The 72,089-nt window shown below is 45.0% G+C and overlaps 1 pseudogene; it reads left to right on the top strand.

Moving 5' to 3' along the window:
* Positions 1-16,821: 16,821 nt before the first annotated feature.
* LOC140711907 (uncharacterized) lies at positions 16,822-52,631 on the top strand (annotated as a pseudogene).
* Positions 52,632-72,089: the final 19,458 nt, after the last annotated feature.

Here is a 72,089-nt window from a genome sequence, read left to right as displayed (position 1 = left end):
GGGACTGATAGCTGTAGCGTATTCTCTGTCCTTTTTTCCTATCTATTGGAAGAGGAGGCTTAGGTAAGACCTCTGTTTCCTCTTTGTTATTTTGGCCCAGTGATATTGGGGCTGAGGGAAGAGAAGTTGATAAGGCAGGTGACATTTTCTCCCCCTTCCTGTTTTTGGTCTCTTCTGTGTGTAACTGAGCCAGGGCTGCGCTAATTAAAGCCCATAACATTAAGGATTTTACTGGGACCTGATGACTTTGCACCTGATGTTGTTTAAGATTTCTCCCCACTTGTTCCCGGAGTTCTAAGTCTAGCGTTCCTTCTTCCGGGAACCATGGGCTTTGAACCCCGTTACTGACCACACTAGTTTTTAATTCCTTCACCAACTTAAATTCTAGTGGGGTGTGTTCATGAATAAACTGCTGTGGATTATTTGAATCGGGCCTTACGGAAATAGGAAAAGCACAAGGTCCTAAGGGCGTCCTTGGCGCGATCTCCGCTCACTGCGAGGTATGGCAGCACAGAGTAAAATTCTTTGTATTGGGATCTCTATTTCTGCCACTGAAGGAGGCGGTACAGATGTTTCTGCATTTGGAGGAGGCGATACAGGCCAATTTTTATCCTCCCACACCTGGTTTTTATTCTCGATTGGAGCTGTGGGTGGGACAACAGATTCTTTGAGATATTTTATTATTATTATTATTATTATTATTTTTTGAGACGGAGTCTCGCTCTGTGGCCCAGGCTGGAGTGCAGTGGTGTGATCTCAGCTCACTGCAAGCTCCGCCTCCCGGGTTCATGCCATTCTCCAGCCTCCGCCTCCCGAGCAGCTGGGACTACAGGCGCCCGCCACCTCGCCCGGCTAGTTTTTTTGTATTTTTTTAGCAGAGACAGGGTTTTACCGGGTTAGCCAGGATGGTCTCGATCTCCTGACCTCGTGATCCGCCCGCCTCCCAAAGTGCTGCGATTACAGGCTTGAGCCACCGTGTCCGGCCTCTTTGAGATATTTAGACCCAGCCTGCTGTCCCGCAGAATAATAAGGAGATAATGGCAGAAGTACAGTATGAACTAAACTCCAAGTGGAGAAAACTGAAGAATCAACTTTGAAACCTTTATGATGAGCCAGTTTTAACCCTTCTCCTGCTGTGTCCTAATTTTCCACATCAAGAGTGCCTGCCTGTGGAAACCATGGGTTATGCCTTAATAACCATTTGTGACTTCTGCAGGAGGTTAGTTAGTGCCTGAGAATTAACCTGAGCTCCAGACTGTCTCAACAGAACTTTAAACGAGTATACATAATGTTTTTCTTCAGTAGACAAATTCTTCCCCTTGTTACCCTGATTCAGAAAACTTCCCATTCCCAGTACTTCTTTAAAGCTCTGCTCCCAGTACCTCTTTAGGGCACTGACCGGCAGACTCCTCCCGGGGTCCTCCTGTGTCTTGTCAATTTCAGTTCCTCTGCTCCAGCAGACGTTCTTTGTTCATGTCCTGGTAGTCCCGTGTTCCGACTGTCGCCTGTTCGAGTGCCACTTATAGAGCTCCCAGTCCTGTCGCTGTTCGGGGTGCCACTATGTAACCCGCACGGACCTAGGGGGACTGAACAAACGGGGCGAACACAGGAATAAAAGACAAGAGACAAAAGCGTATATTTGCGAGAAGGGTTGGGGTGGGGGCAGGGGCATCTTGCCTCTAGTGGACAAGGGCCCCGAGCTTTACACAGCCCTCCATATGTATTAGGCAAAAGAGATAGCGAGAAAAGCGGGGTGATTGTCGGGTAATTGTCAGTTGGCAATTTAGTTCATAGCAGGCTTGCAAGACTACATCGTTTGGACAATAGGTGCCAGATTTCTCAAGCAGATAACTTCAAGGAGCCGGGTGCCAGGCAGTGATGTCCCTCAGCAAATCTTTTGGTGGCAGGGCAGAGTGAGTTTGCCCACATCCTGCATTCATGATAAACAGTTTGCTATTTGATCATATGGCCTCCAGTGGAATGCCGAGTTGGTCATGTCCCACTGGCCTGCGGCTCCCTGCACTGACCATCATGGAGAAACCCCGCCTCTACTAAAAATATAAAATTAGCCAGGCGTGGTGGCGCATGCCTGTAATCCCCACTACTCAGGAGGCTGAGGCAGAAGAATCGCTTGAACCCGGGAGGTGGAGGTTGCGGTGAGCTGTGATCACGCCATTGCACTCCAGCCTCGGCAACAAGAGTGAAATTGTCTCAAAACAAACAAACAAACAAACAAACCAATGCTGCAGTTTGTAAGTTTCAACGATTTAGAGTTAAAAGTTATTTTGGCAATCTAGGACTCATTCTTCATTCTGGGTGCAGACAGAGCTGCGGATAGGGAATGTCACACATATTTTTAAGGTTATGTTATCTTTTATGTTAAATGGATAAATGGCGTACATTTCCACTTTGTGTTTCCATATGCAATTGAAGGCCAATGCAGCAGAATCCCTTGAGGCCAAGACTTCAAGACCAACCTGAGCAATATAGTCAGACTGTGTCTCTACAAAATATTTTTTAAATTGTTTATATAATTTATGAGATTCCAGTGTTATGCTGTCAGCTCATATTAGGAAATTATTAGGTATGACTATGGTATTCTGGTTATGAGAAATGCTTCAATTTTTTTTTTTTTCTTTTTTTGAGACGGAGTTTCACTCTTGTTGCCCAGGCTGGAGTGCAGTGGTGTGATCTCAGCTCACTGCAACCTCTGCCTCCTGGGTTCAAATGATTCTGCCTCAGCCTCTCAAGTAGCTGGGATTACAGGCAGGCGCCACCATGCCCAGCTAATTTTTGTATTTTTAGTAGAGGCAGGGTTTCACCGCGTTGGCCAGGATGATCTCCATCTCTTGACCTCCTGATCCACTCACCTCAGCTTCCCAAAGTACTGACATTACAGGCATGAGCCAGGGCACCCAGCCTCTTTTAGATGGGGTGTGGCTCTGTCTGCCAAGCTGGAGCGCAGTGGCATGATCTCCACTCACTGCAAGCTCTGCCTCCCTGGTTCACGCCATTCTCCTGCCTCAGCGTCCCGAGTAGCTCAGACTACAGGCGCCTGCCACCAAGCCCGACTAATTTTTTTGTATTTTTATTAGAGATAGGGTTTCACTGTGTTAGCCAGGATGGTCTCGATCTCCTGACCTCGTGATCTGCCTGCCTTGGCCTCCCAAAGTGCTGGGATTACAGGCGTGAGCCACTGCGCCCAGCCTTTTTTTTTTTTTTTTTAAACAGAGTCTCGCTCTGTCACCCAGGTTGGAGTGCAGTGGCGTGATCTCGGCTCATTGCAACCTCCGCCTACCAGGTTCAATCGATTCTCCTGCCTCAGCCGCCTGAGTAGCTGGAAATACAGGTATGTGCCACCACGCCTGGCTAATTTTTGAATTTTTGGTAGAGATGAGGTTTCACCATGTTGGCCAGGCTGGTCTCAAATTCTAGACCTCACGTGATCTGCCTGCTTTGGCCTCCCAAAGTGCTGGGATTACAGGAATGAGCCACTGTGCCCAGCCTCAGAAATGCTTCTGTTCTTGCGATGTGAAAATTGCCTTTTTAGTTATGTATTTAAAAAAATAGAGATGGAGTCTTGCTATGTTGACCAGGCTGGTCTTGAACTTCTGGCATTAAGCGATCCTCCCATTTCGGCCTCCCATAGTGCTGGGATTACAGGCATGAGTCACCACACCTGACCTTTAGATATACGTGTTTTATATTTGCAGTTTTTGATAAAGCAAGCTCAAAAAGGGCAATTTTTAGGATAAACGACCTTAGGCTGAAAACATTTCTATTTACAAGGAAAAATTTGTGAATTCATTCCTATTCCAAAAAATTACATCCAGTTCATTTACTATAGCATGAAATTTTATTGAAAAGAACTTAATTTCAAATGTAAGCAGAAGTTATTTTATTCTTTCCTTTCACTTACTGTCTGTCTCCCTGAGTTTCTATAAGCCTTTTGGATCTTTTACCTGCCATATAGATAAAACCATGGTCAAAAGTGATACAGAAGGAGGCGGAGCAAGATGGCCAAATAGAACCCTCCAGTGATTGGCCCCCCAACAAGAACTCCAAATTGAACACCTATCCACACAAAAAAGTAACTTAGGCCGGGCGCAGTGGCTCACACCTGTAATCCCAGCACTTTGGGAGGCTGAGGCAGGCAGATTATGAGGTCAGGAGTTCAAGACCAGCCTGGCCAATATGGTGAAACCTCGTCTCTACTAAAAAATACAAAAATTAGCCGGACATGGTGGCGTGCACCTGTAGTCCCAGCTACTCCAGAGGCTGAGGCAGGAGAATTGCTTGAACCCGGGAGGTGGAGGTTGCAGTGAGCCAAGATTGTGCCACTGCCCTCCAGCCTGGGCTACAGAGCAAGATTGTCTCAAAAAAAAAAAAAAAAAAAAAAAAAAAAAAAAGCAGAAGAACCAAACATCAGCTGTACAATCACAGTACCTGGTCTTATATTAAGTAAAGAGGCATGAAAGAGGGTGGGAAAGCAGCCTTGAATTCCCTATGCCACCACTTTCCCATCCTCTCACAGAGGCCACATGGCACAGAGAGAGAATCTGTAAGCTTAGGAGAGGGAGAGCACAGTGATTGTGGGACTTTGCATTGCAACTCAGTGCTGCCCTGTCATTAGCAGAAAGCAATATGGAGCAGAACTCAGCCAGTGACCATGGAGGGAGCGTTTAGATCAGCCTTAACCAGAGTCGAATTGTCCATTCCAATTGCCGGAACCTGAGTCCTGGCGAGCCCTGCCACCGTGGGCTAAGATGTTCCGGCGTCCTAAAGAAACTTGAAAGGTAGTCAGGGTCACAGGGACTGCAATTCCCGTGTGAGTCTTGGCGTTGGGTGGGCTTGGAGCCAGTGGACTTGGCGTCCCCATGACCTAGTGAGACACTAGCTGGGGTGGCAAAGGGAATCCTTGTGCCACCACTCTCCTGACCCCAGGCAGTACAGCTAGCAGCTCAGGGAGAGATTGTTTCCTTCTACCTGAGCGGAAAGGGGGAAAGTAAAGAGGACTTTATTTTGCAACTTGGATGCAAGCTCAGCAACAGGATAATAGGGCACCAGGCAGAGTCCCGAGGCCTCTATTCCAGGCCCTAGCTCCTAGACACTTCTAGATACACCCTCGGCCAGAAGGGAACCTACTGCCTTGAAGAGAAGGACCCAGTCCTGGCAGAATTCATCACCTTCTGAACCCCTGGGCCCTGAGTGATCAGCAGGGGTAGCCAGGCAGTACTTGTATGGGCCTTGGGTAAGACTTAGAGCTGTACTGGCTTCAGGTGTGACCCAGCACATTTCTACCTGTGGTGGCTATGGGGAGAGACTCCGGCTGCTGGAGCAAAGGAGAGGAAGAATGGGCCAGGCACAGTAGCTCATGCCTGTGATCTCAGCACTTTTGGAGGCCGAGCCCAGGAGTTCAAGACAAACCTGGGCAACATGGCAAAATTCCATCTCTACAAAAAATACAAAAAAATTAGCCAGGTGTGGTGGTATGCACCTGTAGTCCCAGCTACTTGGGAGGCTGAGGTGGGAGAATCACTTGAGCCTGGGAGGTCAAGGATGTAGTGAGTCAAGATTGCACCACTGCACTCCAGCCTGAGAAACAGAGCAAATCCCTGTCTCAGAAACAACAACAACCACCACCACCACCACCACCACAAAAAACTTCTGTACAGCTAAAGAAACAGTCACAGTCAACAAAGTGAAGAGACAACCCACCAAATGGGAGAAAATAGTTGCAGATGATCCATCTGACAAGGGATTAATAAACAATATATAGGGAGCTCAAATACCTCAATAGGAAAAAAATCTAATAATTCAAATTTAAAATGGGCAAAATATCTGAATAGACGTTTCTCAAAAAAAGACATATAAATGAAAATCAGACATATGAAAAGGTGCTCAACATCAACAGAGAAGTGAAAAGACAACAATACGGTATCATCTCACCCCAATTAAAATGGCTTTTATCCCGAAGAGAGGTAATAACAAATGATGGCAAGGATGTGAAAAAAAGAAACCCTTGTACATTGTCGGTGGAAATGTAAAATAGTAAGCCACTGTGGAAAACAGTTTGGAGGCTCCTCAAAAATCTAGAATTAGAGCTACCCTATGATCCAGCAATCATATTGTTAGGTATATTCCAAAAAGAAAGAAAATCAGCATATGGAAGAGATATCTGCACTCTGATATTTATTGCAGTACTATTCACAATAGCCAAGGTTCAGAAGCAGCCTAAGTGTTCATCAAAAGATGAATCGATAAAGAAAATGTGGTACATATTGGCTGGGTGCGGTGGCTTACGCCTGTAATCCCAGCACTTTGGGAGGCCGAGGTGGGTGGATCACGAGGTCAGGAGACTGAGACCATCCTGGCTAACACGGTGAAACCCCATCTCTACTAAAATACAAAAAAATTAGCCGGGCGTGGTGGCGGGCACCTGTAGTCCCAGCTACTTGGGAGGGTGAGGCAGGAGAATGGCATGAACCTGGAAGGCAGAGCTCGCTGTGAGCTGAAATGGCACCACTGCACTCCGGCCTGGGCGACAGAGCGAGACTCCATCTCGAAAAAGGAAAAAAAGAAAATGTGGTACATATACACAGTGGAGTACTATTCAGCCATGAAAAAGAATGAGATCCTGGCATGTGTGACATCATGGATGGAACTGGAAGTCATTAAGTGAAATAAGCCAGGCACGGAAAGGCAAACTTCACATGTTCTCACTAATTTCTGGGAGCTAAAAATTAAAACAATTGAACTCATAGAGATAAAGAGCAATAGAATAGTTACCAGAGGCTAGGAAGGGTAGTGGAGGAGGAAGGAAAGTAGGGGTGGTTAATGGGTAGAAAATTATACTTAGAATGAATAAGATCTAGTATTTGATAGCACACAGGGTGACTACAGTCAACTATAATTTATTGTACATTTAAAAGAGCATAACTGGATTGTTTGTAACACAAGGAAACAATAAATGCTTGAGGTGATTAATACCTGATGTGATTTGATATGGCTTGGTTGTGTCCCCACCCAAATCTCAACTTGAATTGTATCTTCCAGAATTCCCACATGTTGTGGGAGGGACCCAGGGGAGGTAATAGAATCATGGGGGCCAGTCTTTCCCATGCTATTCTCACAATAGTGACTAAGTCTCACAAGATCTGATGGGTTTATCCGGGGTTTCTGAGTTTGTTTCCTCCTCATTTTCTCTTGCCGCCACCATGTAAGAAGTGTCTTTTGCCTCCCACCATGATTCTGAGGCCTCCCCAGCCATGTGGAATTGTAAGTCCAATTACACTTCTTTTTCTTTCTAGTTTTGGGTATGTCTTTATCAGCAACTTGCAAATGGACTAATACAGTAAATTGGTACCAGCAGAGTGGAGTTTTGCTGAAAAGATGCCCAAAAATGTGGAAGCGACTTTGGAACTGGGTAACAGGCAGAGTTTGGAACAGTTTGGAAAGCTGAGAAGACAAGAAGATGTGGGAAAGTTTGGAACCTCCTACAGATGTGTTGAATGGCTTTGACAAAAATACTAAGGGATATGAACAAGAAGATCCAGGCTGAGGTGGTCTCAGATGGAGATAAGGAACTTGTTGGGAACTGGAGCAAAGGTGACTCTTGTTATGTTTTGGCAAAGAGATTGGTGGCATTTTGCACCCGCCCTTGAGATTTGTGGAACTTTGAACTTGAGAAAGATGATTTAGGGTATCTGGAGGAAGAAATTTCTAAGCAGAAAAGTATTCAAGAAGTGACTAGGTGACTTGGGTGCTGTTAAAAGCATTCGTTTTAAAAGGGAAACAGAGCATAAAAGTTTGGAAAATTTGCAGCCTGATGATGCAGTAGAAAAGAAAAACCCATTTTTTTGAGGAGAAATTCAAGCTGGCTGCAGAAATTTGCATAAGTAGCAAGGAGACAAATGTTAATCCCCAAGACCATGGGGAAAATGTCTCCAGGCCATGTCAGACACCTTCACATAGCCCTTCCCATTACAGGTCCAGAGGCCCAGGAGGAAAAAGTGGTTTCACAAGCCAGGCCCAGGATCCCTGTACTGTGTGCAGTGTAGGGACTTGGTGCCCTGTGTCCCAGTCACTTCAGCTGTGACTGAAAGGGATGAATGTACAGCTTGGGCTGTGGCTTCAAAGGGTTGAAACCCCAAGCCTTGGCAGCTTCCACGTGGTGTTTAGCCTGTGGGTACAAAGAAGTCAAGAACTGAGGTTTGGGAACCTCCACCTAGATTTCAGAAGAGGTATGGAAACACCTGGATGTCCAGGCAAAAGTTTGCTGCAGGGGTGGGGTGCTCATGGAGAACCTCTGCTAGGGCAGTGTTGAAGGGAAATGTGGGGTCAGAGTCCCACTACAGAGTCTCTACTAGGGCACTGCCTAGTGGAGCTGTGAGAAGAGGGCTACCATCCTCCAGACCCCAGAATGGTAGATCCACTGACAGCTTGCACCGTGCACCTGGAAAAGCTGCAGACACTCAACACCAGCCCGTGAAAGCAGCTGGGAGGGAGGCTGTATCCTGAGACCTGCAAAACCACAGGAGCAGAGCTGCCCAAGACCATGGGAACCCACCTCTTGCATCAGTGTGACCTGGATGTGAGACCTGGAGTCAAAGGACATCATTTTGGAGCTTTACAATTTGACTGCCCTATTGGATTTCAGACTTGCATGGGCCCTGTAACCCCTTTGTTTTGGCCAATTTCTTTCCTTTGGAATGGCTATATTTACCCAATACCTGTACCCCCATTGTATCTAGGAAGTAACTAGCTTGCTTTTGATTTTACCGGCTTATAGGCAGAAGGGACTTGCCTTGTCTAGATGAGACTTTGGACTGTGGACTTTGGGATTAATGCCAAAATGCGTTAAGACTTTGGGGTACTGTTGGGAAAGCATGATTGATTTTTGAAATGTGAGGACATGAGATTTGGAGGGATCTGGGGTAGAACGATGTGGTTTGGCTATGTCCACACCCAGATCTCAGCTTGAATTATATCTCGCAGAATCCCCACATGTTGTAGGAGGAACCCAGACGTAGGTAATTGAATCATGGGGATGGTCTTTCCTGTGCTATTCTCATAGTAGTAAGATGGGTTTATCAGAGATTTCCACTTTTGCTTTTCCCTCATTTTCTCTTGCCACTGCCATGTAAGAAGTGCCTTTTGCCTGTCACCATGATTCTGAGGCCTCCCCAGCCATGTGGAACTGTAAGTCCAATTAAAGATCCTTTTCTTTTCTCTCTTTTTTTTTTTTTTTGAGATGGAGTCTCACTCTGTCACCCAGGCTGGAGTGCAGTGGCACAGTCTTGGCTCACTGCAACCTCCGCCTCCTGGGTCCAAGCAATTCTTCTGCCTCAGCCTCCTGAGTAGCTGGGGCTACAGGCTCTCACCACCATGCCTGGCTAATTTTTGTATTTTTAGTAGCGACGGGGTTTCACTATCTTGGCCAGGCTGGTCTCGATCTCCTGACCCCATGATCCACCCACCTCAGCCTCCCAAAGTGTTGAGATTACAAGCATGAGCTACCGCACCCGGCCAATATATTTTTCTTCCCAGTCTCAGGTATGTCTTTATCAGCAGTGTGAAAATGGACAAATACATGATTATTTCACATTGTATGCCTATATTAAAATATCTCTTGTACCCAATAAATATATACACCTACTACGTACCCACACACACACAAAAGATAGTGTTCTTTGTGTTTTTAAATAGGTTTTGCCTTAAAGTCTAGTTAGTATGATAATGGTATATTCACTCTTGTTCTCTTTTGGTTGCTATTTGCATGGAATACTTTTTTGCCTCTGTATTAGGCTTTTCTTGCATTGCTAGAAAAATACCCAAGGTGGCCAGGCGCGGTGGCTCAAGCCTGTAATCCCAGCACTTTGGGAGGCCGAGACGGGTGGATCACGAGGTCAGGAGATCAAGACCATCCTGGCTAACACGGTGAAACCCCGTCTCTACTAAAAAAATACAAAAAAACTAGCTAGGCGATGTGGCGGGCACCTGTAGTCCCAGTTACTCGGGAGGCTAAGGCAGGAGAATGGCGTAAACCCAGGAGGCAGAGCTTGCAGTGAGCTGAGATCCAGCCACTGCACTCCAGCCTGGGCGACAGAGCGACACTCTGTCTAAAAAAATAAAAAGTTATGGATTGGTTTCATTTAATGGCCTGAAAACACATGTTAACATTCTCCAAATCTCTGGTTCTTCTCTCTTGATAACCCTCATATGATGATTGCTCTGTGGTTCCTAAAGCTGCAATGTTTTCAGGTGCTGAGGTATGTGGCAGTGTAGATAAGTCAGGGGATATCAGTTTAACTTGAATTTTCTATCAGGACATCCGGAAGATCATCTACCGGAAGAACTAACATCTGATTGCAGATGTTGCCTCTTTGGTGGAAGGTCAATAACACAAATGTTGGATCTGTGGTGTTTGAGGGCTGAAAATATTTAAGCATTGAAGTTTCAGTCTTTTTTTCTTTTTTTTGAGGTGGAGTCTCTGTTGCCCAGGCTGGAGTGCAGTGGCGCGATCTCAGCTCACTGCAACCTCTGCCTCTCAGGTTCAAGCGATTCTCCTGGCTCAGCCTCCTGAGTAGCTGGGATTACAGGTGCGCACCACCATCCGCTGCTAATTTTTGTATTTGTAGCAGAGACAGGGTTTCACCAGGTTGGCCAGGCTGGTCTTGAACTCCTGACCTGAGATGATCTGCCTGCCTTGGCCTCCCAAAGTGCTGGGATTCCAGGTGTGAGCCACCGCACCATGCTGAAGTTTCAGTCTTCATAATCGCAATAGTTGGAAACATTGTTATAGGAAAAGCTGTTTTTTCTTTCTCTTTGAATCATCAAACACATCTTGCAATGGTTTTGGCCATGTTATCTCTGGTGACCTGGAAGTGACTTTGATATTAAGCTTCAGAGTATGCTCAAACAAGTCAAGGCTTTTGGTGCTGTTGGGATGGTATGAATGTATTTTGCATGTGAGGTCATAAATTTAGGGGGCAGGTAGAAAATTATTGCTTTATTTGTCCCCTGAAATTCATATTTTTTTTTGAGACAGCGTTTTGCTCTTGTTGCCTAGGCTGGAGTGCAATGGCACAATATTGGCTCAATGCAACTTCCACTTCCTGGGTTCAAGCAATTCTCCTGCCTCAGCCTCCCAAGTAGCTGAGATTGCAGGCATGCGCCACCACACCTGGCTAATTTTTTGTATTTAGTAGAGACAGGGTTTCACCTTGTTGATGAGGCTGATCTCAAACTTCTGACCTCAGGTGATCCACGCACCTTGGCCTCCCAATGTGCTGAGATTGCAGGCATGCACCACCACGCTCGGGTAATGTTTTGTATTTAGTAGAGACAGGGTTTCACCTTGTTGATCAGGCTGATCTCAAACTTCTGACCTCAGGTGATCCATGCACCTTGGCCTCCCAACGTGCTGGGATTATAGGGATGCGCCACCATGCCCGGCCCTGAAATTCGTATTTTGAAACCTTACCCCTAATGTGTGGAATGAGGAGATTAGGATGCCTGGGAGGTAATTAGGATTAGTTGGGATCATGAGGGTAGAGTCCTCAGGAATGGGGCTATAAGGTTCCTTAGAGAGCTTGCATTTGCTCTCTATTATGTGAGGACACAATAAGATGAAAGCCTTATTTGAGCAAGGAAGCTTGCCCTTACCACGCACTGAATCTACTATAACTTTGATCTTGGAGTTCACAATCTCCTATATACTGAGGAGCAAATGTTAGGTGTTTAATATGCCCAGCTTATGGCATTTTGTTTTAGGAGCCCCTGGTGGATAAAGCACAATCCCATTAAAAGATAGGTCAAGGAGTTGAATACACATTTCTCTAATGAGGATATACAAATAGACAATAATTACATGAAGAAGATGTTCAGCATCACTCATGGTTTAGGGAAATGCAAATCAAGAGCAAAATGACATCTATATCCCCTCACCCTCATTAGTTTGCTTCTGTCCAAGAACAAAATAACATGCTGGCAATGATGTGGAATAATGAGGACCCTTGTACGCTATTGGTGGAAATGCAAAATGTCACAACTACTGTTGAAAACTGTATGGCAGGTAATCAATACATTGAAAAAATGGAAATAACATCTACCATTTTTCCCTTCTGGGAATATAACCAAAAGAATAGAAAGAGGGGCCTGAAATGGGTATCTGTACGCTATATTTAATGGGTATTTGTATGCTGTAGCAGCATAACTTACCAGTAGGGAAAATGTGGAAGCAACTCTCTTGTATGTTGACAGATGGATGATTAAGCAAAAGGTAGTATATGCATAGGATAGAATATTACTCTGCCTTCAAAAGGAAGGGCAGCCTGACAAACGCTACCACATTGATGAACTTTGAGCACATTATGCTAAGTGAAATAGTCCATTCATATAAAGACATACTTTAAAAGGTCCAGTCACTTGATTTCTTACAACCGTTCTCCACACATGGGCTCCTTAAACTCCAGACCCAAAATGTTTTGGCTTATATGAGGTACTCAGAGGAGTCAAATTCATAAAGTAGAATGGTGATTGTGTGGAATCAGGGGAAGCAGGTAATGGAGACTTATGATTTAATGGCATAAAGTTTCAATACTGTAAGATGAAAAGGGTTCTGGAGACGGATGGTGGTGATGGCTGCACACCAATATGACTGTACTGAAAGTCAGTAATTCTACACTTAAAAATTAAGATGGGCCGGGTGCAGTGGCTCATGCTTGTAATCCCAGCACTTTGGGAGGCCGAGGCGGGTGGATCACCTGAGGTCAGGAGTTGGAGACCAGCCTGGCCAAAATGGCAAAACCTCATCTCTACTAAAAATACAAAAATGAGCTGGGCATGGTGGTGCACGCCTGTAATCTCAGCTACTCAGGAGGCTGAGGCAGGAGAATCACTTGAACCCGGGAGGCTGAGGTTGCAGTGAGCCAGGATTGTGCCACTGCACTCCAGCCTGGGAGACAGAGTGAGACTCCATCTCAACAACAAAATCATTCAGATGATAAATTGTATTTTGTCTGTATTTTAGTACCATTAAAATGTGTGGGATTGGTTAGAGTGGTGGGGAAAAACTATAGGGAAAGGATGCAAACCTTCTGAGAGGTTGGAAGGTTCTGCAGAGCCCCGGGGGAGAATAGCTGAAGGCAGCTGTTCTATAACCCTGAGGCAGAGGGCATGGAGTAAGTACAAGGGAGCGTGGGGAAATTTATCTTAAACAGGCTCGTTTACTTGTGTTGACCAGGAACTGACCTTTGATCGTCCCTGTGCCTGATGTTCCCTGATAGGGGAATAATAAGTGTTAATTACCTACAGGTTGTGTTGGCTGCAGGTTTTCAGCATTGTGCCGGGACTGAATAAAAGCAAGCAGCTCCAGCTTCTTGGGGCTGCTTTCTGGCCACTAAAGCCAGGCAGTCACCTAGTTGCTGTTACAGTGCATATCTGTGTCTGAGTACTCATTTCATCCATTGGCCAGGGTTTTCAGGACAGAACCGGCAGGTGGTGCCCCGTGTGAGGAATGCTGCAACAGATTGCCACGGATTCCTCAAAAATGAAAGTGAAGTGACTGTGCAGTAAGTAATTGGTGCCTGCCGGGGGTTTCCAAGTTCAAGGGGATTTTCAAGCTAGGGTTTCATCATGGGACAACAGTTATCAGCTCAACAGCAACAGTATATAAAGTATTGAAACAGCTGCTCTTTGGCCACTAGAGCTAAGTAGTCACCTAGCTGTTCTTACACTGCATTCCTGTGTCTGAGTACTCATTTCATCTGTTGGCCAGGGTCTGTGGGACAGACCCAGCATTAAAAGAGTGGGGAGCACAGTACTGCAAAGACCCCACTGGACCACCAACATCCCAAGCAGTCCTTGGTTCAATCTCTCCTTAACACTGTGTTTCCATTTTTCTTGTTCATGGAGGACTTGTTTCCACACGCTTGCTTTGACTCTGATGTCACCTTTAGATTTGATCCTCAGGTGTAGCTCACTTACTGCCTCACCTTTTCTCTACGGATCTTGTTGTTGATGGCTGCTATGAGACCTTGGTTGTTGCCTTTTTAGTTTAAAAGGATTCAAATGAGACATGCAGCAAAGGAGATGCAGTATATGGCAATTTATTGCAAACAAAAAAGAGTATTTTGAAAGTTAAATGCAGAACAGACAGTATGCCCTGAGAGAGAGAGAGGATTCGGGCCAGGCTGCTCATAAGGATGAGACAGCAAATAGTGGCACTAAGGAGACTTTTTTTTTTTTTTTTTTTTTAAAGTTTAATACTTAGACTTTGGCTCTTTTGAGTGTTTTCAAGTCTGCTGTGGAGGAAGGGGGTAGGGGGAAGGTGCCCTGAGAGGCAACAGACTCCAGAACATTCCAGACACAGTCCTTCAGAGGCTGGCTAGTATTAAGGAAAGTGGTTAGGTTTGTGAGGTGTAACAGTGAATGCTTGTGGCTTTTCCACAGTATGTACACTCAGGCTTGACTTGGAGGAATGCCATTCAACGCTCTTAAAATGGCGCCATCCAGCCCTGGAGGTAACTGAAACAGGGTTTGTGCCTCCTCCATCATCCTCAGGGCACTGTGTGTTTCAGGATACTCTGTGGCACTGCTTTCTTTCTTTTCTTTCCTTTTTTTTTTTTTTTTTTGTTTGGACGGAGTCTTGCCTGTTGCCCGGGCTGGAGTGCAGTGGCATGATCTCGGCTCACTGCAAGCTCCGCCTTTCCGGTTCACGCCATTCTCCTGCCTCAGCCTCCTGAGTAGCTGGGACTACAGGCACCTGCCACCTCGCCCGGCTAATTTCTTTTTGCATTTTTAGTAGAGATGAGGTTTCACCATGTTAGCCAGGATGGTCTCGATCTCCTGACCTCGTGATCCTCCCACCTCGGCCTCCCAAAGTGCTGGGATTATAGGCGTGAGCCACGGCGCCCGGCCTCTTTTTTTTTTTTTTTTTTTTGAGATGGAGTCTCGCTCTGTCATCCAGGTTGGAATGCAGTGGTGAGATCTTGACTCACTGCAAGCTCTGCCTCCCGGGTTCAAGTGATTCTTTTCCCTCAGCCTCCCAAGTAGCTGGGACTACAGGTGTACGCCACCATGCCTGGCTAATTTTTTTTGTTAGTGGAGACGGGGTTTCACCATGTTGGCTAGGCTGGTCTTAAACTCCTGACCTTGTGATCCGCTCGCCTCGGCCTCCCAAAGTGCTGGGATTATAGGTGTGAGCCACCATGCCTGGCCGGGAGACTCCTTTTATGGGAATCTTACATGATTATTCATAAGGGGCTGGGAAGAGGTGTTACTAGTAAGCACATTCTGGGTGGTCTTTTGGGTGCGTATGCACAGTAGCTGCACATTCTTGTTCATACTTCTCATCTCAGTAGCATCTTAAATCTCCACCTAGGAATGTGGTTTTTACTATTATAATGAGCAAAGGGTCAATCTGAAGACAGGTAAAATCAAAATACGCATGTTCCCTACAGGGGAAATTCCCTACTGGAGAGAGCTTTGCTTGAATGAGCTTGACTACAGTGCGAATGCTGAGGCTTATTGTGTTGACTGTACGATTGCCAAGTCTCCAGGACATGGTTACTTCCTTGGCTACCTATCCTGTCTCATGGTCCTCCCTCATTTCACACCCATGATGTATGCTAACACCCTTTGGTTATCTGTTTAGAAGGGATATATTTTTTTGTTTGTTTGAGACAGAGTCTCACTCTGTTGCCAGACTGGAGTGCAGTGGCACGATCTCAGTTCACTGCAACCTCTGCCTTCCGTGTGCAAGCAATTCTCCTGCCTCAGCCTCCCGAGTAGCTGGGACTACAGGCACGTGCCACCATGCCTAGCTAATTTTTGTATTTTTAGTAGAGACCGGTTTCACCATGTTGGCCAGGATGGTGTCGATCTCCTGACCTCATGATCCGCTTGTCTCAGCCTCCCAAAGTGCTGGGATTACAGGCGTGAGCCACCGCGCCCGGCCTAGAAGTTATAATTTTAACTTTCCCTGCAGAACACTCATAAACGTAAGTTAAGGATTGCAACGTTTTGTTCACAAACAAATCTTCCAGACTGTGAGGGTTAAGCAAGAGAAATGGAAAAAAATAATAATGCGATACAGATTTTCCTAACTATAAAAAATTGAGGAAACATACTACAAAATGTGGAATGATTGCCCTATAATTCTACCTGGGCTGGAGGTTCAAGAAATGGACAGAAGGGGTCACTACATCCTCAGGAAAGAATTTCCTGATTTCAATAGTAGAGCTGTTGTCAAAGGAAAAATATGTGCTGTAACATGGGAACTTCAAAGTAGGATGAATGAAGGAAATCTTACCCCTCTAATAATATGGAATTTATGCAGAATCAATTTTTACTTCAGAAGGTCAGTAAATTCTGTTTCATCCAATGTCTTTGCATGTAGAATTATTTTTCATTATCATTGTTCTTACTTTTTGTAGTGATTACTCTGTTGTTTATCAAGTAAATGATAACTCATGACCATCAACATCACTTTTCTTGTGATATATGTCTAATTTCCAGTGATGTACAAAAATATCAACTACAGCTTTCATATTTTTGCATTCTTGGGGTATTTTATTATATGTATAACAACTCTTGGGATTCCACACGTAACAATACATTCTTAGGATTATTACTTTGCCATTGGTAGTCATTGGGTTTGTCCACTTCCTGTATGGTGTTATTTGCAAAAGAAATACACACATACTACATTTTTATATGTTGCAGGTCCAACAACCTATCGACCGATTATTTCACAGGTGAAGAAATACACATTTAGTCTGTCTTTTATAGTTACAATATTCTTTAATAGTCATCTTTGTTTTCCCCTTTTTGCCATCATTTGATGTCAGACTGAAGAACTTTCTTTGGTCTTTCTTGTAGGACTTGTGTGCTGGAAATAAGTTCTCTTAGTATGTATGCTTAAACCTGGGAAAGTCTTTGTTTTGACTTCTGATTTGAATATGAGCTTTGGTGGATACAGAAATGTTCTATTATATATGTTTCAGATTAGAGGAATAGCACCTAACTAAAAGCAAATATGTCTGTTTCACCCAAACACTTATTACACTAATCTACATAAGTTAATGACAAAAAACAATGAGCAATAGGAATAGGATGGAAGAAGGAAATACTGTGATTGAAGATGAAACCGTTGTTTGGGAAAGTAAAGAGAAAACAACTGGAAAACTTTTTAAACTGGGGAAGGAAGCAATTTGCTGTTTATGGAGCAAACATACGATTGAATTAAAATCACATTTTTTGAAAATGTATATTTCTGAGAATAGGACTAACACCATATGCCGTATCTGTGGAAAGGTATGAGTATTTCCTGATGAAATGACTGGCATGTCACCTCTATAGGTTTATATACGACTTTGGATTGAAGGCTCCTCATCCCAACCCTCACTGTAGAGAAATGGTTTAAATGTAAGTAATTCAGGAATCTGATCAAAATTAACTCTTGTATCATGTTGCAGAAAAATTCACAACATTGAAGAAATGTTATAAAATTTATACTTTTTTTTTTTTTTTCTGACAGAGGGTTACACTCTGTCGCCCATGCTGGAGTGCAGTGGTGTGATCTCAGCTCATTGCAGCCTAGACTTAGACTCCAGAAAGCCTCTTGCCTCAGTCTCCCAAGTAGCAAGGACTACTACACACATGGGCCAACACACATGACTCATTTTTTAATTTTAATTTTTTTTTGTAGAGACAGGGTCTCACTATGTTGTCCAGTCCAGACTGCCACAAACTCCTGAGCTCAAGCAATCCTCCAACCTCAGCCTCCCAAAGTGCTGGGATTATAGGCCATTGCTCCCGGATTATAATTTAATTTCATTTCATTTAATTTAATTTTTGAGACAGAGCCTTGCTCTGTTGCCCAGGCTGGAGTGCAGTGGTGCCATCTTGGCTCACTGCAAGCTCCGCCTCCTGGATTCACGCCATTCTCCTGCCTCAGCCTCTCAGTAGCTGGGACTACAGGCGCCTGTCACCACGCCCAGCTAATTTTTGTACTTTTAGTAGAGACAAGGTTTCACCATGTTGACCAGGCTGGTCTTGAACTCGTGACCTCAGGTGATCTGCCCGCCTCAGCCTCCCAAAGTGTTGGGATTACAGGCGTGAGCCACCGCGCCCAGGCTATTTTTAATTTTTTTAGTCATGGTTTAGCTAGATCACTCAGGCTGTTCTAAAACTCCTGGACTCAAAAGATCCTTCCCGCCTCAGCCTCCCTCTCGGGTAGCTGGGACCACAGGTACTTGCCAACTCGCCCAGCCTTTTATTATCAGTGCCTAATGCTTAAGGAGGATGTGGGCTACTTTTTACTTTCAGATAAAAAACATTGAGGTGAGATAATTGTTAATTTTTTTTACACAAAGTTTCATAACTTGAATAGTTTCTTGCTTAAAGTATTTAATTAAAATTTTTTTTCATTTTGTAGTCTCGGATCTTGGAGTTGATTGAAGTGTATTTTTAATAGACAAGTAGATTCACTTTTATATGGTTTTAAAATTGTTGGATGTATAAGGGGCATTTGAAACATCAGATTTTTGTATTTGCTGTGATTTTCCTACTGGCCAGTGTGCCAGGTACCGGATATCCTCCCGAACTGCAGGCAGGCCTGTCTGTTTCCTGTGAGAGTCACAACCGACTCTTGGCGGAAGCGGAAACCCCTTCCTCCATCACGTTTCGCCCCTTGCAGGCCGGAAGTAGGCCTGCTCGCCTGGGAGCGTGTTTCGTCGAATCTGGGTTGGGCGGCTTGGTCGCAGTGTGCCTGTGCTAGGACCGCAGAGCATTCATCGCGGCGCCCACAGCCACTCCAGTTCTCTGGTTGTTCCTGCACGCCAGGAGCCGTGGGCCAGGCCATCAGGCCATACAAGTGCTGCTAAAGCGGCCTCGCCTTCGGCTGCATCATCTCGGGGATGTTTCACTTGTGTCTTCTCTGTTTCAGCCCCAGCCCCTCGAACCCACCGGGTCTCCACATCGCACTCTGATCAATATCCCACAGGTGAGGAATATGAAATACTCTCTAAAGTGGAGGCTAGTAGGTCGTTCTTTTCAAACTTTAACAAGAAACTACAGATCTTTTTAAAAGATTCTGATTCAGCAGGTCACTGGGGAAGGCCTGATGCTCTGCATTTCTGACTCGGTCCCCAGTGTAGTCCATGCTGCTGGTCCGCGGACCGCAGTTAGAGTGCTGAGATAGTAATAGACCTGGTTAGGCAGGCAGGCAGGGAACTGATCCCATGGAGCCTGGTGGGCCATATTGAGGACTTTTACTGGATTTCGAGCAGAGAAGCGATGTGTGGGTTGTGTTTTAAGAAGCTACAGAACAAGTTTTGCCGAGGTGGAAGCAAAGACAGGTTACCCGCTCCTCCTCTTTTGCCTCCCTGTCTGTTGCCTTGTCGCGGGTGAGCTATGACTATCTGGGCCGGTGGTGCGCCCTGGGTAAAGGAATTTACCAAGACAGTTGTAGGTAAAGGAAGGCAGGTTTATTAGATAAAGTGTGAAAATTCGTTGCGAGGAGGCAACAGGCAGGCCAGCAGAAGAGAAGCTGAATGCAGGAAAACAGGCTTGCTGAGGATTTTATAGACTGGAACTTGGGCTGATCGATAACGCCAAGGCAGCAGGGAACTAATTTGCATTTTTCTGGCGGCTGTGGTGTTTGATAGAGACTTTTGTTAAGCAGGAAGTTTGTGAGTTACGTATGTTACATGAGCAGGAGGGCCCTATGTCCTGGACCATAAAGAAAGCAGGCCAAAGCTTATCTTCCTCTTTTTGTTTATATGTCCTGGACCATGAAGGAAGGCAGATTTGTAGCTTATTTACTTTATCTCTTTGCTTTCTGCTGGTGTCACCAGCCTGATTTTTTTTCTCCCCTAATTAGGGCTCTATGTGCCTGATTGCTTTTCTCTGCCTTCCTTACTTGCAACTCCCAAGGTCATGTGTCCATGAGAGCGGAATGGAGGTTGTTGCCTCTTAACTCAGCCCCAAGATACACAAAAAAGGGACTGGATGGGGCTAAGGCTTCAAAAAAGGGTGGTCCTTGAGTAAGATGTTGCAGCTGGTCCAGCACCCTCGCGCCCCATTGCCCAGGCCTTGGCAGTCCAGAATTGAATAATACATACCTAGATAACCCTCCACTGGTAAACCTGGAGGAAGATCCATCCTGTAGGAGATGAGAGCTTGGGAAAGGACATCACTATGGAGGGACCTGAAGTTGTGGTGGAGGTCGGTGGATGGGGTATTGGAAGTGGCTTGGGGAGACCGGGAGATGAGTTTAAAGACCTCAGGTGCTGGTGGGTAAAGTTCTGACAAAGGAACCAGTAAGAAATAGGAGTCAGGTGATGAAACGGATCAGGACTGGGGAGAAAAAACAAGGACCCAACCTGGTGATCTAGATTAAACAATTATTCTGGGCAGGCAGGGGCAAGAAAGAGATAATGATCTGGAAAAAGAAATCACCGGTGTAGGAGGGATACCAGCTGAGAAGAGTTGGTCCAAGGCTCTTAGTCTACACTTCACATCCTGGGGGGTGCACCTGGTGGGCAACTAGGAGAGAAGGAGGGCCTGGCGTCTAGTAAGGGAATCAGAATGTGAATGCAGTATTGCTGTGGGGAAGGAACCCAGGCCATCTGGAGCCACCTAAGTGAAAACAAGGGTCAGTGCCTAGGGATGGAAGGATCTGAATGGAAACTCACTTGAGGCCAGGTGGGGTGACCTGAGTAGCAAACAGGTGGAAGTTGGGGAGGAGGACCTGATTTGGATGAGGCCGCTCACTGTGATGTCTATGAAGCTATCATTCCAGCTGCTGCCCACCTGGGAGCAGTTGGTCAGTACAGTCAGCTGCGTGTCCCATCTTGTGTATGAGGGTAGTAGTGAGGGCTGCCCTTCATGCCTGCCTTGATCACCGGCGGGAGACAGAGGACGTGGAAGTATGGGCTCTTTGGGGGGATGGTGCCTATGAGGAAGGTCTGATCCCAAATCTAGAGAATGGGAGTGTGGGCTGTATCATGGATTGTCAGGCCAGGGGTCTGGAGGATATCATGTCCTAAATGCAGATGTTTTCTGGGCTGGTAGCAGGGACTTGAGACCCAGCCTGGTGAGGCTCCTGATGAATCAAGAACACTGGCTCAGGAGAGCTGGTGTGGGGTCTGTTAGACTGAGGGGTCTGGCTTCCTTACCTCCCACTCTACCTCTGTAGAAATGTCTGTCTCTAGCATCATGTCAAAGCAACTGATGACTTCCCTCCCCCAGGCATCGCTGAGCTAAATTGGGTGGCAGGAAGGTAATCACCACCCAAGTATTATCTTTTTGTTTGTTTGTTTGTTTTAGACAGAGTCTTGCTCAGTTGCCCAGGCTGGAGTGCAGTTGTTCCATCTTGGCTCACTGCAAGCTCCGCCTCCCGGGTTCACACTAATTCTCCTGCCTCAGCCTCCCAAGTAGCTGGGACCACAGGCGCCCGCCACCACGCCTGGCAAATTTTTTTGTATTTTTAGTAGAGACAGGGTTTCACCGTGTTAGTCAGGATGGTCTCAATCTCCTGACCTCGTGATCCACCTGCCTCGGCCTCTCAAAGTGCTGGGATTACAGGTGTGAGCCACTGCACCTGGCCCACCCAAGTACTATCTTATCCCTTCTCTCCTTTCATCCCAGCCTATGCCCACTGATCCCTTGGTTACTGGTCCCATTATCCACTCCAGCTCCTGGTACCTCTCTCCTGGGTACAGCTGAACCATCTGGGAAGAGCAGGCTAAGAAATTCTGGTGCCCCTCCTGCAGCAAGGCTATCAGTGGGCACAAGAGGATCAGGGGATGGGCTGGAGTAAGTCCTACCCAGAGCAGGAGGGAGCCCCACACAGTTCTCCCTCAGCTGTTAACTTCCCAGAGACCCACCTCACAGTCGAGAGCACCAACAGGCACTCTTCCCTCTGCTCCCCTTACTGGGGCACCAGTTTCTTTCCACCCAAGGCATTGTTCACTATCCCCAATTATTTCAATTCCCACGAAGAAATAGGCATATTGTACTGAGATTTTTCTAAATGACATAAAAATATGTATTCATGAAACAGTCTTTTCAAGATAAGGATCCCATCCCTACTGCTTCCTCTCTCTCAGCCACCCCTGATGGAATCTTGCAGTTTGTACTGTTCTGTCAGGCTTCTTTCACTCAGCATAATTGAGCTTCATCCGATAGTGTTTTGTTTTGTTTTGTTTTTGAGACAGAGTCTTGCTCTGTTGCCCAGGCTGGAGTGCAGTGGCGTGATCTCAGCTCACTGCGAGCTCCGCCTCCCGTGTTCACACCATTCTCCTGCCTCAGCCTCCTGAGTAGCTGGGGCTACAGGCGCCCACCACCATGCCCAGCTTATTTTTGTGTGTGTGTTTTTAGTAGAGACGGGGTTTCACCATGTTTTAGCCAGGATGGTCTCTATCTCCTGACCTTGTGATCTACCCGCCTCAGCCTCCCAAAGTGCTGGGATTACAGGCGTGAGTCACTGCACCCAGCCATCCAATAATTCTTTATTGTACATGAATAATATTCCATTTTCCAGAGGAAGCAAAATTTATTTCTCCAGCTATTGATGGATATTTGGGTTAATTTCAGTTTTTGGCTATTAAGAATTAAACATGAATATTCACATACCAGTGTTGGTAAGAACATATCATATTTCTTTTTGAGACAGAGTCTCGCTCTGTCACCAGGCTGGAGTGCAGTGGTGCGATCTTAGCTCACTGCAACCTCTGCCTCCCAGGTTCAAGCCATTCTCCTGCCTCAGCCTCCTGAGTAGCTGGGACTACAGGTGCCCACCACCACGCCCAGCTAATTTGTGTATTTTTAGTAGAGATGGAGTGTCACCATGTTGGCCAGGATGGTCTCGATCTCTTGACCTTGTGATCCGCCCACCTCAGCCTCTTGAAGTGCTGGGATTACAGTTATGAGCCACAGTTATGTGCCAAGCTGCTATTTCATTAGAAGATTTTATTTTATTCTGCCTAGGAGTAAAATGGCAGGGTGTTGTGGCAGGTATATGTTTAACTTCTTAGGAAACTTCCAAACTGTTTTCCAAGTGGCTGTTCCATTTTGTATTCCCACCAACATGATATGAGTTCCAGTTGCTTCGCATTGTCACCAACATTTGATACAGCCAATCTTACTAACTTTAGACTCCCAAATATGTGTAGTGGCATTAGAATTGTGGCTTACATTTATATTTACTTAATGAATAATGATGGTGAATGATACTTCATGTTCTTATTTGTCACTGAAGAATATTCTATGGTCAAGTGTTAATGACATTGATCGTTTTCAGATTAGTTTTTGAGAGTTCTTTATATATTCTGGATATAATTCCTGCATCAGATTATGGTTTGTAAGTACTTTCTCCCATCTGTGGCTATTCTTTAAAAATCCTTAGCAGTCTGTAGGCTGGGCGCGGTGGCTCACGCCTGTAATCCCAGCACTTTGGGAGGCTGAGGTGGGTAGATCACCTGAGGTCAGGAGTTCGAGACCAGCCTGACCAACATGGAGAAACCCCATCTCTACTAAAAATACAGGATTAGCTGGGCATGGTGGCACATGCCTATAATCCCAGCTATCAGGAGGCTGAGGTAGGAGAATCGCTTGAAGCTGGAAGGCGGAGGTTGTGGTGAGCCGAGATCGCGCCATTGCACTCTAGCCTGGGCAACAGGAGCAAAACTCCATTAAAAAAAAAAATCTTGAGCAATCTCATGCCTATAATCCCCGTGTAGCAGGATGAGCCGCAGACAAAACTCCTCAGACACTGAGTTAAAGTAGGAAGGGGTTTATTCGGCCGGGGGCATCAGCAAGACTCCGGTCTCAAGAGCCGAGCTCTCTGGGTGAGCAATTCCTGTTCCTTTTAAGGGCTGACAACGCTAAGGGGGTGCATGTGAGAGGGTTGTGAGTGATGGAGCAAGCAGGGTGTACGTGACTAGGGGCTGTGTGCACCGGTAATTAGATGGGAACAAAACAGGACAGGGATTTTCACAGTGCTTTTCTATACAATGTCTGTAATCTATAGATAACAGAACCGATTATGTCGGGGGTTGATGTTGACCAGGCCCAGGGTGTGGCGCTGGGCTGTCTGCTTGTGGATTTTATTCCTGCCTTTTAATTTTTACTTTTTCTTTCTTTGGAAGCAGAAATTGGGCATAAGACAATATGAGGGGTGGTCTCCTCCCTTACCAGTACTTTGTGAGACCAAGGCGGGCAGATCACTTGAGGTCAGGAGTTTGAGACCAGCCTGGCCAATGTGGTGAAACCCCATCTCTACTAAAAATACAAAAATTAACCAGGTGGGATAGTGTGCTTATAGTCACAGCTACTCGGGAGGCTGTGGTGGGAGAATCACTTGGACCTGGGAGGTAGAGGTTGCAGTGAGCCGAGATCGTGCCACTGTACTCCAGCCTGGGTGACAGAGAGAGACTGTCTCCAAAAAAAAAAAAAAAAAAAAAAAAAATTCCTTAGCAGTATCCTTCACAAAGCAGATTTTTATTTTAACGAAGTTTAATTTTTCAATTTTTAATGGATTCTGCATCTTTGTCATATGTATGCAATTGTAATGTAACCCAAGGTCAAATAATGTCACCCACATTTTCTTTACATTTTACAGTTTAGATTATACATTCAGTTTTGTGATCCCTTTTGAGTTAATGTTTGTATATAGTGCAAGATATAGATCTACAGTCTTTATTTTTTTGCATATGCATATTCTATTTTTTAGCATTATTGAAAAGAGAATTTTTGACTGAATTGTTCACGTTGATGAAAAAACTACTGGACCACATATGTGTAGAAATGTAACTAGAACATTTATTCTGTTTCATGGATATATTCGTCTACTTGCCAAAGACATTGTCTTAATTAGGATTGCTAAATTTTCTTTGGTTTTTTTTTTTTCAGAAGTGTTTGGCTATTAGGTTATTTCAGGTATTTTTTTTTTTTTTTTTTTTTGAGATGGAGTTTCACTCTTGTTGTCTAGGCTGGAGTGCAGTGGCGCGATCTCGGCGCACCGCAACCTCTGCCTCCCGGGTTCAAGCGATTCTCCTGCCTCAGCCTCCTGAGTAGCTGGGATTACAGGCATGCGCCACCACACCCGGCTAATTTTTTGTTTTTAGTAGAGACGGGGTTTCTCCACGTTGGTCAGACTGGTCTCGAACTCCCAACCTCAGGTGATCCTCCCGCCTTGGCCTCCCAAAGTGTTGGGATTAGAGGCATGAGCCACCATGCCTGGCCTTAATCATAGTTTTATAACTTCATAATACGTTGTTAGTTTTTTTTTTTCTTTTTTAAAAGGTTCAATGATTTTTCTTAAAGCAATAAAAAATGTAAAAAACCCTTTGTGTTTACTGAGGTGGTTATCATTCCTGGTGTTCTTCTTTCTTTCTGGATTTCCACTTGGCTTCATTTTTCTTTGCCCCCATGAAGTTTAGTGACATGTCTTGTGGAGCAAGTATGCTGCTTAGAAAGTCTTTCACTATGGCTGAATTAATAATTTCTTTTCTCTTCATTTGGGAAGATATTGTTTGCTGGATATAGGATTCTCAGTTGATATACTTGTTCTTTCATTAAGGATGTTCTGTCGTCTCCTGATCTGCATTGTTGCTGGTAATAAGTATGTAATGAATCTTATCTTTGGTTCACTGTAGTTAATGTGTCTTTTTCCTGTTGCCTTAAAGATATTTTAGTTCCTGCTGTGAAGTAATTTACTGATGATGTGCCTTGGTGTAGATTTATATACATATATGCTCATGGTTTGCTGAACTTTCTTGATCTCTGGGTTTATAATTTGCATCCAGTTTGGAAAATGTGAAGCCAATATTTGTGGAAATATTTTTTGTCATTTCTTTCCTCTGCCAGAGAGTCTTGTTATTAGCATATTATGTCACTTGTAATTTTCCCACTACACAACTTGCTTATGTTCTGTTCACCTTTTTTTTTTTTTTTTTTTCCCCCCTGGATGCTTCATTTGGGATGGTTTCTGCTGCTAGGTCACATGATTCACTCATCTTCTCTGCAGTATCTGATCTGCTGTTTATTTCACTCAGTGTAATTTGTTATCCCAGATGTTGTTTTCATGCCTAGTAGCTTGAATCATGTTTTTTTTTTTCTTTCGTTTTTAAATTGTTTAGAGGTAAAATATACTAACAGAGAATTTGACTTTTCAGTCATTTTAAAAATGTGCCATTCAGTAGTAGTAAATACATTTACAATGTGGTGTAACCAGCGCAGCTATTGATCTCTAGCATTCTCGCATAACTCTAAACAGAAATTCGGTACTCATTGAACAAATCCCCCGTCCCCCTCTCCCCCCAGCTCCCGATAATGTCTATCCAACTTTCTCTATGAATTTGACTATTCTAGGCACCTCATAAAACTGGAAGCATACAGTATTTGTCCTTGTGCTGGGCACGGTGGCTCACGCCTGTAATCCCAGCACTTTGGGAGGCGGAGGTGGGCAGATCACGAGGTCAGGAGTTCAAGACCAGCCTGACCAACGTGGTGAAACCCCGTCTCTACTAAAAATACAAAGATTAGCCGGATATGGTGGTGTGCGCCTGTAATCTCAGCTACTCGGGAGGCTGAAGCAGGAGAATTGCTTGAACCTGGGAGGCGGAGGGTACAGTGAGCCAAGATCACACCACTGCACTCCAGCCTGGATGACAGAGTGAGACTCTGTCTCAAAACAAAACAAACAAAAAATTTGTCCTTGTGTGTCTGGCTTATTTCACTTAGCATAATGTTTTCCAGGTTCCTTCGTGTTGTATCATGTATGAGGAATTCATTGCTTTTTCTGTCTGAATGATACTTCATTGTATGGATGAACCACACTTCGTTTATCTACTTTGAACACTTGAGTTCTTTTTTTGTAAAGATTTAAAAAATATATTTAAAAAAATAGTTTGAGGGTAATTGAACTCAATCATTGGCTGGAAGAGTTGTTTCTACAATAGTACAATAGTATTTTGGCTACTGTGAATTACGATGGCTATGACATTGGTGTACATGTGTCTGTGTGAGACCCTGCTTTTACTTCTTTTGAAAGTATGCCTAGAAGTGGAATTGCTGGTGTAAAGAGTAATTGATGTTTCCCTTTTCTAGTAATAGCCATAGTGTTATGTTTGTTTGTTTGAGACGGAATTTCGTTCTTGCTGCCTAGGCCGGAGTGCAGTGGCATGATCTCGGCTCACTGCAACCTCCGCCTCTCAGGTTCAAGCAATTCTCCTGCCTCATCTTCCCAAGTAGCTGGGATTACAGGCACCTGCCATCACACTTGGCTGATTTGTGTGTTTGTGTGTGTTTTTAGTAGAAACGGGGTTTCGCCATGTCAACCAGGCTGGTCTCAAACTCCTGACCTCAGGTGATCCGCCTGCCTCGGCCTCCCAAAGTGCTGGGATTACAGGTGTGAGCCACCGCGCCTGGCCTAGCCATAGCGTTTTACACAGTGGCTGCAATGTTTCACATTCTCCTCAGCACCACACGGTAGGGGTTCCTATTTCTCCACATCCTCATCCATACTTGTTATATTCTTTTTTCTTTTCTTAAGAGATAGGGTCCCACTATATCCTCCTGCCTCAGCCTCCTGTAGTGTTAGGACTACAGGCATGAGCCACCGTGCCTGGCCACACCCTTAAAACAAAAACCAAAACCAAAACCTAATAGCCACTTTAATGAGTGTGAAGTGGGATTTCATTGTGGGTTTTATTTGCATTCCCTTGATGATCAGTGATAATAAGCATCTTTTCATGTGCCTAGTGGTCATTGACCTATTGTCTTTGAACAAATTTGTTTTCATTTCCTTTGCTCATTTTGAATTGGGTCATTTGATTTTTTTTTTTTTTTTTAGATGGAGTTTCACTCTTGTTGCTTGGCTAGAGTTTAGTGGTGTGATCTTGGCTCATTGCAAACTTTCCCTCCCAGGTTCAAGTAATTCTCCTGCCTCAGCCTCCCAGGTAGCTGGGATTACAGGTGGCCACCACCACACCCAGCTAATTTTTGTATTTTTAGTAGAGACAGGGTTTCTCCATGATGGTCAGGCTCGTCTGGAACTCCTGACCTCAGGTGATCCTCCTGCCTCAGCCTCCCAAAGTGTTGGGATTACAGGCGTGAGCCACTGTGCCTAGCCTGATTTTGTTTTGTTGTGGAATTGTAGGAGTTCATATATTCTGGGTACTAATCTCTTACGAGATATGTGATAGGAACATATGTTCTCTCATTCTGTAGGTTGTGTTTTTATTCTGTTGAGAGTATCCTTTGGTGCACAGAAGTTTTCAATTTTGATATAGTCCAGTTTATCTATTTCGGTTGCCAGTGCTTCAGGCAACTAAAGCACGTATCTGAGAAATCCATTATCATGAAATTTCCCCCAATATTTTTTTCTAAGTCTTTTTTTTTTTTTTTTTTTTTTTTGAGACAGAGTCTCGCTCTGCCACCCAGGTTGGAGTACAGTGGCGCGATCCCAGCTCACTGCAAGCTCCGCCTCCCGAGTTCATACCATTCTCCTGTCTCAGCCTTCCAAGTAGCTGGGACTACAGGCGCCCACCACCACACCTGGCTAATTTTTTTTGTATTTTTGGTAGAGACGGGGTTTCACTGTGTTAGCAAGGATGGTCTTAATCTCCTGACCTCATGATCCGCCCGCCTCAGCCTCCCAAAGTGCCGGGATTACAGGCATGAGCCATCATGCCTGACAATTTTTTTCTAAGTCCTTTACACTTTTAGCTTTTAAGTTTAGGTCTGGATTAAATTTAATATTTGTACAAGATGTAAAGTGAGGGTCCACCTTTATTCTTTTGCAGGTAGACACCCAGTTTTTCCAACACCAATTTTTGAAAGATTGTCCTTTTTCTATCAAATTACCTTGGCACTGGTGTCAAAAATCATTTGATCAGCCGGGCGCGGTGGCTCAAGCCTGTAATCCCAGCACTTTGGGAGGCCGAGACGGGCGGATCACGAGGTCAGGAGATCGAGACCATCCTGGCTAACACGGTGAAACCCTGTCTCTACTAAAAAATACAAAAAACTAGCCGGGCGAGGTGGTGGGCGTCTGTAGTCCCAGCTACTCGGGAGGCGAAGGCAGGAGAATGGCGTGAACCCGGGAGGCGGAGCTTGCTGTGAGCCGAGATCGGGCCACTGCACTCCAGCCTGGGTGACAGAGCGAGACTCCGTCTCAAAAAAAAGAATTAAAAAAAAAAAAAAAAAAAAAAAAAATCATTTGATCATATAAGTGAGCACTTATTTCTTATTTCTAGGCTTTCTATTCTGTTCCATTAGCCTGTGTGTACTTATGCCAGTACCATATGCCGGTTTTTTTTTTTTTTAATTGTAACCTTGAATTCCTAGGCACAAGCATTCTTCCTGCCTCAGACTTCCAAGTAGCTAGGACTACAGGCATGCACCATTGTGTCTAGCTAATTAGAAGAAAAAATTATGTGGAGATGGGGACTTGCTATATTGCCTAGGCTGGTCTTGAATTCCTTGCCTTGAGCCATCCTGTCACTCTGGCCTCCCAGAATGTTGGGATTACGGGTGTGAATCACTGCACCTGGCCTCATGGTCTCTTGATTACTGTAGTTTTCTAGGAGTTTTTGTAATCAGGAAGTATGAGTCCTCCAACTTTGTTCTTTTTCAAGGTTGTTTGGATATTACATGTCCCTAGACATTTCAAATGAATTTTAGAATGGGTCTTTGTATTTCTATATAAAAGGCTGTTTGGATTTTGAGAGGGACTACCTTGACTCTGCAGATTGATTTGGTTAGTATTATCTTAACAATAGTAAGTCTTGGAATTCATAAACATGTGATGTCTTTCCATTTATTTATGTCTTTTCAAATTTGTTTCAGCAACATTTTGTTTTCAGTGTACAGGTTATTGGCCTCTGAAATTTAAGTGTTTTACTCTTTTTGATACCTTTTTGATTTTTATTGTTAGCTCTTTTTCAGATTGTTCGTTGTTAATTCATAGAAATGCAACTGATGTTTGTGTGTTGATTTTGAATTCTGTGACATTGCTGAATTAATTTTTGTGCTCTAGTATTTTATTTTTGCCCTGTGGAGTCCTGAGGATTTTCTGTATATAGGATCATATAATCTGTAAATACAAATACTTTTATACTTCCTTTCCAAACTGGATGTCTTTGGCTTGTTTTTCTTAATTTATTTCCCTTGCAACTCCTAATACTGTATTGAATAGAAGTGGTAAAAGTGGGAATTCTTGTCTTTTTCATGATATTAGGGGTAAAGCTTTCAGTTTTTCACCATTGACCAGGTTACCTGTAGGGTTTTCATATATGCCTTTATCCTATTAGGGAAGTTTCCTTACATTCCTGGTTTACTGAGTGTATTTTATTTAAAATCAAGAAAGTATTCAATTTTGTCAAATTATCTTTTTGCACCAATTGAGATGATAAATGTGTTTTTTCTTGGTTTCATAAATGGTGCATTACTACATTGCTACATGTTGAAACATCTTTGCCTTACAGGAACACATCCTCCATTTATAATCCTTTTCATAATCCTGCTGAATTCAGTTTGCTGGTATGTTGTTAATGATTTATGTTTCAATATTCATAAAGGATATTGTTCTGTAGCTTCTTACAGTGTCTTTGGCACTGCTTTCCTTTTTTTTTCTTTTTCGAGACAGTATTGCTCTGTCGCCCAGGCTGGAGTGCAGTGGCATGATCTTGGCTCACTGCAACCTCCAGCCTCCCAAGTTCAAGCAGCTCTCCTACTGCAGCCTCCCGAGTAGCTGGACTACAGGGGCGTGCCACTACACCCTGCTAATTTTTGTATTTTTAGTAGAGATGGGGTTTCACCGTGTTGGTCAGGCTGGTCTCGGACTCCTGACCTCGTGATCCACCTGCCTCAGCCTCCCAAAGTGCTGGGATTACAGGCGTGAGCCACCACGCCTGGCCCATCTTTGGCACTTTCATATCAAAGTGAGGCTGGCCACATGAATGAATAGAAAATGTTCCCTCTTTTTCAATTTTATCTTTTCCAAAAACTAAGTTTTGGTATCACTGATATTCTCTGTTGTTTTTCTGTTCTCTATTTCATTTATCTCTGCTCTAATCTTTATTACTTACTTCTCTGTACTACCCTTTTAAAAAAAAAAGGGAGATGAAGTCTTGCTGTGTTGCCCAGGCTAACGTGCAGTGGCTATTCACAGATGCAGTCATGGCGCACTACAGCCTGGAACTCTTGGGCTCAAGTGATCTTCCTGCTTCAGCCTTCTGAGTAGCTGGGACTATATACCACCATACCCAGCTTTTCCACTACCTTTAAAAAAAAAAAAAAAAAAAGCTTACTCTTCTTTTTCTAGTCCTGTAAGTTATACAGTTAGATTATTTATTGGAGATCTTTATTCGTTTTCAATGAAGGCATTCTCACTATAAAATTTTTCTCTTGGCACTGCCATTGCTGCATCTCAGAAGTTTTGGTGTGTTTGGTTACTGTTTTCATTGGTCTCCAGGTATTTTCTATTTTCTCTTGTGATTTTTTGTTTGACCCATTGGTTGTTGAAGAGTGAATTGTTTACTTTCTGCATATTTGTGAATTTGCCTTCGAATATTGACTTCTATTTTTAGTGTTTTAGTGTTTTAGGAAAGTGTTTTATTTTAGTGTTTTAGGAAAAAGATACCTTTTATGATTTCAGGTTTTTAAATCGTATGAAGATTTGTGTCTTAATTATGGTCTGTGCTGGAGCATGTTCCGTGTGCACTTCAGCAGAATGTGTATTCTGCTGTTACTATGTAGAGTAGTTGTTTCATTGTGTTGTTCAAGTTCTTTATTTTCTTATGGATCTTATGTCTGGTTGTTCTATTCATTTTTGAAATTGGAGTAGGAAGTCTCAAACTCTTATTGTAGAAGTGACATTTCCTTTTCTTTTTTTTTAGACAGAGTCTCGCTCTGTCACCAGGCTGGAGTGTAGTGGCGTGATCTTGGCTCACTGCAACCTCCGCCTCCTGGGTTCAAGTGATTCTCATGCCTCAGCCTCCCGAGTAGCTGGTATTACAGGCATGCGCCACCACACCCAGCTGATTTTTGTATTTTTAGTAGAGACAGGGTTTCACCATGTTGGCCAGGCTGGTCTCGAACTCCCGAGACCTGCCTCACCTCCCAAAGTGCTGGGATTACAGGCGTGAGCCACTGCACCTGGCCTTCCTTTTCAATTTTTAAAATGTTTGCTTCATCTATTCTGGGACTCTGTTATTCAGTGCAATTATATTTATAACTATATATTCTGTATGATTTGAGCCTTTTATAAATAGTGTTCTTCTTTGTGTCTTTTAACAGTTTTTGACTTAGTCTATTTTGTATGACAATTGTATAGCCACCCCTGCTCTCTTTAGCTTACTATTTGCATGGAATATCTTTTTCTTCCATTCTCTTTCAACTGACTTGGGTATTGAGATCTACAATGAATGTGCTGTAGACAGGATACAATTTGATCGTATTTTAAAAAATCATTCTTCCTACCTCTCTCTTTTTTGGCAAGTTTATTCCATTTCCATTTAGTGTAATTACTGATAACGAAGGCATTATGTCTGCCGTTGTACTATTTGTGTTCTGTATGACTAATAGCTTTGTTTTTCATAAAAATATGAGGAATTCCTTCTGTTTTCAAAATCAATGTCTAGTTTCTTGGCTTTTGATTGGAAGCTTTAATTTATTAATTAAATAAATTTAATTAATAATTAATTTATTTATTTATTAATTAAAGTCTTAAAGGAGGGAGCATATCCACGCTCTGCAGAGGGGACAGGAGAGCAAGTTGAATAAGCCACCTTGCCCAGCTAATTTTTGTATTTTTAGTAGAGACGGGGTTTCACCATATTGGCCAGGCCGGTCTGGGACTCCTGACCTCAGGTGATCCATCTGCATCGGCCTCCCAAAGTGCTGGGATTACAGGTGTGAGCCACCACGCTCAGCATCTGGGGACCCATTTCAACCGTCTGGCACCTATGGTTCGGAATATGTTTAACCTCCTGAATTGGGGTTTTCCTGCTGAACTGTGTCTGAAAAACAGCTTCTCTGAGCTAGCTCATGGTTTTGCTTTTCCTCTCTGTTGATTCCTTTATAGAACATTGCTGCCATGTAAGTCCAGCTTTTCCATGAATTTAACAGGTTTATCCTGTTGTCGATGTGTTTTTATTTTCTTGAAAATAAGCAGATTGGGCCAGACGCGGTGGCTCACGCCTGTAATCCCAGCACTTTGGGGGGCCAACGCACGCAGATCACGAGATCAGGAGATCGAGACCATCCTGGCTAACAAGGTGAAACCCCGTCTTTACTACAAATACAAAAGATTAGCCGGGCGTGGTGGCGGACGCCTATAGTCCCAGCTACTCGGGAGGCTGAGGCTGGAGAATGGCGTGAACCCGGGGGGCGGAGCTTGCAGTGAGCCGAGAATGAGCCACTGTACTCCAGCCTGGGTGACAGAGCAAGACTCTGTCTCAAAAAAAAAAAAAAAAAAAAAAAAAAGCAGATTGAGATCAGGTGGGAGAAGGGCTTGGCCACGTCGCCAGCAGCCTCATGCCAAATTCCTGATCCCTGGAGGACATCAGACACCCCTCCTCCTGCTCTGAGGCCAGGAGATGGCGCCACTGGACAGTGAGTCTGGGATTCCTAGCACACACTTATGATTGCCCGTCCAGCAGAAAGAATCAGGAAGGGCCACTGAGTACAATCAATCAGAAAATTCTGCTTAAGAGCAAATTTCTCCCTAGGAGGGGTCGGGTCACTGCACTGGGAGGAAGCCCGTCTGCCAAGGGCTGTGTCTGGAACTTTTTCATCCGGCTCCACTCAGGGCCATTGAGTACAATCAATCAGAAAATTCTGCTTAAGAGCACATTTCTCCCCAGGAGGGGTCGGGTCACTGCACTGGGAGGAAGCCACCTGCCAAGGGCTGTGTTCATCCGGCTGCATTCAGCAGAGAGATCGCCTCTTCTGTTATTCAGTCTCCAGGGGGCAGGACCTGCAGCCCTATCCAATCATGGCCACGGAGTAGGGTCCTGAGAACTGTGGATCAGGCGCTGCCGGGAGGTGGGTGCGCGACGTCTTCGCCCCTCTAAACGCGACTCCTACTCTGTAGCTAACAGACACCCACAGACGTGTCTGTGGCATCCTCTGTAACACTGGGACCCGTACTGGCAGCAGGAGCCGTAGGGAGGACCCTGGGACACCTGGAAGCCAGGAAATGGTGAGTGTGCGGGGCTGAGGGTCCTGAGACTAGGATGAGACTGGTTGGAACCGGCAGGAATAGGCTGTGGCGGGACCTGGGCCTCTTCGTGGGTGACTCCGGGATCTGGGACCCATGTCCCCCTGGTGCACCTCGGCCCTGGTTCCTCTCAGGCCGCAGGATGGGGCTGCGACGGAAGCCGGGACCCCGAGCCGTCCCGTCCGGTCCGGTCCCTGCACAATGGTCTGCGGCCCCGGCCCCAGCGCCCTCTCTGGTCAGCTCCGTGCCCGCTACCCCGCGTCTCCCCAGATTGTACGGGGGCCACGGGAGGGTCATGGGGGGGAATCCTGCCTCGAGTATGGGTTCGTGTGAGAGGAGCAGTAGGCTGTGGGGTCCCCAGTTCCCCCTTTCTCACCTGGGGCTTTGAATTTTATCTGAGTTTCCCAAATATACGCGAAGCAGGGTCTCAAATCCGCGACTGTGGTCCCTAGGCTGCCTTTTAAGGCTGGCAGCAAATTTGGGATTTCCTGATCCCTCTCCGCATTTCATAACACGGATTTCCTTTATTCAGTTCACAACAATATCCCTTCTTCGTCCTCCAGGCTATGTTTCAAACACAGGCAGTATTTTAATTGTCATTTTTTAGAGGGCAGCATATAGCTCTTTTAAAAATATTTGCTTTGGCCGGGCGCGGTGGTTCATGCCTGTAATCCCAGCACTTTGGGAGGCCGAGGCGGGTGGACCACAAGGTCAGGAGATCGAGACTATCCCAGCTAACATGGTGAAACCCCGTCTCTACTAAAAATACAAAAATTTAGCCTGGCGTGGTGGCCTGTAGTCCCAGCTACTGGGGAGGCTGAGGCAGGAGAATGCAAGCTCCGCCTCTCGGGTTCACGCCAGTGAGCCCAGATCAAGCCACTGCACTCCAGCCTGGGCAACAGAGCGAGATTCTCGTCTCAAAAAAAAAAAAAATTTGCTTGGTGTTTGTGAACATTTGAGAGAAAAACCTCCTGACACTCCACTGTGAACATCTTTGTGTCTCTTTTTATCTGCCCTAGACACAGACACCTTCCCAGAATGTCTTGGGTTGAGATTCCTCTTTGGAAACTTTACCGTGGTGTGACCTCAGCCCACCCTCTGCCTTTTCCTGATCCTGGATTTCAGGACTACCTGGGGCTGGCCCAAGATGCACACAGCTGCCAAGTCTCTTCGGGAAGTCTAGCGAGTATCATCCCCTAGGTCACTCCTCCCAAAGAGCCTGCGGTGTGGGGGTGAGGCCTCCCCAGGGAGCAGCTGGATGCCCTGGGGTTGGAGCAGTCTCCTATATCATTATTGTAGAAAACTAATCCCTTGGGACACGCCTTTTCTTCCCCTGCCATTCCTTGGGGACACATGGCTAGTCAGCCAATCAAATTCTGGTATGGAGATCAAACAAATTACTTCCATCCTGTAATCATAGCACTTTGGGAGGCCGAGGTGGGCGGATCACCTGAGGTCAGGAGTTCGAGACAAGCCTTGCCAACATGGTGAAACCCCGACTGTACTAAAAATTCAAAAATTAGCTGGGCGTGGTGGTATATACCCTGTAATCTCAGCTACTCGTGAGGCTGAGGCAGGAGAATTGCTAGAACCCAGGAGGTGGAGGTTGCAGTGAGCCGAGATTGCACCACTGCACTCCAGCCTGGGTGACAGGTTAAGAGTCCGTCTCAAAAAAAAAAAAAAAAAAGATTTCTGTCCTCTGGATTCTCTGTCTAGTGAAAGGAGAAAACCACCCTCATTGAGGTATTGCAAGAACCTGAAAAGCACAGTTTAGTGTCTTCTGGGAGGGTGGCCACTGAGCACTTCAGGGAGCAGCGTGGAGGTGGGGTATGTCCCAAGTGATAGGATGATGTGACCTGACACTTGAGTCAGACACTTGAGTGTTCCAGGTCAGCACTGCCCCTCCCTGGGTTTAGCACCTAGAAAAAATTGGTTTACCCATTTCAGCTTCAGTTTGTTTGTTTTGTTTTTTTGAGACGGAGTTTTGCTGTTGTTGGCCAGACTAGAGTGCAATGGTGCGATCTCGGCTCACCGCAACCTCCGCCTCCTGGGTTCAAGCGATTCTCCTGCCTCAGTCTCCCAGGTAGCTGGGATGACAGGTGCCTGCCACCACGCCTGGCTAATTTTGTATGTTTAGTAGAGATGGGTTTCACCATGTTGGTCAGGCTGGTCTTGAACTCCCGACCTCAGTGATCTGCCCTCCTTGGCCTCCCAAAGTGCTGAGATTACAGGCGTGAGCCACCGCACCTGGCCATCAGCTTCAATTTTTTAATAACTGTAAAATGCACTGTATCATTAGAGATTGATGGAGAAGATAAAGTATTTCAAAACATGCCAGAAGAAGGTAGGTTTCAGGGAAAAAAAAGTCTAGTCTTATATTCCCTTATAAAAATTCTTATTTTTCTTCCCAGAGCCTGTGTAGTAAGTTTCTCAGCTCCTTTTTCTATTGGGTGATTTCAAATGGAATTTCTAGGCCTTAGCACGAAAATACTACCAGGGAAAAGAAATAGGGAAAAAACCTCTCTTCCATTTTGGTTACAGAAAAAATGAGTTGCCTTCGGAAGAAAGTGTGGTGGATTATACTGGTGAATTACAAAGATGTTCCATAACCTGAGTTCTTCTCCTTTGTGGGTTGAAGAATTTGTGACCGCGGATAAGTGTGTTTCCTGTTATGTGAACTTGGCAGATGAATGCTAAATCCTGTGGGACAGCATTTAGCAACACCTAAAAAAGTACTCAATTATGATTTTTTGTGTACTAAATGATTATTATGGAAACAGTAATTCTGTGTCAAAAGAACACTCAGAACTCCAAAGGGTTTTTCTGTTCTTTCAATAACAACCATCAACACAGAAGACTTTTGTGACCACAAGTGTGAGTTTTCTCCCTACCAGAAGGCAAGCAGTATATCCTGCGGTGGACAGCAACTGGGTCTCTTCCAATTCAGTTTTTTTTTTTTTTTTTTTTTTTTTTGAGACGGAGTCTCGCTCTGTCTCCCAGGCGGGTGTGCAGTGGCACAATCTCGGCTCATTGCAAGCTCTGCCTCCCGGGTTTACGCCATTCTCCTGCCTCAGCCTCCCCAGCAGCTGGGACTACAGGCGCACGCCACCTCGCCCGGCTAATTTTTTGTATTTTTAGTAGAGACGGGGTTTCACCATGTTAGCCAGGATGGTCTCGAACTCCTGACCTCGCGATCCGCCCGCCTCGGCCTCCCAAAGTGCTGGGATTACAGACGTGAGCCACCACGCCTGGCCCCAATTCAGTTTTGACATTATCTACCCTTGAGATAGTTTCAGAGCCCACAGATTGATGGCTCAGTCCCCGCATCCCTCCCTCCCTCCCTGCCCACCACTCCCTGCCATTCAGGTATCAGTGGTAAGTCTGGGCCAATTATAACCCACAGATTTCAAGTTGGAGTTCCTGTGCTGTCGTTGGGTTTAACTTGCTATTGATTTCATTTTATTTATTTATTTATTTATTTATTTATTTCTTGTAGAGTTGGGAGTCCCACTATGTTGCCCAGTGATCTTCCCATCTTGGTCTCCCAAAGTGCTGGGATTACAGGTGTGAGCCACCATACCTAACTCTCAGGTTTCTTTCTTTTTTCTTTTTTTGAGACAGAGTCTTGAGCTCTGTGGCCCAGGCTGGAGTGCAGTGGTGCAATCTCAGCTTGCTGCAACCTCCACTGCCCAGGTTCAAGCTATTCTCCTGCCTCGGCCTCCTGAGTAGCTGGGATTATAGGTACACACCACCACGCCTGGCTAATTTTTGTATTTTTAGTAGAGACGGGGTTTCACCATGTTGGCCAGGCTGGTCATGAGCTCCTGACCTCAAGTGATCCACCTGCCTCGGCCCCCCAAAATGCTGGGATTACAGGTGTGAGCCACCGTGTCCAGCCAAGGATATTTTAAAGGATACAAATAAACATCCAGGTGAAGAGACACATAAGGTGAGGTCTAGAAGGGTCTTGAGCACAGGAGCTTCTGTCTCTGGGGTTGGGATGTGCCACCCTCATAGCTGATGGATAAGTTCTTGTTTACCTTCCTATAAGCCTGCATGTGTTGAGCTGTCCAGGAGCTTTCTGAATCCTGTCCTCTGGGGCCTTTTTTTGAGACCTCATTGGATAGGCATGATTCATAACCATGTAGAAATTGGCTGGACAAAAAAGGTAGAATCTAATACTGATAGACCGAATGGAGAAATCCACCAAGCCCTGTCTGTCCAGATTTTTTTGGCTTCTCCATGTAGCATTCCTTCCTCCAGGGTATGGGACAGGACCCATTCTGAAATGAGTGTCTGATGACCACAATCAGAAAAGCTGGGAAGATTAGATTCCTTCCTTGGGCAGGTGAAGGACAGCAGGAGAAGGTCAGTGAGAGAGATTCTGTCTTCTGAGTCCTGTGTCTGAAGCCTAAAGTGCCACAGCAGTATAACAGGGCTGTGAGAATTATGAGCCAGGAAAAATGGATGAAAACCAATATATATGTATCATAATATAGTAATGAAATGACATTTATTGCCAGAGGAGGATACTTGTGCTTTTCCTGCTGAGCTATAAAATATGGCTTAGTTTCCCTCCCTCCTGTAAACATTGAATTGGAGTGATTCTGCTGGATTCATCACATATGGGCATTTTCCTGTAAATATCCATGGAAAGCTTGTAAAGAGAAGTAGGTAGCTTTGACCGGGGATCAGAGACCTGGGGCCGGTGGCTCTGTTAAGGCCAATCTGGAGCCTGCAAAGGGAGGTCATTGAAAGTCAAGTCATTGAGTTGGTTCTTCTAGGGAGCCTCCCCTGGAGGTGTCCCAGCCTGATCACTCCCAGCCTGACCCCTTTATACTGAGAGAAGCTGCAGAGCCCTGGAAAGCTGGGGATCCACAGGCACAGGGGTTGGGGTGATGCCCTGTCTGAAGTTGTATTTGTTATTGTTGTGGGGGTGTTGCTAGACATTCTTGAGTAAAATCTAGATTTAACTAAGAAGTGACTTCATTCTAAAGGAGTACTGCAAAAGGGGGATAGCTCCAAGCATCAGATCTGCAAGCGTCTGTAAGGTTAGGGAGAAGAGGGTTTGTGTTTCAAAGGGAGGAGCAAACAAGATTACAAAGAAGGTGGGACGGGAGGGCAGGATGGAGGATGAAAAATCAGATCCTACATCAGAGGCTTTTACCCCGAAATCAGTCTGTGTTTTTGTTTTGTTTTGTTTTTTAAAGATGGAGTCTCGCTTTGTTGCCCAGGCTGGAGTGCAGTGGCATGATTTCAGCTCACTGCAACCTCCACCTCCCGGCTTCTCATGCCTCAGCCTCCCGAGTAGCTGGGATTACAGGCACGTGTACCACATGCCTGGCTAATTTTTATATTTTTAGTAGAGACGGGGTTTCACCATTTTGGCCAGGCTCGTCTTGAACTCCTGACCTCAAGTGATCTGCTTGTGTTGACCTCCTAAATTGCTGAGACTGCATGCATGAACCACCGTGCCCAGCCCATTCTGAGTTATTAATGAAGGCAGAACAGTTCAGCAGGTCATTTATGAGGCAAAGAATGAGAATTTGGAGAGTCTTTATTTGGCCTTTTTATAGGTTAAAAGGAGAGGAGGGGAGAGGGGACCTATTCAAAGTAATAGGAAGGTTGCTTCTCTGCATTTGGCAGCTTAACACAAAGACTTAGGTGGTGGGTGGTTGAGGTGATTTCTTCAATTAGAGCTATTCACCAGGACTGCAGAACTTAGATAAAATTCAACATTATTAGCAGTTTGGTTTGCATTCATTGAGTTGGTGGAATCAGAGCATACATTACATAAATTGAGAAAGTCTATCAGGGCTAACCTAGGGAAAGACTCCTTTCATCCTGCCTGATAGAGAAAGGGTTTATGAATATGATAGTTTATTAGGGTCTCTGATAAAAAATATCTGTCGCCGGGCGCGGTGGCTCAAGCCTGTAATCCCAGCACTTTGGGAGGCCGAGACGGGCGGATCACGAGGTCAGGATATCGAGACCATCCTGGCGAACACGGTGAAACCCCGTCTCTACTAAAAAAAAAATACAAAAAACTAGCCGGGCGAGGTGGCGGGCGCCTGTAGTCCCAGCTACTTGGGAGGCTGAGGCAGGAGAATGGCGTAAACCCGGGAGGCGGAGCTTGCAGTGAGCTGAGATCCGGCCACTGCAGTCCAGCCCGGGCTACAGAGCAAGACTCCATCTCAAAAAAAAAAAAAAAAAAAAAAAAATCTGTCTTCTTTGTTCCTAGTTCCTGCCATAGAGGTCTTAAAATTGTTGGATTTTCCTGAGTGATAGAAGTGTGTCCTGTTATTCCAAACAAGCTCCTTTCAGACCACACCTTAACTGATGCTGATGAGGTACTCAGAGTGGGGCCACTAGATAACTTGAGGACGGACACTGGTGACCAGAAAGAACAACACATGACGAGAATGCTGGGACTTTAAATGTCATCTTTGGACCTCAGGAAAAGGATAGAGTTTGGAGATTGAGTTATATAAAAATTTTTCAGGATCACCTGAGGTTGGTAGTTCGAGACCAGCTTCACCAACATGGAGAAACCCCGTCTCTACTAAAAATACAAAATTAGCTGGGCATGGTGGCGCATGCCTGTAATCCCAGCAACTTGGGAGGCTGAGGCAGGAGAATCGCTTGAACCCGTGAGGTGGAGGTTGCAGTGAGCCGAGATTGCACCATTGTACTCTAGCCTGGGCAGCAAGAGCCAAACTCTCTCAAAAAAAAATTTTTTTTCTGACAACATCGGGATAGCTTCCAGGCTGGTGAACACGCTGATATGCTGGGTGGGTGGTGACCCAGCAGGGGAAGTATTACCCATCTCTCCTGTTTTCTTGCTGTATGCCTCTCCTCCACCTGGCTGTTCTTGTGTTTTTTTTTTTTTCCCCTGAGACAGGGTCTTGCTCTGTCACCCAGGCTGGAGTGCAGTGGTGCAGTCATAGCTCACTGCAGCCCCAAACTCCTGGGCTCATGTAGCTGCAAATTTTATTTTATTTTATTTTTTCATAGCGATAGGGGCTCTCTCTGTTGCCCAGGCTGGTCTCGAACTCCTGGCCTCGAGTGATCCTTCTGCCTTCATCTCCCAACATGTTGGGATTACAGGTGTTTAAGTTACTATACTTGGCTGCCATCTTATATAGCAAATTGAAAACCTTAACTAAGTTGTTTTGCTGAGTTCTACAAGTAGTTCTAGAAAATTATTGATCCTGGCCGGGCACAGTGGCTCACTCCTGTAATCCCAGCACTTTGGGAGGCCAAGGCAGGTAGCTCACTTGAGGTCAGGAGTTCAAGACCAGCCTGGCCAATATGGTGAAACCCCATCTCTACTGAAAATACAAAAATTAGCTGGGCATGGTGGTGCATGCCTGTAGTCCCAGCTACTGGGGAGGCTGAGGCAGAAGAACCACTTGAACCTGGGAGGTGGAGGTTGCAGTGAGCCAAGATCACACTACTGCACTCCAGCCTGGGCAACAGAGTGAGACTCCATCTCAAAAAAAAAAAAAAAAAAAAAAAATTACTGAGGATGGGGTTGTTGGATTTATACACAGTTGGCTACAAGGTTGGTTCCCGGGGCTTGCAGATGGCATTTGTAGTTGGAGCTGGGTTGTAGGACAAGCTGTCAACTTGGGGGTCTCTACTCACACTGGGTGGTGTCAGAGTTGAATTATTGGACACCCAGTTGTTGGAGAATTGGTTGGTGTTTAGTAAAAGGCACATATTTGTTGTCGGAAGTGGCCTTGGGGAAAAAGACAACCCAGGTCAGAATTTTCAACTGATTCTGACTAGGTGTTTGTGATTCTTTATAGGTTTACCAAGTATTTTTCCGGAAGCACTGTTTACCTGCTTTGAGTTTTCAGTTACTTACTATCACCATTAATATTGTGCTGAAAAGGGTTTGTGTGTATGTGGCGGGGGATGTGCCGCCGTCTGTCTCACATGCCGTCTGAGGCGTGGATCACCCGATTTGCTCACGTGCTCCACTGCTTATAGGACTTGAGTTCTCTCAAGTTTGATTGTTTTTCATTTATTTCATTGCAGAGAAAGAGTCAGTGATGATCATGTTTTTAAAAAATCTTATAATGTCACTCTTGTTTTTGTCCCTAAGTGGTAATGCTTCATACTTTTTTTTTTTTTTGAGACGGGGTCTTGCTCTGTTGCCCAGGCTGGAGTGCAGTGGCGCGATCTCGGCTCACTGCAAGCTCTGTCTACTGGGTTCAGGCCATTCTCCTGCCTCAGCCTCCTGAGTAGCTGGGACTACAGGCGCCCGCCATCATGCCCGGCTAATTTTTTGTATTTTTTAGTAGAGACGTGGTTTGACCGTGTTAGGCAGGATGGTCTCGATCTCCTGACCTCAGGTGATCTGCCCGTCTCGGCCTCCCAAAGTGTTGGGATTACAGGCGTGAGCCACTGCACCTGGCTCATACTTTTTTTTTAATTGTAGAAAAAGTCAGTGATGATCATGTTTATTTTTCCCATTGGTCTGACATCTTGGCATAACGAAATATCCCATAAAATGTACAACGTAAACATCTACAACCAAATCCACTAGATCCCCACCAGGGCAGGGCTACATTTTTTTTTTTTTTTTTTTTTTGAGACGGTCTCACTCTGTTGCCCAGGCTGGAGTGCAGTGGCGCGATTTCGGTTCACTGCAAGCTCTGCCTCCTGGGTTCAGGCCATTCTCCTGCCTCAGCCTCCCGAGTAGCTGGGATTATAGGCATGTGCCACCATGCCCGTCTAATTTTTGTATTTTTTTTTGTAGACACGGGGTTTCACCATGTTGGCCAGGCTGGTCTTGAACTCCTGATCCACCTGCCTCGACCTCCTAAAGTGCTGGGATTACAGGTGTGAGCCACTGTGTCTAGCCCAGGGCTACATTTTATAGCTAGTCTCCAGCAAGACACTGAAAGATCAAATTAGAACACATATAACACCTGAGAAAGACAAAAGTAAAACATTTTCAGAAGGCAAATTGGTTTTATGACTTCACAGTAGGAAAAATTTTCTTATGTAAGAAAATTAAGTAGGTCTAAAGGAGGGGACTGTTATAACAGATAATTATAATTCTAGATCAATTCAAATTTACTAGGAAATGCAAATAATGTGTGTGGAACAACAGTCTGACCACTCATGCATGTGTGTTAATATCTTGTAAGTATTTATCTTCTTGGGATTTTATGTCTTTTGACTGATTAGTATTAGTGTTGAGCATTTGTTCTATGTAGTGTTTCATCTTCTGGGAAATAATTTTTAGTTGTTTTTTTGTGTTTGATTCATTTGTATATTTATTGCTTTATTTTAGCATACTCTGCACACTAATCCTTTTTATTTTATGTTAATTTTTTTTTGAGATGGAGTTTTGCTCTTGTTGCCCAGGCTGGAGTCCAATGGCATGATCTCAGCTCATGGCAACTGCTGCCTCCTGGGTTCAAGCGATTCTCCTGCCTCAGCCTCCTGAGTAGCCAGGATTACAGGCGCCCGCCACCATGCCCAGCTAATTTTTATATTTTTTAGTAGAGACAGGGTTTCACCATGTTGGTCAGGCTGGTCTCAAACTCCTTGACCTCAGGTGATCCACCCGCCTCGGCCTCCCAAAGTGCTGGGATTACAGGCGTGAGTCACCGTGCCCAGCCGGGTTTATCTTTTTACTCCATTATACAGGGACTCTTATTAATTTTTTGAGATGAATCTCTGTTGCCAGGCTGGAGTGCAGTGGTGCAATCTCAGCTCACTGCAACCTCTGCCTCCTGGGTTCAAGTGATTCTTCTGCCTCAGCCTCCTGAGTAGCTGGAACTACAGGTGCACACCACCATGCCCAGCTAATTTTTGTAGTTTTAGTAGAGACAGGGTTTCACCATGTTGGCCAGGAAGGTCTCGATCTCTTGACCTTGTGATCCGCCTACCTTGGCCTCCCAAAGTGCTGGGATTACAGGCGTGAGCTGCTGTGCCCTGCCAACTCTTCTTAATTTTAATTATGTTGAATTTGTCAGTTCTCTTCTTTATACTTATTTTCTTACATAAGAAAATTCTTCCTTTGCCCCTGTGGCTTTGCAGGGTTTAGCCCCATAGCTGCTATCATGGGCTAGCATTGAGTGCCTGTGGCTTTTCCAGGTGCAGGGTCCTACCTGTTGGTAGATCTACCATTCTGGGGTCTGGAAGATGGTCCTCTTCTCAAAGTTCCACTAGGTAGTACCCCAGCAGGGAATCTGGGGACTCCAACACCACACTTCTCCCCCATACTGCCCTGGTAGAGGTTCTCCATGAGGACGCTGCCCCTGCAGCAGGCTTCTGCCTGGACATCCAGGCTTTTCCATACATCCTCTGAAATCTAGGTGGAGGCACCCAAGCCTCAACCTTTGCATTCTGCAGACCTGCAGGCTTAATACCACATGGAAGCCACCAAGGCTGATGGCTTGTACCCTCTGATGCAGTGGCCCAAGCTGTATCTGGGGGCCTTTGAGCCAAGGCTGGATCTGGAGCAGCTGGGATTTAGGGTAGTGGTGTTGTGAAGCCATGCAGGGCAGTGGGGCCCTGGGTCTGGCTCACAAACCATTCCTCCCTGCTAGGCTTCTGGGCCTGTGATGGGAGGGGCTTCCATGAAGGTCTCTGAAATACCTTAAAGGCTTTTTCCCCAGTGTCTTCGCTGTTAACACTTGGCTCCTTTTTGCTTATGCAAATTTATACAGCCTGCCTGATTCCTTCCCTGAAAATGTGCTTTCTTTTCTACCACATGGCCAGGCTGCACATTTTCTAAACTTTTTACTCTGCTTCGCCCCTTTAAATAGAAGTTCCAGTTTTGTGGCATTTCTTTGAGCATAGGCTGTTAGAAGCAGCCAGGTCATATCTTGAATGCTTTGCTGCTTTGAAATTTCTTCCACTAGATACCCTAAGTTATCATTCTTAAGTTCAAAAGTTCCACAGATCCTGACTGGGCACAGTGGCTCACACCTGTAACCTAGCACTTGGGGAGGCTGAGGCAGGTGGATCACCTGAGGTCAGAAGTTTGAGACTAGCCTGGCCAACATGGTTAAAACCCTGTCTCTACTAAAAGTTCAAAACTTAGCTAGGCGTGGTGGCACATGCCTGTAATCCCAGCTACCCAGGAGGCTGAGGCAGAAGTGCTGGAACCCAGGAGGCGGAGGCTGCAGTGAGCCGAGATTGTGCCACTGCACTCCAGCCTGGGTGACAGAGTCGCCACTCGGTCGCAAAAAAAAAAAAAAAAAAAAAAAAAAAAGTTCCACAGATCCCCAGGGCAGAGGCACAGTGCAGCCAAGCTCTTTGCTAAGGAAAAACAAAAATGACCTCTGCTTCAGTTCCCAATAAATACTAATAAGTATTGCCCTTTCCATCTGAGACTTCCTCAGTGTGAACTTTATTGTCTATATCACTATCAGTATTTTGGTCACAACCATTCAGCAAGTCTCTGGAAAGTCCCACACTCCCTCATCTTCCTGTTGTCTTCTGAGCCCTCCACACTCTTCCAACCTCTGCCTGTTAAGAAGTTCCAAAGCCAATTCCACATTTTCAGATATCTTGATACCAATGCCCCACTTCTCAGTACCAATTTTCTTGTATTACTCCATTCTTGCAGTGTGATAAAGAAATACCTGAGACTGGATAATTTATAAAGAAAAGAGGTTAAATTGGCCCATGATTCTGCAGACTGTATAGGAAGCATGGTACAGGAAGGATGGCATCTGCTCAGCTTCTGGGGAGGCCTCGGGAAACTGACAATCATGGTGGAAGGCAAAGGGGGAGCAGCACTTCACATGGCCAGAGAAGGAACAAGAGAGAGCAGGACAAGGTGCCACAGACTTTTAAATGACCAGTTCTCACAAGAACTTACTATCACAAGAACAGTCCCACAGAGATTGTGCTAAACCATTCATGAAGTACCACCATCCAATCACCTCCCACCAGGCCCCACCTCCAATATTGGGAATTAGAATTTGACATGAGATTTGGGTGGAGATTCAAATCCAAACCATGTCCTTTTGCTTTTTTCTGTTTTCTGTTTGCAGGGTAGATTTTTCTCCATCCCTTTACTTCGAGCCTAAGGGTGTCACTGTGTGTGAGATGGGTCTCTTGAAGACAGCATACCATTGGATCTTGCTTCTTTATCCAGGTTGCCACTGTGCCTTTTAATTGGGGCATTTAGCCTGCTTACAGTCAAGGTTAGTATTTATATGTGTAGACTCGATCCTGTCATGTTGTTAGCTGGTTATTATGCAGGCTTGTTTGTGTGGTTGTTTTATAGTGTCACTGGTCCGTGAACTTAAGTGTGCTTTTGTGGTGGCTGGTAATGGTCTTTTCTTTCCATATTTAGCACTGCCTTCAGGACTTCTTGTACAGATGTTCTCTTTTATTGTAATCGCACAGGATGGGCTCTGTCCCCCAAATAACATGTGGTGATGAAACACGTGAAATGTTATCTGCCAGGGTCACTCATTGGCAGAATATTTTTTCTGTGCCCAGAGTATTTTTTCATGGCTCTGTTTTCTGTTAGTTGTAATAGAATACCTGAATTCTGGCTGGGCATGGTGGCTCATGCCTGTAATCCCAACACTTTGGGAGGCTAAGGCAGGTGGATCGTTTGAGGCCAGGAGTTTGTGAACAGCCCAGCCAACATGGTGGAACCCCATCTCTACTGAAATACAAAAACAAAGCCGGCATGGTGGTGCATGCCTGTAATCCCAGCTCATTGGGAGGCTGAGGCATGAGAATTACTTGAACTGGGAGGTTGAGGCTGCAGTGAGCCCAGATTGCCCCACTGCATTCCAGCCTGTGCAACACAGCAAGACTGTTTCAAAACAAAAAACACCCCTGAATTTGGGTTAATATGTAAAAAAAAAATACCTATTTTGTACAATTCTCAAAGTTTGGAAATCCAAGGGCAAATGGGGTACATCTGGTGAAAGCTTCTTGCTCTTTACTATCTGAGGCAGTGGAGATCACCAGGCAAGGGGACTGATTGTGCTAACTCCGGTCTGTTTCTCTTCTTACAAGGGCACAAGTCTTATTTGTAGGATAACCCATTAATTCATTACCTCTTCAGTTCAGTTCATCAGTGGATTAATCCATTCATGAGGCACAGTCCTCATGATGTCTTAAAGGCCCTGCTTTCAGTACTGACACATTGGGGATCAAATTTTGTTATGAGCTTTGGAAGGGGAAATTATTCACACCTAGCAAGGGCTGATTAGGTACACTGCTTCAGCTGAAAATATCAAAATGAGGGAAAATGGAAATTAGGCAAATACCATATTGTTTGCATAAGTAGTTAAGGAAAACACAACCCCATGTGTTATGTTGGTGCAGGTCTTCCTAAATCTAGCCCCTAGATACCATCAAAAGTTCAGCTTTCTAAATAAATATGTACGAATATGCAGTTATGTTTGGGACTCTCTCATGAGAGGTTGTACCGACCCACTATACAGAGAGACACTAGAGGTGATCCAGGCAGCATATTCAGTCTCTGAAATCATCAGTGAGAGGCATGTCCCTGTTGGCTGTTACTTTACTGAATATATTCAGTTCTAGTATCAGAATTGCTGTGATGGAGAAAGTGAGTGTAGACAGAAGAGGCTGACCAAGTCATTGAATAAATGTTTGGAGTCTATAGCATTGTGTGAACTTCCTCTAAAGTGAGTGTAGATTCCTAGCGCTGTCAGTCTGAACTTTCCTCCTCTGCACATGTGGGATGTTTCAGGACTCAGTGACCTTTGAGGATGTGGCTGTGAACTTCACCCAGGAGGAGTGGGCTTTGCTGGGTCCTTCCCAGAAGAATCTCTACAGAGATGTGATGCAGGAAACCTTCAGGAACCTGATGTCTGTAGGTAAGGATGACATCATTTCTTCACTTAGTCAATTACAGAACAAGTGTTTCCTGGTCATCTCCACTGCTCAATGATTTGGAACATGGTAGGCAATACAGTAGACCCTTGAACAAGGTGGGGGCTAGAGTCTCTGATTGTCCACACAGTCAATCAGATGCCTGTGAATTTAGAGTCCCTAAAAAGTTAACTACTAATAGACTACTGTAGACCAGAGCTTTATTGATAACAAAGTCTATTAACACATATTTTATGTTTGGTATATATCTATATACATATACATGGCCAGGTGTGGGGGCTCACACCTGTAATGCCAGTACTTTGGGAGGCTGAGGCAGGAGGATTGCTTGAGTTCAGGATTTTGAGACCAGCTATAGCAATGAAGTGATAATCCTGTCTGTATACAAAATTAAAAAATTAGCCAGGCATGGTGGCACACCTGTGTTCCTAGCTATTCAGAAGGCTGAGGCAGAAGGTTTGCTTGAATCAGGAAGGTTGAGCTTGTGGTAAACCATGATTGCACCACTACACTTTACCCTGGGCAACAGAGTGAGTCCCTGTATGAAAAAAATAAAAACTAAATAATAAACGTGTGTGGCTGGGCGCAGTGGCTCACACCTGTAATCCCAGCACTTTGGAAGGCGGAGGCAGGTGAATCACTTGAGGTCAGGCGTTCGAGACCAGCCTGGCCACCATGATGAAACCCCATCTCTATTAAAAATGCAAAACTTAGCTGGGTGTGGTGGTGGGCACCTGTAATCCCAGCTACTTGGGAGGCTGAGACATGAGAATCACTTGAACCTGGGAGGGGGAGGTTGCAGTGAGCCAAGATCACATCACTGCACTCCAACCTAGGTGACAGAGTGAGACTTTGTCTCAAAAAAAAAAAAAAAAAGTGTATGTGTGTGTATATATGTTTAAGACAGTGTCTCTTAGACATAGACTTGCTAGGTCTACAGGCGAGTACCACCATCCCCATCTACTTTTTGTACAATTTTTTTGTAAGGTAGAGGGTCTGGAACTCTTGGCCTCAAGCTTTCCCCCTCCCTAGCATCCCAAAGTGCAGGGATTACAGGCATGAGCTACCATGCCAAGCCTGTTTGGTATATTATATGTACTGTATTCTTATAATAAAGTAAGTTTTTCTTTGGAAAAGGTTATCAAAAAAATCAGAAGATATATTGACTTTAGTAAGTAAAAGTGGATTATCAAGATGTTCTTCCTTGTCTTCACATTGAGTAACCTGAGCAAAAGGAGGGCTTGGTCTTGCTCTTAGGGATGGCAAGAGCTGATGAAAACGTGCATGAGTGAACTGTGCAGTTCAAACCCATGTTGGCCAAGGTTCAACTGAACTTTGGTGAATAAATCAGCCATGGCCACAGTGTCCCATGAACATGGAATCTAATAATTTTTCTATAATTTTGTAATAACTTATGACTTTTATGGGTCTAAATTTTATTCCTAAAATGTAAAGACCAGATCACTGAAGATCAGTACAATAATTCTAGAAGAAATATAATGTAATATGCACTTACAACCTAGAGCTATGTCCTTTAAGATATTGTTAGAATGGACCAGGTGCGGTGGCTCACACCTGTAATGCCAGCACTTTGGGAGGCTGAGGCGGGTGCATCACGAGGTCAGGTGATCGAGACCACCCTGGCTAACATGGTTGAAACCCTGTCTCTACTAAAAATACAAAAAATTAGCTGGGTGTCGTGGCGGGTGCCTGTAGTCCCAGCTGGTCAGGAGGCTGAGGCAGGAGGATGGCTTGAACCCAGAGGCATAGGTTGCAGTGAGCCAAGATCGTGCCACTGCACTCCAGCCTGAGTAACAGAGCGAGACTCTGTCTCAAAAAAGAAAAAAAAAGATATTGTTAGAATGACAAAATAATTTTAAAAGCAAGCAAAGAAAATGAAGCAGTCTTCAAATTCATTCATTTTTAGAAAAATTTTTCCAGGCTGGGCATGGTGGCTCACACCTGTCATCCCAGCACTTTGGGAGGTCAAGGGAGGCAGACTGCTTGAGCCCAGGAGTTCACGACCAGCCTGGGCAACATGGTGAAACCCCATCTGTACAAAAATATAAAAGTTAGCCAGGCATGGTGGCATGCGCCTGAGGTCCCAGCTACTAGGGAGGCTGGCTTGAACTCAGGAGGTCAAGGGGGTGATGAATCGTGAACATTCCACTGCACTTTAGCCTGGGTGACCCACTGCACTTTAGCCTGGGTGACAGAGTGAGACCCTGTCTCCAAAAAAAAAATTTTTTTCCAAAAAAATATACTTCCACAAGACATAAATATCCAGTGTTTTCAAAATAGTTGCCTTGGAACCAGTGTTAACATTGATGTTCACAGTCAATTTCTTTTGATAATAAGTGTAATGCAGCCCTCTTGCAGAGTATTTGGTCCATTGACATTTACACCGTTCAGACAGACCAGAAAACCTACACTTTCCATCATAATGTAAAATATGTAAATCAAATACATACTAATGAACATTCTGATTTCTCACAGCAGTCATATGGTAGAGTCTGTGAAGGTAAAGAAGATGGTCACTGTGACGAAATCTTCAGCCTTATTCCACATGGTATAGTGAAGAAGACTTTTACTGGAGTCAAACCATGTGAAAGCAGTGTGTGTGGAGAAGGCAACATGGATCATTCATCTCTTAATTGCTGCATCAGAGCTGACACTGGACACAAATCATATGAGTATCAGGAACACAGAAGCCACATAAGCAGTGTGTGAAAACCTTCAGCTTTTGCCACTCCTTTCAAACACGTGAAAAGCCTCACACTGGAAAGAAACTCCATGATTGTAGGACATGTGGAAAAACCTTCATTTCTGTTCAAACCTTTCGAAGAAACCTGGTAATTCACAGTGAAGAGGAACCTTATAAATGTAAGTTTTGTGGGAAGGCTTTTGATAATCTACATTTATATCTTACCCATGAAAGAACTCACACTGGAGAGAAATCTCATGAATGTAAACGATGTGGTAAATCCTTTGGTTATGCCGCTACCCTTTGAGTGCATGGAAGAACTCACACTGGAGAGAAGCCATATGAATGTAGTAAATGTGGGAAACCCTTCTGTTGTCCCAGTTCCTTTCATAGACATATAAGGTTTCTCTCCAGTGTGAGTCCTTTCAGGTGTAAACAATGTGGGAAAACGTCCAAGTGTTCCAATTACATTCAAATCCATGAAAGAACTCACACTGAGAAAAACCCTATGCATGTCAGCAATGTGGGAAAGTGTTATCTCACAAGCTTTCAAAGACACATGGTAATGCACACTGAAGATGGACCTCATAAATGTGAAATATGTGGGAAAACCTTTTCCTCACCCTATTCATTTAGAAGACATGAAAGGACTGACACTGGACAGAAACCCTGTGAATGTAAGCAATGTGGGAGAGCCTTCAGTTGTTCCAGTTCCATTTGAAAACATGCAAGAATTCACACCAGAGAGAAACCCTATATATGTAAACAATGTGGCAAAGCCTTTAGATATCCCAGTTCTGTTCAAAATCATGAAAAGAATCACACTGGTGAAAAACCCTATGAATGTAAGCCATGTGGGAAAACCTTTAGTTATTCCAGTTACTTTCGAATACATGAAAGAATTCACACTGGAGAGCAGGTGTATAAATGTAAGGAATACGGAAAAACATTCACTTATCCCAGTGCCTTTCATAAACATAAAAGTACCCACACTTCACAAACTCTATGAATGTAAGGAATGTGGGAAAGCATTTGATTTAGTTCCTTTCGTAGTCATGAAGGGACTCACATGGGAGAGAAACCCTATGAATGCCGAACATGTGGAAAAGCCTTTGGTAGTTCTAAGTACTTAAAAATACATGGACGAACTCACACTGGAGACAAGTCCTATGCATGTAAAGAATGTGGGAATGTATTTTATTGCCTCAGTCTCCTTCAAAGACATGAAAGGACTCACATCAGAGAAAAGTTGGATGAATGTAAAAAATGTGATAAAGCCTTTCATTCTTCCAGTACTGTTACAAACCATGAAAAAACTCACACTTAAGAAAAACAGTGATACTCAGAATATGGGAAACCTTTCTCTTCCAGTTTTTTGAAGGTACGTGGTGTGACACAATGGTGACAGACCTTATGACTGTAAGGAGTGTGGAAAAGTATTAGTCCTTGTGTGTTTTAGATTCATGAAAGAATTTACTCTGGAAGGAAACTATGAATGTGGTAAAGCCTTGTGTAGTTTGTTTTCTCTTGAATAACGTCATTTCCTGGTAGTCTCAGGGATTGGTTCCAGCACGCTTTGAGAATGTATAATTTTGCTCAAGTGCTTTATATCCTTTAAATTATCTCTAGATTACTTGTAATACCTAATGTATTGTAAATGCTATGAAAACTTATTGTATTGTTTAGGGAAGTATGACAAAAAACATATGTACATATTCAGTACAGACACAACCACCCTATGGCTCCCTACCTAGTATACATCATCTACAATATAACATTTTTTAAAAAAACAGGTATGGATTGTTTTCATTAAATGACTTGAAAGACTGTTAACATTCTCTAAAACCCTGGTTATTTTCTCCTGGTAGCCCACACATGATGACGATTAGGATGCTCTGTGGTGCCTAAAGTTGCACTGTGTCAAGGTGCCAAGATAGGGGGCGGTATCAATAAGCAATGAGATATCAAATTAACTAGAATCATCTGACAGGACATTAGAAGTATCATCTAGGTTGGAGGTACCAAGTTCTGACTACAGATGTTGACTCTGGTCAATAATACAAATGTTGGATCTACGGAATTTGAAGGTCAAAGATATTTAAGAATTGATGGTCCAACAGATTCTAGTTGGGGACATTCTCAAGGATGTGATTTACCCAGAGGGATTAACCCCAGTGGAGGAGCTAGATTAGGAGAGTTTCTGGGGTCATGGTTAAGACTAGGTTCTACTTGGAATGGATATCTGACCAGAAATCTTTTTTTGTTTTGAGACGGAGTCTTGCCCTGTCGCCCAGCGTGGAGTGCAGAGGCGCGATTTCAGCTCACTACAAGCTCTGCCTCCCACATTCATGCCATTCTCCTGCCTCAGCCTCCCGAGTAGCTGGGACTACAGGCGCCCGCCACCACGCCCAGCTAATTTTTTTTTTTTTTTGTATTTTTAGTAGAGACAGAGTTTCACTGTGTTAGCCAGGATGGTCTCGATCTCCTGACCTCGTGATCCACCCACCTCGGCCTCCCAAAGTGCTGGGATTACAGGTGTGAGCCACCATGCCTAGCCCAGAAATCTTTCTTGTATCATTAGTAGAGTTGCCCACTTCATCACCGAAGCCATCAGGACACAAGAGAAGTCCTTAGGTTCTCTTGCCCACATAGCCCTAGACAACCACATTGGGACTATCTCCCTACTTCACAAGGTTGTGTCTGTGCTAACACTTGCTTCTGCATCTGCGTAAATCTTCTAGTCAGGCTCAACTGGGAACATATAAGATCTTAAAACCAGCCAAATTTCTGAGCCCTCCTGTCTAGACTTCCTGGGTTACATTTCCAATTTCCAGATATTTTCAGCTGGCTCTGCCCCCAGTATAGGATTTCTTCTCCATTCTGCCCTACAAGTCTCAATGATCCTCCTGATATTTAAAATATGCATTTGGCTTCTCTTTAAAATTGTTCTAGCTTGTTTCAACAGATGCCTCGAAGAGACCCCCGCTAGGTTCTTGGTGACCTAATCCTTGAGATTTTAAACTCACTCCAGCTGGAGACTGAAACCAACTTAACCCAAGAGGCTTTGGCTAAAATTTAATACGTACCTGAGAACCTGTTATAAGTAAATAGCTAGTTGCCCAATTGGCCACTGCCCTGCCACTAGGATCCCTGAATGGGATGGGCCCAGAGCAGGTCACTGGTACCATGACAGAACACACAAACTTATGAATGCTGTCTGTGGACAGGTTAGAGCCAGTCCTTCGGAGGGGCTAACTGGGCCTACATTTTAAAAAGAGCTAAGCAGACCGGGCGCGGTGGCTCAAGCCTGTAATCCCAGCACTTTGGGAGGCCGAGACCATCCTGGCTAACACTGTGAAACCGTCTCTACTAAAAAAAATACAAAAGAACTAGCCAGGCGAGGTGGCGGGTGCCTATAGTTCTAGCTACTCGGGAGGCTGAGGCAGGAGAATGATGTGAACCCGGGAGGCGGAGCTTGCAGCGAGCCGAGATCCGGCCACTGCACTCCAGCCTGGGCAACACAGCGAGACTCCGTCTCAAAAAAAAAAAAAAAAAAAGAGCTAAGCAGCCACTTGTTAACCAGAGGTCACATGTATTATGAGTTTTCTGAAAACCCACACCTTTTTAACTTTGGGGGCTCACCTGAACTAATCAGAGCTCAGCTATATCAACCAATCAGAGCTAAGTGAGTTTCAAGTTTCAAACCTTTATTTGCATAAAAGCACTTGACTGGGAACCTGAATGGAAACTTTTGCTATAAAACCTAAGCTTTCCCTGCCGGGTGCAGTGGCTCATGCCTGTAATTCCAGCACTTTGGGAAGCCGAGGCGGGTGGATCACTAGCTCAGGAGATTGAGACCATCCTGGCTAACATGGTGAAACCCTTTCCCTACTAAAAATACAAAAAATTAGCCGGGCGTGGCAGATCGCGTCACTGCACTCCAGCCTGGGCGACAGAGCAAGGCTCTATCTCCAAAAAAAAAAAAAAAAAAAACACGCAAGCTTTCCCTTGTTCTCTGGAACAAATAATATTTTGGTTACAAGCTCCTTATGCCTTTTCCTCAGAAGTATGTAGAAATGACTCCTTCTAAAATGTGATCTTGATACCAGAGTGCAGTGGCACGCTCTTGGCTTACTGCAACCTCCGCCTCCCGAGTAGCTGGAATGACAGGTGTGCACCACCGCACCCGGCTAATTTTTTGTCGTTTAGTAGAGATGGGGTTTCACCATGTTGGCCAGGATGGTCTCAATCTCCTGACCTCATGATCCACCTGCCTCAGCCTCCCAAAGTGCTGGGATTACAGCTTGAGCCACCGTGCCCGGCTGATACCAGGGAACTCCCAGAGCAAAGCACTAAATACTTTCATTCCTCTAAGGTCTATGACTCTAATCAGCAGAAAGTAGAGCAGTCATCACTCCTTTTCCTTCAAGATTTAGGAATGGACATAAAAGGAGGGATTTGTAACTACGACAGATTATGTGGTACAACTTCTATACAATGAAGTTGAGTTTTCATTTGCCATGGACCCAACACTGAAGGTCACATAATCTGAGCATGTCCAGATGAACCAAATGTGTAACCACGGGTGGAACCTGTATGCTCAGACTGAGGTGTGGAGATTAAAGTAAAAGGCGATACCAGGCTGGGCGCGTTAGCTCACACCTGTAATCCCAGCACTTTGGGAGGCTGAAGTGGGTGGATTGCCTGAGCTCAGGAGTTCAAGACCACTCAGAGCAACATGGTGAAACCCTATCTCTACAAAAGATACACAACAACCGGGTGTGGTGACGCACGCCTGTAGTCCCAGCTACTTGGGAGGCTGAGGCGGGAGAATTGCTTGAGCCCCAGAGGTGAGGGTTGCAGTGAGTGAGATCGTGCCACTGCACTCCAGCTTGGGTTACAGAGTGAGATTCTGTCTCAAAAAAAAAGAAAAGAAAAGAAAACACATGGCAGAATCCAGGATCTAATCAGGTTGGGCCCTGGTATCATCCTGGTATTATCCCACGGCAGGATCTAATCGAGTCACATCAGCCTGGCATCAGATCACTGCAAGATCCAGTGAGTTCATGTCTTATTACCCTACGCTTATAAAACTTGGCAAAGCCCCCAGTTCAGGGAGACAGAATTGAGCATTTTCTCCTTTCTTCCTGCCAAACTTGTAAGTAAAGTTTTTCTTTCTTCAAAAGCTGGTGCCATGCAATATATTGGCTTGTGTGTACATCTGGAAGTAAGCCAATTCATTGCTTGCTAACAAAGAATCAGCAACTGTGAAAATGAAACAATTAAAATTATCCAGTCTGGGCCGGGCACAGTGGCTCATGCCTGTAATCCCAGCACTTTGGGAGGCCCAGGGCGGTGGATCACCTGAGGTCGGGAGTTCGAGACCAGCCTGACCAACATGGAGAAACCTGTCTCTACTAAAAATACAAAATTAGCTGGGCGTGGTGGCACATGCCTCTAATCCCAGCTACTCGGGAGGCTGAGGCAGAAGAATTGCTTGAACCCAGGAGGTGGAGGTTGCAGTGAACCAAGATTGCGCCATTGCACTCCAGCCCGGGCAACAAGAGTGAAACTCCATCTCAAAAAAAAAAAAAGAAAGAAGAAAAAAAATTACCAGTCTGTGGGGAAAAAAAGAAATTGAGAGAATGTGTTACTAGTATACCTGCTTTGCCAGTCATGTTAAAGTTCTTCAGAGCAAAGGAAACTGATACAGGTTGGGAAATCAGATGTTTCAAAAACAAAACAAAACTTGTTAGAAAACAATTAAATGAAGGCATAAAAATGACTTTCTTTTCTTCTCCCTCATAGATATATGTTTGTTCAAATGAAGATCAACAATGTATTGGGTGGTTATAGCTTCTAACAGGTCAGATGCTTGACCGTGATGTTATATGGGATTGGAAAGAAGAATTCAGAACACTCTAACATATTGGTACTACCCCCAGAAACCAGTATAGTGTTAACTTGAAAACGAAAGTCCATTAGTTGCAAAATGTAAACTGCAAACTATGGAATTCACTAATAAAATTTAAGAAACAATGTAAACTTACTATACTAATAGAAGCAAGCAAATGGAATACAGAATGCTCAAAAGAAGGCAGAAAAATAGAGCCAGTAGAAAAAAACCACAGGTACAACAAACAATACATATGAACATATTAATCTAATTATGTCTATTACCACTTTGAATTTTTTTTTTTTGAGATGGAGTCTTACTCTGCCCAGGCTGGAGTGCAGTGGCGTTATCTCGGCTCACTGCAAGCTCCGCCTCCCAGGTTCACGCCATTCTCCTGCTTCAGCCTCCCGAGTAGCTGGGACTACAGGCACCTGTCACCACGCCCAGCTATTTTTTTTTTTTTTTTTTTTTTTGTATTTTTAGTAGAGATGGAGTTTCACTGTGTTAGCCAGGATGGTCTCGATCTCCTGACCTCCTGATCTGCCCGCCTCGGCCTCCCAAAGTGCTGGGATTACAGGCGTGAGTCACCGCGCCCAGCCTGAATGTGTATTATCTATATACACCAGTAAAAAAGACAGGCACTGGCAGAGTAGAATAAAAAAGAAGGCCCAGCAATGTGTGAAAGATAACCATTTTAAACAAAAAGACACATATACATTAAATAGAAAGGTATGGAGAAATATATGCCATTCTAGCCCTAATCAAAAGTATGGAACAGCTATATTAAATTCAGATAAATTAGGTTTTTTTGTTTATTTTGAGACAGGGTCTCTGGCACCCAGGCTGGGGTGCAGTGGTGTGATTACAGCTCACTGCAACCTGTGCCTCCTGAGCTCAAGCAATCCTCCCACCTCACTGGGACTACAGGCGTGTGCCACCATGCCTGGCTAATTTTTGTCTTTATTTTTTGTAGAGACAGGGTCTTGCCATGTTGCTCAGCTGGTCTTGAACTCCTGGGTTAAGTGATCCACCCATCTTGGCCTCCCAAGTGCTGGGATTATAGGCCTGAGCCACCATGCCCGGCCCAAAACACGTTTTAGATCAAGGAAAATTACAAGGGATGGAAGGCTTTATAATGATAAAGAAGTCAATCCTACCTTGACATACAAGACATTAATATCTATGCCCATAAAACACAGCACCAAAATACATAAGCCGAAAACGCATGAAACCGCACGGCAAGACCGGGCACAGTGGCTCATTCCTGTAATCCCAGCACTTTGGGAGGCCAAGGAGGGTGGATCAACTGAGATCAAGAGTTTGAGACCAGCCTAACCAACATGGTGAAACCCTGTCTCTACTAAAAATACAAAAATTAGCCAGGTGTGGTGGCATGCACCTGTAGTCCCAGCTACTCAGGAGGCTAAAACAGGATACCATGGAATATTCACCAAGGCAGACCACATAGCATAAAATATACCTTAACAAATTTTAAAAAATCAAATCCCGTCAGGTATGAAATCAAACCATATTAGCATTAAACTAGAAATCAGTAACAGTAGCATAGTTTAAAAGCCTCCAGAAAGTAAAGATTTAAACCACAAACTTCTAAACTATGCAACAGACAGAATTCTCCAGAGATACTTAAATATTCCAAAAATTGAAAAAAAACTTTTAGCAACATTTGTAGAATACAGCAAAGGCAGTGTTTAGAGGGTTATTTAAATAATTAAATGCAAACTCTTGAAAGTAAAGATCTAAAAAACAATGCTCTAAATTCCACTAAGAAGAAAGAAGAGCAAGATAAATGTAAATTAAGGAGACGAAAACAACAATGAGAGCGAGATTAATGAAACTGCAAACAGGAAATCAATGGAAAACATCAACAAATCCAAATCCTGGTTTTCTGAAATGATGAAAATAGATACACACCCATGCTAACTCACAAAAGGGTGAGCATCTCTGAGATTCCCACGAACATTAAAAGAACCATAAAGGAATATTAAGAACAACTCCATGCCCATAGATCTGATACGTTACAAGATGAATCAATTCTTTGAAAGACACAATCAAAAAAAAAAAAAAAATCATAAAAATAGAACTAAGTAAATGAAAGCAGTTCTATATATCATCTTCCAGAAAAGAGAAGCATGTTAGAGGCCAACATTGCCCTAATACCCAAACTAGACACATATTAGACTTGAAGAAGGGAGATGAGGCCAGGCACAGTAGCTCACGCCTGTAATCCCAGCACTTTGGGAGGCCGAGGCAGGCGGATCATGAGGTCAGGAGATCGAGACCATCCTGGCTAACACAGTGAAACCCCGTCTCTACTGAAAATACAAAAAAGTAGCCAGGCGTGGTGGCGGGCACCTGTAGTCTCAGCTACTGGGGAGGCTGAAGCAGGAGAATGGTGTGAACCTGGGAGACGGAGCTTGCAATGAGCCAAGATTGTGCCACTGCACTCCAGCCTGGGCGACAGAGCAAGACTCCGTCTCAAAAAAAAAAAAAAGGAAATTAATAAATAAATAAATAAGAAGAAGAAGGGAGATGAGATCAGGGAGGTACAACAGAATTGGCCAAGGTTTATTTGCTTACCTTTCCCCACATTCAAAAGGTTAGTCCAGTAGCTGGGTGTGGTGGTTCACACCTGTAATCCTAACATTTTGGGAGGCTGAGGTGGGTAAATTGCCTAATCCCAGGAGTTCAAGACCAGCCTGGGCAACATAGTGAAAGCTTGTCTCTACAAAAATTAGCCAGGTGTGGTGGTGCACACCTGTAGTTCCAGCTACTTGGGAGGCTGACGTAAGAGGATCGCTTGAGCCTGGGGAGGTCGAGGCTGCAGTGGGCTGAGATCACAGAAATTCACTGTAGCCTGGGCAACAGAGTGAGACCCCTTCTCAAAAACAAAAGTAAACTTAAAAACAAAAACAAGGTTACTCCACTGTCGCTGTGGAGACGGAGCTGCAGGCCACAGTGGCACACTGCTAGGTAGCATGTGATGGAAACCAGAGCAGCCAGGAAATGTCATTCTGGGAGCTCCACACGTCCTAATCTCCTCTCCTCACGTACTGGAAATGCTCTTTTCTCCGGGATTTCAATTCTCGCCAGGATTACTCCCCCTCCTGGAGAAGTTTCAGGTGATGACCATGGTGCCTTTTTTTCTGACACCACTTCTGAAAACAAATGTGTGGAGACTGCTGAACACCAGCTGATTCTTCAACACCAGCTGGGTGTCCAGGAATTCAATTCTGATAGGGTTAGCTCCAAACTCACAAGCTGACTGCTCATGGCTTCCATTACAGGTGCCATCTGCAAGCCCCACAGACCACCCTTGCAGCCAACTGAGTATATATCCAACAGCTCCATCCTCAGGTGCACACATTTTCCAAAACTAGGCACGGAACTCAGCAAAAACTGTTTAGGGTTATCAGTTTATTATAAAGGATATCTCAAGAAGAGCCAAATGGAAGAGAGGTATTCAGCTAAGGAAAGGGAAGAGATGAGCAAAGCTTCCTCTGTAGGGTGACACCACCCTCCCTGCACATCAATGCATTCACTCACCAAGCGGGAAGCTGTCCCAAAGTCTTTATTCAATAAGTTTTATACAACTCAATCTCCACCCTCCATTTCCTGAGGTCAGAAGATGGGGCTTAAAATTTCAACCCTTGTCATCATGCATTTGCTCTTTCAGGTCACCAGTCCTGATCCTGAGGTTACCTAGTAGCCGCATCCTGAGTCACCTCATTAGCACAACTTCAGGTAAGGTCTAAAAGGAGCTTGTTTTTTCTTTTCTTTTGAGATGGAGTTTTGCTCTTGTTGCCCCAGCTGGAGTGCAATGGCGCGATCTCGGCTCACTGTAGCCTCTGCCTCCCAGGTTCATGCGATTCTCCTGTCTCACCCTCCAGAGTAGCTGGGATTACAGGCGCACACCACCATACCTGGCTAATTTTTTGTATTTTTAGTGGAGACAGGGTTTCACTATCTTGGCCAGGCTGGTCTCGAACCCCTGACCTTGTGATCTGTCTGCTTCGGCCTCCCAAATTCCTGGGATTACAGGTGTGAGCCACCGTACCCAGCCTTTTTTTTTTTTCTTTTTGAGATGGAATCTTGCTCTGTCATCTAGGCTGGAGTGCAGTGTGCAGTCTTGGCTCACTTCAATCTCTACCTCCTGGGTTCAAGCAATTCTCCTGCCTCAGTCTCCCAAGTAGCTGGGAGTACAGGCCTGCACCACCAAGCCCAGCTAATTTTTGTATTTTTAGTAGAGACGGGGTTTCACCACGTTGGCCAGGCTGGTCTCGAACTCCTGACCTCAAGTGATCCGCCCCCCTCGGCCTCCCAAAGTGCTGGCATTACAGGTGTGAGCCACCGTGCCTGGCTTTGAAAGGAGCTTGTTGGGGATAACAAAACTAGGGACAAAGACCAAATATAGTTTTTATTGTATCACAGACTCAAATAAACTCTCATATTCATAAACCCTTTGTCCAGCAGGCAGAACCAAAAAGTGTTTTTCTCTAAATAGACTCCTGACAGAATTTCTCATTTTATGCAACTTACACTCTGATTAAACCAAGTCAGTGAATGCAAAATGAAACTGCTGCTGATGCTGAATTTTATCCAAGCCCTATAATTGTAGTAAATAGCTACGATTAAAGATATTATTCCAACTTCCCCACCAACCAGTCCAGGGTATTCTGGACGAGCAGCCAAATGCATTGTAATAACCTCTACAATACTTAGACTATACCCATTTTTTACCTATAACGAGGCCAGATAAACACTGACCAAATTCTCATTCTTTGTCTCATAAATAACCAAAACAGCTGTGATTTCACTAACCAGTCTGAACAATATACTGTAAAGTAAACGTTGCTTAAATTTCTCTCCTTCCTCCAGACCCTTGAACTCTGAAGTACCCTCAGCCTGAGACAGCACACAGCCTCTCCTTCACGACCCTGTGAAGAAGAGGCTGAAGGCAGGGTAAAACACGCTCTGATCTAGGATGTGATTTTCACTCTCCATCCTGCCCTCCCCCTCCCACCTTGTTTGCTCTTCTGTTGGAAAGAAAAAACACTTTTCTGCCCAATCTTTGAGATGTTTGCTTATCTTATGCTTGGTGCTTCTCCCTTTCCCTCTTTGCATTCCTTTCTAATGAAGTCATTTCTTCTAAATCCCTATTTATTATCCCTGAGAATGTCCAGCAATAGCCCCAAAGCAATAACAAATACAGCCTCAGACAGGGCATCACCCCAACTGCTCTGCCTGTGGAATTTCAGCCCTTTTCAGTACAAAGGGCTTCTCTCATGGTCAGTGTGATCAGGCTGGGACACCTGCAGAGGATTCCAGAAGAACCAACTGAACTAGGCCTTCAGTGATCTTTTTTGTGCTCACAACTGGCCTTAGCTTGGAGTCACTGGCCTCAGGTCTCTGCCCCTCAAGGCTGCTCATTTACCCTTTTATGCCTTACATGGATATTTAAAAACAAAATATTATCTGGGCATGGTGGCTCACACCTGTAATCTCAGTGCTTTGGGAGGCTGATGTGGGAGGATTGTTTGAGGCCAGGAGTTCAGTGGGCAACACAGTAACCAGTGTGGGCAACATAGTGAGATCTCATCTCTACAAATAAAAATCAGCCACACATGGGGGTACATGCCTGTAGTCTCAGCTACTTGGGAGGCTGAGGTAGCAGGATTGCTTGAGCCCAGGAGTTTGAGGCTACAGTGGGCCATGATTACTCCTGCCTGGGTGACAGAGGGAGACCCTGTCTCAAAACAAACAAACAAACAAAAAACCAATGCTTGATGAATGCAGCAAAATCACTCCAATTCAGTGTTTGTGTTTATAGGAGGGAAGGAAATTGTAAGGCACTTATATTTTATAGCTCAATAGGAAAAGCGTAAGTAACTACCCATTTCAGACATTTAATTTCTACTTCCATAATAAAATTGTTTAGTAAACTAATATTTCAGTTCCTTAGGCTGTTGCAAATTCCTCTCCCATAGAATTTAGCATTAATCTGTCAGGTGCACATAAAAGGAACACAAAAAGTTAACCCATTGTCCCAAATTCTCTACCGTATAAAGGAGAGGAACCGAAGTTTTGATGAGTCTTTGTAATTCATTGATGTACCTCCGACACTTTCTCATGAAAATGTATTCATTTTTTTTTTCTGCAGCCATAATGGAAAACGGGTTTTCTCAAATTATTTTCCCTCCTAGTATTTTCTCTGCTAAGCCCTCAAATTTCACTTGAAATCATCCAATAAAAAAACAGAACAGAGAAATTTACTACACAGGCTCGGGGTGGGGTGGGGGGGGGGGAAGTAAGATTTTTTAAAAAATGAAGACCAGGCGCAGTGGCTTACGCCTGTAATCTCAGCACTTTGAGAGGCCAAGGTGGGAGGATCACCTGAGGTCAGGAGTTCGAGACTAGCCTGGCCAACATGGTGAAACCTCATCTCTACTAAAAATGCAAAAATTAGCCAGGTGTGATGGCAGACACCTGTAATCCCAGCTACTCAGGAGGCTGAGGCAGGAGGATTGTTTGAACCCAGGAGGCGGAGGTTGCAGTAAGCCAAGATCGCGCCACTGCACTCCAGCTTGAGCGACAAGAGTGAAACTCTATCTCAAAAAAAAAAAAAGAAAAAAAAAAAGAGCAATATAGGACTAAATATGTAATTTATTTCCTGAAATCCAACTCTTCCCTCTTGTTTTCCCTCTATCTCTAATGATAGGATACATTTTATAATAAAAAAGTAAATCTGAAATGAGTTTACAGATTTATTCAAGGTGACAAATCCATGGAGGGGCAGTGCTGACTGAAAACAGACAAGTCTGACTCAAGTATCGGGTCATGTTCTCCTATCACCTGAGATACACCGCTTCCCATGCTGCTCACTGAAGTGCTGAGTGACCACCCTCCCAGGAGAGACTGCACTGTGTACTTTTGAGGTTCTTGTACCACATCGTTGGGCTGGGTTTTCCTTTCCTTAGAGTCAGTTTTTACCCTTCACCATGTGGCAGGCCAGGTCTCACTGACACAGGCCTCCATAACAACTGTTTCAGCACTGACTGAGTGGTTAAGTTAAATATTAAAAGTTGAGACACCCAGTACCTCTAAACAAAGGCTGGAATGTAACAAAAACCCACCAAGAGTTTTGCCTAGGCCTTTCCTGGGCCTTGAAGCATGACAAGATAAGGAAGGAATTCTTAATGGGACCCGTTTAGGATTAAACAAGTTTAGTAGGGGTCTGAAGAAACTCCCCAGGCCTCCACAAACAGGTTTACTGGGGGTCTAAGAAACTCCCCAAACCTCCATGATTTATTTAGCAGGAGACAAGATCAGGGTAATCACCCCAGCACCTGGACCCATTTAGATTAAATAAATTTACTGAGGTTTCAGAGGAAGGTCTTCAGGACTCAGATCTTAGTTATAGATTAGAAGTAGTTAATCACTTATGTGTGTAGATGGATGCACACTTACATGTAGACGTATGGCTTACAAGGTATATAAGCTCTGGAAAACTTGGTAATTTTGAGTTGGGCTGGTGATAATTTCCAGGTCTTCTCCCTATAACTCCCTATAAAAATTCTCTTCTTCCCCAGTTCATTTGCATTTTGTTATTGGGCTTTGAGAATAACCAGCCCCACTGTTTTGTCCGGGAACAACTAGGCTAAGAGAATCCAAAGAACAGGGATCATTTCAATCCTTTCCCTTCAATACCAGCAATTGAGTGGCCGACCAGGCATGTGTCTCCATGAAATGGAAACTACACTCGGGGTGAGAAGAGCTGTGTCCCAAGGGCTTTGCTTGTGGTATGAAGGGTAAACCAGGAGACTCCTCCCATCCCAGGGCTTCCAGCTTCTGCCCTGGGACCCCTCACCCCTACATCTCAGGCTCTCCCTATGGGAGAAGTGACCAGGAACTGATATTCATGAAACCCTCCTAGACAAAGCTGCTGTGTGCACCTTATGCCAGCCCCAGGCAGTTCTGAAATACACCACCACGAAAAGATAGAGGATGGGCTGAGGACACATCACCCTGTAAAATCTTCAAAGGAGAACCTCAACCCAAAGACATTCTAATAAAGTGCCTGTGCCTAGGGAAGATAAAAGAGAGGCATAAACTTAAGAGCCATAAACAATGGCTCTTTTTAAAAGTGTTTTCCCTTATGTTCATGAACATTTCATGTGTGAGGAAAGCAGAGGATAACCAATTAACACTCTGTTTAAAAAAAAAAAAAAAAAAAAAAATGTTTAGGTTGGGTGTGGTAGCTCCCAAGGTGTAATCCCAGCACTTTGGGAGATCACAGCGGGCGGATCATGAGGTCAGGAGTTCGAGACCAGCCCGACCAACATGGCGAAACCCCGTCTCTACTGAAAATACAAAAATTAGCCGGGCGTGGTGGTGTGCACCTGTAATCCCAGCTACTCAGGAGGCTGAGGCAGGAGAATCTCTTGAACCCAGGAGGCGGAGGTTGTAGCAAGCCAAGATGGTGCCACTGTACTCCAGCCTGGGCAAGAAGAGCGAAACTCCGTCTCAAAAAAAAAAAAAAAAAGTTTATTTGCCAACGTTAAGGACGCATCCGTGACACAACCTCAGGAGGTCCTGACCACACATGTCCAAGGTGGTTGGGGTACAGCTTGCTTTTATATTAATACATTTTAGGGAGACGTAATACATCAGTCAGTACATGTAAGAGGTACATTGGGTCCATGTGGAAATGAGGGACAACACAAAGTGGGGGGGAGGGGCTGGTTCCCAGGTCACAGGTAGGTTTCCCATAAGTGGTTGTGGAGACCAAAGTTTCATCATGCAGATGAAGCCTCCAGGTGGTAGACTTCAGAGAGAATAGCTTGTAAATGCCTCTTACCAGACTTAAGTTCTGTGTTGATGTTAATACTGATAGGCTTTTCCTGGATTCCAAAAGAGAGGCAAGTATAATGGGGCACGTCCAGCTGAAACGGTTTGACTGTGTCCCCACCTAAATCGCACCTGGAACTGTAATCCTTTTGATTTAGGCTATTGCGCCATAGAGCCTGCTTGCAGGAATTGTAATCCCCATATGTTGAGGGAGGGACCTGCTGGGCGGTGATTGGCTCATCGGGGTGGTTTCCCCCATGCTGTTCTCCTGATAGAGAGTTCTCTCGAGATCTGGTTGCTGGCTAAGTGTCTGGGCTCCCCGCTTCTCTCTCCCCCTCCTGCCGCCATGTAAGACTGCCTTCCTTCCCCTTCTGCTATGATTGTAAAGTTTCCTAAGGCCATGTGGAACTGTGAGTCAATTAAAACCTTTTAAAAATAATAAATTACCCAGTCTCAGGTAGTATCTTTCTAGCAGTGTGAGAACAGACTAATACACGGACCACCCTTCCATAATGGCCTGAACAAGTTTTTTCAGGTTAATTTTGTAGCGCCTTTCGCCAGGAGGAGGGATCTGTTCAAAATGATTGGGGGGCTTAGAATTTTATATTTGGTTTAAAGAAGGAATAAAGGAATAAAGCACTGGGGACCTCAGACCGTAGCTCCTTCCACGCACGAACCCCACACACAAGTCGGAATTTCCCCCCATGATCCTCCCGTGGCCCCCGCATTATCTGGGGAGACGCGGGGCTGCGGGCGCGGAGCTGCCCAGAGACGGCTCAGGGACCGGGGCCACAGTCACCGCGAAGGAACCGGACAGGACGCCCGGGGTCCCGGCTGCCGGCCCAGCCCCACCCTGCTGCCGAGCTGCGCCAGGGGGATTCCGGTCCACAGAGCCCGGAGTCGGGGTAGGGAGCCCGGTGTCCCGCCACGGCCAGTTCCAACCAGCCCCTCCTCCTGTCTCGGGATCCCTGGCCCCTCACGCTCACCATTTGCCGAATTCCTCCGTGTCCCACTCTCTGCGGCTCCCACGACCACTGCAGGTCCTTGTGTGACAGAGGCTGCCACAGACTCTCCAGAATGCCTCTCAGCGACAGAGACAGGAGCCCAGCGAAGTGGCGTGAAGACGCCACGGGCTTTTTCAACCTCGCAGCCCCCTCCTTGCAGGGCGCCTGATTGACAGTTCCCGCGAACCCGCCCCGCGGCCCTGATAGGATACTGCGACAGATCCCGCCCCCTGACGACTGAGTGATAGAAGAAGCGATTTCACGCTGGGGAGTGGAGACCGATGAACGAGTTCCAGACACAGCCCTTGGCAGGGCGGGCTTCTTCCCTGCGCTGTGCCCTGACCCCTCCGAGGGGACATCTGCATTTAAGCAGAATCCCCCGTCTGTACTCAGTGGGACCTTCCTGCTTTTTCCTCCTAGACTGGTGGTCACGAGTGTGTGCAGGGAAACCCAGACACATTGCCCAGTGGAGCCATTCCCTGGCCTCGGAGTAGGAGGGGAGCCAAGGCCACACGGGCCACACTGCAGCAAGAATAAGGGCTTAGGCTGGGCGTGATAGCTCACGGCTGTAATCCTAACACTTTGGGAGGCCGAGGCCAGCACATTGCTTGAGCCGGGGAGTTCGAGATCATCTCGAGCAACATAGTGAGAGCCGGTCTCTACAAAAAATACAAAAATTAGCCGGGAATGGTGGCCTGTACCTGTAGTCCCAGCTACTCGGGAGGCTGAGGTGGGAGAATCACTTGAGCCTGGGAGGTCAAGGCTGCAGTGAGTCAAGATCGTGCCACTGCACCCCAGCCTGGGCGACAGAACGACACACTGACTCAAAAATAAATAAATAAATAAATAAATAAATAAATAAATAAATAAATAAAAATAAGGGCCCGATGTGTTCCAGGGATCAGGAATTTTGGATGAGGCTATTGCTGCATAGCCAAGACCTTCTCCCACCTTCCCTCTCAATCTACTCATTTTCAGCCAAGCAAGCAAAAACATGCCAACAACGGAATAAAACCATTAGATGTATGGAAAAAGTGGAATCACATAGTAGCAATATTTTATGAGGAAATCGAAAGAGAAGAAAAGCAAACACTTGAACTAGTCGAGATAAGTAGCCTGCTGCACCTACAGTTCACAAACCCACAGTCAGAAGGTGATACACGTTCCACAGCTTGTGAGTCAGACTTTGCTGAAACGGAGTCCCAGAGTGGATCACATCCTGGTTATGAGGCAGGGGCACTTAAGGATTTAACTCGAGGAACTGAACGTGGCCTCCTGCCCCTTCTCCAGAGTGTGGAAATGCTCCCTCCTTCAAGATCTTCATTTTCTTTTTTTGTTTTTTGAAACGGAGTCTCGCTCTGTCGCCCAGGCTGGAAGGCAGTAGCGCGATTTCGGCTCACTGCAACCTCCGCCTCCCAGGTTCAAGCAATTTTCCTGCCTCAGCCTCCCGAGTAGCTGGGACTACAGGCGCACGCCGCCACGCCCGGCTAATTTTTTGTATTTTAGTAGAGACGGGGTTTCACCGTGTTGCCCAGGCCGGTGGTAAACTCCTGAGCTCAGGCAATCCGCCCACCTCGGCCTCCCAAAGTGCTGAGATTACAGGTGTGAGCCACTGCTCCCGGCCCACTAATTTTTATATTTTTAGTAGAGACGAGGTTTCGCCATGTTGGCCAGGCTGGTCTTGAATTCCTGACATCAGGTGATCCATCCACCTCAGCCTCTCAAAATGCTGGGATTAACAGGTGTGAGCCATCCTGCCCGGCCAAGACCTTCCTTTTCGCCAGCAGGAAACTCTCATCTAAAAATCAGTTTAATGCATTGACCCATGTTAACTGTCAAATTCATAACACCTTTTCCAGAAGGCAATCTAATGAGTCTTTAAGTCCGACCTTCACAGGTTTTTGTCCTATATACAAATTACAGCCTGCCTCCTGTGACTGTGCATGCCCAAGGCAAAACATTTGAATGTTCTGAGATCTTCAGTATTTACAAAAGAAGGTGGTCAGATTAAAATATTCTGTCTATGTCCTCAATAAGCAGGTAGTAGAACAGGTTAGAGAGGACAACATCAAATAAAATGGACATGGAACTTACCCATGATATCACAGTCTATCCTGGAGGATTTTTGTTGTTGTTTTGTTTTGTTGTGCAGACAGGGTCTCACTGTGTCACCCAGGCTGGAGGGCAGTGAGTGGTGCGCTCCCAGCTCACTGCAGCCTCAAGCTCCCGGGTTCAAGCCATCCTCCCACCTCAGCCTCCCAAGTAGCTGGAACTACAGGCATGCACCACCATGCTTGGCTAATTTTTAAAATTTTTTGAGGTAGACAGGGGTCTCACCATGTTGCCCAGGCTGGTCTTGAACCCCTGGGCTCAAGCAATCTTGTCCCCCTCAGCCTCCCAAAGTGCTGGGAATACAGGTGTGAGCCACCGTGCCTGACGATTGTTTCTAAAAAGCAATTTACTTCAAAGGATTTAGAGAACCACAGGTGGGTTCACCTGGGGCCAGTTAGACTGTTTGAAAAGGAAAGCTATTTACGCAATAATGTGCAGCTGTCTAGGAAATGCCCCAAAGTACGCAGAATTACAATCTCAAAAAGGACGCAACCCCCTAGCTGCATCTACATGTGGTTTTCCTGCTTTCCAGGGCACTGCAGCTTCTCAGAATCCAGTCCTTTAGCTGTTCTGAGCAGCTGGAGGCCATCCGCAGGGGTAGGCAGGCTGCCCAGGGAGCCCCAAAGGGAGCTCCATTCTCCTCCCTTTGTAGGCTCAAGATTGCTCTCAGCTTAAAGTCACTGGCCTCAGGCTCTGCTGCCCACTCCAGGTTTTTAGGGCTCAGAAAACAATGCTCCTCAAAAAAGGCCTGGGAAGCAAAAGTTTTTCTCTAACCTTCTCTTGCCCTCCTATCTCTCAGTCCCATTCTCCACCAAGGGTAGCCATAGAAGCTAGAATCCCTCTTCCCCAAGAGCAGTCATAAAACACAAACAAATAACTTTCCCTGTGCCTTCCTTTGGAAAAACTGGTCACAAAGAATTTATCTGACCTACTTTATTTGACTGTAGGACATAAGACTGTCATTTAAGAGAGGATTCTGGCCGGGCGCAGTGGCTCACACCTGTAATCCCAGCACTTTGGGAGGCCGAGGCAGGCGGATCACGAGGTCAGGAGATCAAGACCATCCTGGCCAACATGGTGAAACCCCGTCTCTACTAAAATACAAAAAATTATCTGGACATGGTGGCACATGCCTGTAATCTCAGCTACTTGGGAGGCTGAGGCAGGGGAATTGCTTGAACCCAGGAAGCAGAGGTTGCAGTGAGCCGAGATCGCACCACTGCACTCCAGCCTGGCAACAGAGCAAGACTCTGCCTCAAAAAAAAAAAAAAAGGATTCTATCTCATACCTAGAAGGAAGGAATGCTACTCAGACCAAGAAAAATCTAGACAGACAGGTCTTGCTGGGTTTCCTCACTCAGTCTATCAGCATTCAATCAACTCTTTTGTTCAATCAGATTTCTACATAGCTGTTCACACATTGTTTAAACCCAAGCACAAAAATGTACAACTTTGCCTGTATCTCTGAGTCTTCATTCTGAAGGCTCCTGTGTATATACATTAAATAAAATGTGTATGCCTTTTCTCCAGTTAATCAGTCTTTTGTGAGTTGATTTTTCAGGGCAACATGAGAGGGTAAAGGAGAACTTTCCCCATGGCCCCTACAAGGTTATTTACCTGCCTTTTACCAACACTGGTTAGTTAAATGAGACAAAGACCCTCAATCCCACTGTTTGAATAAGAAGCCAGCAGACTCCTGAGTTTTCTCCTATGTTTATATATAAAGTAGAAGAAGAAAATTCTAAGGTATTTTATATGGGTTAAAAAAAAACAAAAAAAAAAACTGGAAATGGTTGGCTGTGGTGGTTCATGCCTGCCATCCCAGCACTTTGGGAGGCTCAGGCAGGCAGATCACTTGAGGCTAGATATTTAAGACCAGCCTGGGCAACATAGTGAACCCTTATTTCTACTAAAAATACAAAAATTAGCCAGGCATGGTGGCCCATGTCTGCAGTCCCAGCTACTAGGGAGGCTGAGGCATGAGGATTGCTTGAACCCGGGAGGCGGAGGTTGCAGCGAGCCAAGATTGTGCCACTGCACTCCAGCCGGGGTGACAGAGCGAGACTCTGTCTCAAAAAATAAAAATGAAAAAAATTTAAAACCTGGATATAATTATTCCTTTGAGAAAACTAACATGCTAACAAGCTTATTTTCATCTTAACAGTTATGTAAAACAACTAATCAGGCTGGGCATGGTGGCTCACGTCTGTAATCCCAGCACTTTGGGAGGCCAAGGTGGGCAGATCACTTGAAGTCAGGAGTTCAAGACCAGCCTGGTCAACATGGTGAAACGCTGTCTGTACTAAAAATACAAAAATTGGCAGAGTGTGGTGGTGCATGCCTGTAATCCCAGCTGCTTGGGAGGCTGAGGCATGAGAATCACTTGAACCTGGGGAGGTGGAGGTTGTAGTGAGCCGAGATTGAGCCATTGCACTCCAGCCTGGGTGAAAGAGCAAGACTCTGTCACAAAACAAACAGACACAAAAACACACGCACACACTAATCAAAAGTGAACACTCCCCTTTTCCCTCTGTTTCAGCAGCTCCCTGATTTTCACAGTTCATGGTTGTCATCATGTGCTCTGCACCCGGTGATGGACATGTCCAGTTTATCCATTTGAAACTCTCAACCCCACTCCATCACCACTAACCCATCCAATAATTTCTGCAGCTAAATTCTAAGCATTGTATAAATACCTCTTCCCTTTAACCAGTCCAGCTGGCCCAGGTTGAATACACTTGTGGCTCTTTCATTTCCCTCAATTTCAATTATTTATTTGAAACTATCTTCCAGGATTGACTGTGATATCTTGTATGATGACCACATTTATTTTATTTGCTTCTGTTCTTCCTAACCCATGTCGCCACCTGTTCATTGAGGGCACAGACAGAGTATTCTAAGCTGACTATCTATCACCTGCTGTAAATTCTGGAGGTCCCAGCGCAACCCAGAGAAATCCACAGCCCAGAGAGGATGTTAATGCCATCCTTACCACAAGAGGGAGCTTCTTATTTTTCACTTCCAGAAAATGACTAAGAACAGAATTTTGGAGGAGTTTTGCATAGAGCAATATAGATGATGGAAGTAAAGGTAACACCATTCAATTTTGTTTCATTTTCTTTCTTTTTTTTTTTTTTTCTTTGAGACAGGGTCTCACTCTATTGCCCAGGCAGGAGTGCAGTATGATGATCACAGCTCATTGCAGCCTCAACCTCCTGGGCTCAAGCAATCCTCCTGCCTCAACCTCCAGTTAGCTGGGACCACAGGTGTGTACCACCATGCCTGGCTTACTTTTTAAAAAGTTATTTGTAGAGGAGGGGGTCTCACTATGTTGCCCAGGTGGTCTTGAACTCTGGGCTCAAGTGGTCCTCCTGCCTTGGCCTCCCAAAGTGTTAGGATTACAGGTGTGAGCCAC

The sequence above is a fragment of the Chlorocebus sabaeus genome, chromosome 6, assembly GCF_047675955.1.
Source record: "Chlorocebus sabaeus isolate Y175 chromosome 6, mChlSab1.0.hap1, whole genome shotgun sequence".
Taxonomy (NCBI): Eukaryota; Metazoa; Chordata; class Mammalia; order Primates; family Cercopithecidae; genus Chlorocebus; species Chlorocebus sabaeus.
This window is presented reverse-complemented; position numbering and strand designations above follow the sequence as displayed.